Source organism: Miscanthus floridulus, chromosome 8 (assembly GCF_019320115.1).
Source record: "Miscanthus floridulus cultivar M001 chromosome 8, ASM1932011v1, whole genome shotgun sequence".
NCBI classification, from domain to species: domain Eukaryota; kingdom Viridiplantae; phylum Streptophyta; class Magnoliopsida; order Poales; family Poaceae; genus Miscanthus; species Miscanthus floridulus.
The window spans coordinates 116,127,810-116,199,898 of record NC_089587.1 but is presented as its reverse complement, the minus strand read 5'-3'; the positions used below and the strand labels follow the sequence as shown (position 1 = coordinate 116,199,898).

Genomic DNA, 72,089 nt, shown 5'->3' with positions numbered 1-72,089 from the left:
ACACAATCTCCCTTCCAGGACGTGTATTTGGAGAACAGTGGGGAGGTGCTGCCGAAACTCTATCTCGGATAGGAGTAGAGCATGGAAACTAACCCCATCTATACATCCTCGGGTGGGATTAGGACCTATCTTCACCTATTAGATAGTATAGGAACGTGTAGATGCAACGTGATTTTTTGTATTACTCGCTGATATGCTAGAGGATGGATGACCGTGAGTGGATATACACGGGCCGCTTTAGTAAGAGTTCGTGGACCGAAGAATGGATTGACAAGACCGATGCTTTCTTGGAATGGGCATTTGCAAGGGTTAAAGGAGCTAGTGTCACTTGGTGTCCCTGTAGCAAATGTGCAAACACGCGTCGGTAAACCAAGCTGGTCATGGGTAAACATCTTTGCAAGAATGGATTTACGGCAGACTATACCAGGTGGATCTACCATGGTGAAGCCGACCGTGGGAGAGACGAGGTCGTGAGACAACGCATCGAGGAATATGATGGGGATGCCAGGGTAGGAGACATGTTAAATGACTATCATGAAGCACACTTCGATGAAGGATGTAGGGAGGAGGAGCCAGAGGCTACCGCAAAGGCGTATTGCGACATGTTGTCTGCGGCACAGCAACCCCTTCACGGGTATTCCAAGGTTTCTCATCTGGATGCCATTGCACGCCTAATGGCCGTGAAGTCCTAGTTTAGCTTGAGTCGAGACGCCTTCGATGTTATGCTCACAGTTGCTGGCAGCCTGCTCCCGGATGGCCACATCTTGCCAAAGAGCATGTATGAGACACAGAAACTCCTTTGTGCACTTAAGATGCCATACGAGCAGATACATGCTTGTCCAAAGGGGTGCATCTTATTTAGGAAAGAGTATGCAGAAGAAAAGTACTGTGTGAAGTGCGAATCATCTAGGTTTCTAGAGGTAGACTCAGGTGATGGTCAGAAGAGGCAGCTTGCAATCCCCGTGAAGATCCTACGGTACCTTCCTTTTATACCGAGGATCCAACGGCTTTACATGACTGAGGAATCCACGAAACAGATGACATGGCACAAAAACGGACGTCGATACAATCCTAAGAAGATGGTACACCCATCCGATGGTGAAGCCTGGACAAGGTTTGATGAGATTCATCGTGAGAAAGCTCTAGAGGCTCGTAATGTACGTGTTGCGCTGGCAACAGATGGGTTCAATCCTTATGGAATGGTGGCTGCCCCGTACACCTGTTGGCCCATGTTCGTTATCCCCCTCAATCTCCCCCCTGGCGTCCTCTTTCAACGACAAAACATATTCTTGTCATTGATAATTCCAGAACACCTGGGGAATAATATGAGTGTGTACATGGAGCCTCTGATTGATGATTTGGTCCGTGCTTGGGAGGAAGGGGTATGGACATACGATCGAGCTACAAAGACAAACTTTAAGATGCATGTTTGGTACCAGTACTCCCTGCATGACTTGCCGGCATATGGGATTTTCTGCTACTGGTGTGTTCACGGGAGGTTCCCATGCCCGGTATGCAAGGCTTCTCTTATGTTCATTTGGTTGACGAAGGGTGACAAGTATTCTTCGTTCGACAAACATCGACAATTCCTCCCTCCTGACCATCCATTTAGACTAGACATCAAGAACTTTACAAAAGGTGTCATAGTTAAAGACCCTGCACCGCAGATGATGACAGGAGCCGCGGTTCGTGCTCAGTTAGACGCTCTCGAGGTCAATAAACAAGAAGGTGGTTTTGTGGGATATGGCGAGGAACATGCCTAGACTCAGAAGTCGTGCTTGTGGAACCTCCCCTATTTTGATGATCTTGATGGGCCGGTACATGGGCCACAGTTCGATCCGAGCACCCAGGATCTTGATGGAGAAATCGTGATGAGGGTGGGAGGAGGCAAGAAGCATGGCCGGTACTGGATTGGCGACAGTACAATCGACACGGCCTCTACTCCCACTCTCTCCCAGATCTGAGCAAGGAGCAGGAGCGCGAGCCCGGCGATACGCCCACGGCGAACCGCTACATAGTTCCAGATGGAGGCTCTCTAGGTTATTTCTTATTTATTCATCGTTCGTTGATTGTTACGTACTTTAGCTTTGCATTGTAACATTGGGATGAAATGTTATAGGCCCGGGTGGAAGCAGAAACGAAGCAACGGGAGGAGATGGAGGCGAGGATGGCGGAGATGATTCAGCAGGTGGCGACCGAGCGGTAGAACATGGAGGAAGAACAACGGCGGACAATGCAGAGGATAGAGGAAGAAAATCGGTTGAGGATGGACCAAATGTTCCAATACATGCAGAATTTTGCATCGAGTATGGGTCAAGCTTTGCCACCACCACCGATGCTATTCCCTCCACCTCAGCCACCCACAACTACTCCTATGAGTCATACCTTATACTGCAGATTGAATACTTTGACTTCGAGAACTTTAGATGTTAGCTCAAAATGACTTAGAGAACTTTAGATGGCAGGGGGTTTTATAGAGGTTTATTAGCTAGATAAGCTAGGGTACGGAGGTGGTGTGCATGGCAGAAAAAGCGTAGTGCTAGGTAGAAGTGCCTGTATACACACATGATAGGATAGAAGCATGCATGGCTGCTGAGCAAGGAAGCTACCACTGCATAGGTGGATGTGGTGCCGGCCAGCCAAAAGCAAGTCTTTGCTTGTGTGCAGGAGATGCCGCAGCTTCCTCTCTCTGACTCTCTCTCTCTCTATAAGTCCCTACCTCTCTCTAACTCCCTCTCTAATTTCTCTGTGCTGGCCTTAGGGAGAGAGAGATAAGGAGCGTGCATTAGACTTTCTTGTTGTAGTTGACACATTATATACCTACATGCCTCTTCAAATAGATCAAGTAACAAATCATTGCACTCTAGATAAGGATAGGTATCAAGCAAAAAAATGCCAGCAGTTTGCAAATCATCAAAAACATTCAGCTGGAGACGACACCGCCATTCAGTGACAGATTAACCAGCTGCTGCTCGGGGGAGGCATTGCTTTGCTGGAGACGCTGGCTAGAACGTAGGACCTCCATGGTTTCAGCAACCATTGCCTTGAGAGCATCTGTGAACTCTAGCAGGTGGAGAACCTCCGTCTGGTCCATCTCCATAAGCTGATCAGGTGGGGCATTAGCAAGTGCAGTGGCTAGTGCCCCAATTTGAACAGGCTGTGAGACACACTACGGGAGAACGCAGCTTTGCCGAGTGCCACCAGCTTTGCCGAGTGCCAAAAATCGGGCACTCACCGAAGCCACTCTTTGCCAAGTGCCGGACCGGGTGGCACTCGGCAAAGTTTAGCACTAGGCAAAGAGTGGCTTTGCCGAGTGCCACAGAGTGCCCGGCACTCGGCAAAGGGCGGTACTCGGCAAAAACCCTCTTTGCCGAGTGCAACACTCGGCAAAAAAAATGGCACTTGACGGCCGAGCCCGCCCACGCCGTCAAATTTAAAAAAAATATTCTTTGCCGAGTGCCGGCCCTGGCACTCGGCAAAGAGGGCCTTTGCCGAGTGCCGAGGCCCTGCACTCGGTAAAGATCCCTTCTTTGCCGAGTGCCACTTCCTGGCACTCGGCGAAGGACCTCTTTGCCGAGTGCAAGGGCCGGCACTCGGCAAAATTTTTTTTTTTTTGGTTTTTTTTACCCATTTTTTTTGTGAGGCCTTCCCACATTATTTAAAACTCCATGTTCAAATTTGGGACAATTTTGACTTTTTTGCTATATTTTGTTAGTTTTTTTTGTTTCGTTGAATTTTATGGAATATTTCAAATTTGAACTGCAGGTGCATGGAATAATCGAATTTGGTCGTTCAAAAAATGATATTCATGATATTTGGTGTATGTTGAGGCCGTATCCAGGAACTCACATGAAATTTCGAGCATCTTGTTGACGTAACATGACGAGGTACCTGCGGGAAAAGTGTATTTAAATTATATAAAATCCGAACGAAGTTCAAAAATGACGAAACTTGTCGGGGCGTCGTGTTATCGCATGTAGAGTCTATGGTAAAAAATAGAGAAGGTTTCGAGCAAGTTGCGACGTCGGATGCCTAAAACCCATGCATCTCCACAAGTGATCACATGTGAAGATGTCTGGGTTTTAGGCATCCGACGTCGCAACTTGCTCGAAACCTTCTCAATTTTTACCATAGACTCTACATGCGATAACACGACGCCCCGACAAGTTTCGTCATTTTTGTACTTCGTTCGGATTTTATATAATTTAAATACACTTTTCCCGCAGGTACCTCGTCATGTTACGTCAACAAGATGCTCGAAATTTCATGTGAGTTCCTGGATACGGCCTCAACATACACAAAATATCATGAATATCATTTTTTGAACGACCAAATTCGATTATTCCATGCACCTGCAGTTCAAATTTGAAATATTCCATAAAATTCAATGAAACAAAAAAACAAACGAAATATAGCAAAAAAAAGTCAAAATTGTGCCAAATTTGAACATGGAGTTTTAAATAATATATTAAGGCCACAAAAAAATAATGGGGCAAAAAAACAAAAAAAAAATTGCCGAGTGCTGGCCCTGGCACTCGGCAAAGAGGGCCTTTGCCGAGTGCCAGGAAGAGGCACTCGGCAAAGAATTTTTTTAAAAAAACAAAAGCCTTTGCCGAGTGCCGGCCCGGCCCAGCACTCGGCAAAGGGGGAAACCCTAACTAAATGTGTGGGCCGGCCCACACACTCACTCACTCCACACAACACACTCACGCACACACACCCCTGCGCCCGCCGCCGTTCGCCGCCGCCAGCTCGCCCCGCGCCCGCCGCCGGCCACCGCCGCGCTCCGCCCTGCGCCCGCCCCACCTGCCCCGCTCCACCCCGGCCCCGACCGCCCCGCGCCGCCCCATCCCAGACCCGCCCCGTGAAACCCGCACCGGCGCGCCGCCGGCCCGGCCGTGCCCCGCCGCGGCGCCACCCCTCCCCACCCTGGCCGGCCGCCGGCCACCGGATCCGGGGCGCCCCGGCCGCGCCCGACGCTGGCGCCCCCTGCCCGCCCTCGCCCCGCCCCGGCCGTGCCCCGCTCCGGCACCACCCAACCCCACCCCGGTCGGCCTCCGGCCACCGGTTCGGGCCGCCCCGGCTACTCGGCGCCCCACAGCGGCGCGCCCGGCCGCGCCTCGCCTGCCCGGCGCCGGGCCAAGGCAGTGGCCCCGGCGAGCCCGCCGTGGCCCTAGAGGAAGGAGGAAGAAGGTAGCAGGAAGAGGAAGGAGGAAGAAGGAGGAAGAAAAAGGAAGAAGAAGGAAGAAGAAGAAGGAAGAAAAAGGAGGAGGAAGAAGGAGAAGGAGAAGGAAGAAGAAGGAAGAAAAAGGAGGAGGAAGAAGGAGAAGAAAAAGGAAGAAGAAGGAGGAGGAAGAAGAAATAGGAGGAGAAGGGGAGAGGGGGAGGAAGCCGAGGTGGAGGGGACGAACGTTCGTCCACGTCGTCCACGCCATTCGTCCACGTCGTCCACGCCGTCATCCCCACCCTCGCCGGAGGAGAAGGTAAAGCCGTAGGGTTGTCGGCCATCGCGCCGTTTATGTCGTTGACGGCCTTCGTGCCGGGTTTGTGGTTGTGTTGGCCATCGTGCCCCAAATGTGGACGTCAGCCATCGTGCCGACGGTTTTTCTTGCAGGTTTTGGAAATGTCCCCGTGCAGGGGAGGTGCTACCAAAATTTTCAACTTTTCTTTAAACTCCTTACATTTTTATCTTGTCACTCACGTGCAATATCTTCTTTTTTGTGCAGCGGACATCGGGGGCGGCGTCGAACCAGGTCGGAGGGTCGCCGGCATCACAAGTCGGGCCATCCGCACCTGGACCGTCGCCGGGATCGCACGCTGGGGCGCAGTCGCCGTGAGCCGCTTGCGGAGTAGTTTCTATGTATCGAACTTGTGTACTTGTGGACTATGAACTTGTGGTTTGTAATAAATTGTGGATTTCGGACAAATTTGGCTCGGCAAAAAAAATTAAAAAAAATAAAAAACACGCTTTCCGAGTGTAATGGTCATTGCACTCAGCAAAGAAAATTTAAAAAAAATAAAAAACACCATTTGCCGAGTGCCGGTGCTGTGGCACTCAGCAAAGAGGTTAAAAAAACAGATTTCTTTGCCGAGTGTCGGAGCTGCGGCAGTCGGCAAAGAGTTTTTTAAAAAAATAGACGGCGTCGGTCGTTGGCCAACGGCGTCAAATCTTTGCCGAGTGTCCGCACGGCACTCGGCAAAGCCTTTGCCGACTGCCCGAAATTTGACACTCGGTAAAGCAGCCTTTACCGGAAGGGGATTCGACGGAGGCTCTTTGCCGAGTGTTGCACTCGGCAAAGGCTTTGCCGAGTGCAAAGCTGCCTTTGCCGAGTGCAACAGGCACTTGGCAAAGAGCCCACCTCCAGTAGTGACACTATCATCTCTTATTGGCATCACTCCTATCTCATGTGGAGAAGGCATCACAGCCCCAACACTATGCATGCCAGGATCAGGCATTCCGCGTCCAGTGGGATATAAGTGTTTTCTTGCGTTTGTTAAGTTCTATACGTACTCCCACTTTATTAGTTTAATAATATATATAGTTATTTCCTGGCAGCAGCACAGCACACAAAATTTAATATAAATTCTCCCAAAATTTAATCAAATAGACTAGAAGCTTCCTTATTAGCTTCCCGTGCACAAATACAAGTTAGTACTATATATACTTACGTGCAAGTATTTTTTGAAGACACTACTTATACTTTCTGATTGCAGTGAGTTTTTTATATCTGTAGCTCACACATGCAATCTCTTTTCTTTTGTGCAGAATCAATCGGCGGCATCAAATAATCAGTCTCAAGACCCGGATTTGTCGCAGAGGTTCCAAGGGCCTCTGCAGTGATTGCATTTGCATTTGTGACTTATATATTGGGACTTAGTTGTGACTTGTGATGATGGTTTATTATAAATTGTGATGATGGTTTATTGTGACTTGTGATGATGGTTTATTATGAATTATGATGATGGTTTATTATGCCTGTGATGATGTGTTGTTGTGAATTGTCATGGTTTTTTGTGAATTGAGAGGGGTCCGTTATATGTGACAGATTAGTAAAAAAGGGGGGTCTTGGTCGCTTTGCCGAGTGTAACACTCGGCAAAGAGAGGAGTTGCCGAGTGTCAAGGCAAAACACTCGGCGACGAGACCATTTTCTGTTATCTAGGAACCTTCTTTGTCAAGTGTTTTGATTTTGCCGAGTGTATTATAATGGACACTCGGCAAAGTGACCATAAATCTGTTCGTTGCGCGGTTGTTTGCCGACTGTTTTGAGCGCGACACACTCGGCAAATCCAAACTTTGCCGAGTGTTATGACCGTGACTCTCGGTAAAGTTTAGAAACTTTGCCGAGTGTTTTGGTCTTGACACTCGGCAAAGTTGAGAAACTTTGCCGAGTGTTTTCGTCTTGACACTCGGCAACCTGGAGAAACTTTGCCGAGTGTTTTCGTCTTGACACTCGGCAACCTTGAGAAACTTTGCCGAGAGTTTATTTTTGCCGAGTGTTTATTGACACTCGGCAAACTATTTACCGAGTGCTCGATAAAAAAACACTCGGCAAACTACTGTTTGCCGACAAATTAATGTTGTGTGTTCTATGCCGAGTGTTACACTCGGCAAAGCATTTGCCGAGTGTTTTTGGGCCTTTGCCGAGTACCCCTGACACTCGGCAAAACTACTGTATCCCATAGTGTTATATAATCAACTCAATAAACATATAGGTTGAAACTGTTGGATTCTATTTGCCTCTCCTAGCTTTGGGAGTAGGGTAATAACCTGATAATTGAGTCTATCAACTCTAAGACCGCCTTTGTGGAAGTCAGCAAAAAGTTCTAGAATATCTCCCTTAACCATGTCCCAACATGCAATAAAATGTTGGAGAAAACTCTATGGGAATAACTGTATTAGGCAAATTACCCCAAATATTGGACAAAACTCCATGGGGATACTATCTAGGCATGCAACCTTATTTTTCTCCCTTTGAAAGAGCACATTCTTTATTTCCTCTTCCATGAATGGTACCATACGCCTAATGGAGGGTCCAGGAGGAGGGGCTACAGGCCTAGGAAGGGTCCAGGCCGGCCACACCCTGGCCAACCGCGCCACCAGGATGGGCACGGCCAGGGGTAGGGCAGCCACCTGCCACGCCGCCAACACCCATATCCCAGATGATCTAGAATAAATAAAAGAAATAGGAAGAATAGAAATAGGATCAATCTAGGAAATAAGATTAGATGGGATCTGATAGTAGTTTACTTGAGATGCAAGTCTATCCAGGACTAAATATAGGAGCATTGTAATCATCTCAAGTTAAGAAAGAAATAGCCTCTGGCTTCCCTATCTCTCCTCTCTCTCTCTCTCTCTCTCTCCCTACGCCTACCTCCTCTTCTCCCAGTCGTCTCCTCCTCCCAAGTCATCGCCCCCAGCCCCCCCTCAGCCCTAGCCGTCGCCCCCTAACCACCACTCCTAGGAGGACTCTTACACTTGGTATCCAGAGAATTTTGATGAGATGCATCAGAAGCTCATCAACCTGATACGTGACTGCACACCATCAAGCAAGCACGCACCCATGGAGACGCCGTCATCACCAATGTCCAAGCAAGATTGGATCGGAAGGATGCCATCAACAAACTAGAAGTAGAGACCAAGCACATCATGATCACCACCGGCAAATCCTTCCTCAACACCAAGATGGAGGAAACACTCATCAAGCACTCCTAAGATCATCATCGAGGTGTCGAACAATTTGTTCGTGGCACAACTAGCACCACAATCGCCCCTGCTACCGTGCCTCCGCCTGCCTGGCCGGCCCCTAGCCAGCCCAGCGGCTACCCAGCCGGCCACCTGGCCGCCAACGCAGCAGGCGCCCACAACCTTACAACTGTAGGGCTCTATTCCTTCAGCAACGACAACTCAACCTCCACACCGGCCACATACCACGACCCGGTTGACAACCTCGACGTACGATGGTTCCATTGATCCACTGCCATGGCTCTCCCGAATGCAGCTTCTCTTCGAGCTGCACCATGTGCCTGAAGATCAACAAGTTCGATTTGCAGCTTTTCATCTCATAGGCACAGCGCACCTCTGATTCAACCGTTCATCAAAGGTTGCTTTGATGATCGAGTCGGCGCTCTTCACCTGATGCATCCTCCGTGATTTCGGCCCGCCCGTCTACTAGGACACGTTCGGCAACCTCGCACCTCCTAGGCACACCGGCACCATGAACGACTACATCGACAATTTCACCATGTATGTGCTACATGTCGGCATTGCCAGCGAGCTCCATCAGATCAACCTCTTCATCACCGGCCTACAAGATCCACTTCGGATGATGGTCACACAACACTGTCCACAGCTGATGGAGACAACCATAGCTCTGGCATGAGCATAGGAGCATCGCGCCGCTACATCTATCAACTCTGACTATGCACCACAACAGGCAGTGGACGCCCCGCTAGGCAGGACGAACAGCACCCTGGCACCACCTCCTTGTATAGCGGCTCTGACACCCCACAACACCCCAGCAAAGGCGCTTCCTCCTCGGGTCAGCTACAACACCAGAGCAGTTATGCATCCCAACTACACCACCGACCAGGCCATTCTCACACAGCTCTACCTAGCCACCATGGATGAGCGTGAACTTCAGATCATCTCTGCCACCATTGAATTCAATGCAGCGGCACAAGCATGGTCGCTCCAACATGGCGTCATCCTTTACAACGAACACTACTACATACCAGTGACTTCTCCCTTGCTGTAGTACCTGCTGGACACACTAGGGATGACAACCCCCCATCTTCTAGCAGTCGGCTTCCACACGGCGACATCGGCACCAACAACTCAAGCATTCCCCTCGAGCATCCTGCCAATAGAAGACTAGACACAGCGCATACTACCATCAGCAATAGTCATCTTCTTCGACAGCAACGGTCAACAATTCCTCACCATTATGAACATCTACATCAGCAGGCAGCAAGCTCATGGCCATCTGCTCATCTCTCCAGCCAACTACAACATGGGCAACCTCCTCTTTGGCACCCTGGAGCACTTGACGACAACACCTCCATCCATCGTCACGACAGCACTGTGTAGACGCGTCATAGGTCAAGTCGATGCAGGATAGGTATACATGTTTCCAAGGCCTCCAAGGGTCATGCAGGTGCTCCACTTCATGGGAATTATTCCCAGCGCTACCCTCACTACAGCACGCCATGCCCATGGACCAGCAATGGGCCCAGGAACCTTCAACTACTACATCTTCGGATACATCCACTCTTGCCAATACTGCTTCGAGTTCTCCGCCAACAACACCAACTCTAAGCAGATCCGAGACACTCTTGGACATCTCCTCATCTGCATAGAGGAAATACCTTGGGGTAGCAAGCTCCCGGTCGACGACATCAATGATTGGTCAATGATCCAGCGTGAGGACACGCTGACTGAAGAAGGGGGGAGAGATGTCATACGCCTAATGGAGGGTCCAGGAGGAGGTGCTACAGGCCCAGGAAGGGTCTAGGCTGGCCACACCCTGGCCATCCGTGGCACCAGGATGGGTGCGCCCCGGGGTGGGGCTCCTCCCGCCATGCCGCCAACACCCATATCCCGAAGGATCTAGAATAAAGGAAAGAAAGAATAGAAATAGGATGAATCTACGAAATAAGATTAGATGTGATTGGATAGTAGTTTACTTGAGATGCAATATTCTATCTAGGACTATAAATATAGGAGCATTGTAATCATCTCAAGTTAAGAAAGAAATAGCCATAGGCTTTCCCCCTCTCTCCTATCTCTCTCTCTCTCCCTGCGCCTACATCCTCCTCTCCCTGCTGCTGCATCCACCCTAGCCGTCGCCCCCCACCCCCAGCCCCCCTCAGCCCTAGCGGCCACCCCCAAACCACCCTTCCCAGGAGGACTCTTACAAATGGTTTTTCCAATTGTTCATTATCATCGGCATTTAGATTTTCCTTAGGATATATTCCAAAGGGAGGGGTCGATAGAAATTAGGCTACCTAGTTTAGGCCCAATAAGACAGTCATTCCCTTCGATGATCTTCTTTTCCTTGTGAAGAGCAAAGATGGTCATTTTCCTTTATCTCCCATTGTCGAGCCTATGGAAATATTTGGTATTGTTATCGCCGTACAGCAGATCGATTGTTATTTTGCATGAATGTATGCACCAATATAATTCTTCGGAATCCATAACATCAAGCAACTCAGCTTGTAGCTCCACCTTTCTGATAAAGGCTGCTAGCTCAACCAAAAATTTATCTTTGTGCTTTTCATGTGATTCCCCATAAACAAACGACCATCAAATTTAATTTTACTTTCATTGTTTTATCCCATAGATTCAAAAGCAGGATATACTCTCCTTTTCTTACACTCAATCAGCCTGTTCGCTTGTTGGTTTTAGCCAGGGCTTATCAGCCAGCCAATAGTATTTTCCTCTCACAACAAACCAGCACTAGCCAGGCTTATCAGCCCAGAAACCAACCAGCGAACAGGCCAAATATATGAGCGAACATTCTAGTGTTGAGTTAGAATAATGCACATTTGTTGAGTACCTACTCTATATTCACCACGATGCAATAAGTATCTTGACCTTCATCTTTGTAAACTATCTATTTGCAACTTGTTCCCATGGTGCAATGTATTTAGGCAATGATAGATTTGTTTACATCATTACTGTAAAATTTATAAAAATCACATATTGATCCTTCTCCACTATCTCACTTCCACCATTGGCCTAGCCACGCATCTTCGTGGGCAAAGCCCCAACCTAGATCCACTTTTTTTAATGTCACAGAGGGATTACTCCCCACCTGAGTGTATATTGATATAGCCCCAAATCGGTTCGTTTTATGTTTTACAACGTTGAGGAGGAAAAACAACAACAACGAGAAGACAGTCTAGCACCAAGGCGAAGAGTGGCAGAAACCACAAATATACTAGCGAAATGCAAAGACTACCACAATAAGGCAGATGAGCTCTTCGACGATGCCTCCAGGGAGGTGAATGACGACAAAACATAATCATCATCGGCCAAGTAGTAGCTTCGCAAGGTTTTCTCCCAAGCCTTGTAACGGCGGTAGCTGCACCGTGAGGGGGGTGCCAGCCGGCGCCACACCGTACATAGCCGTTGCCGGACTCGCCCGCGACGGTGGGAGGCGCACACCAGCAAGCGTCCACGCCTGGATGGAGGGAGGGCCAGCCCCCGCCACACTACATGGAGCCATTCACGGACTCACCCGTGATAGTGGGAGGCACGTGCTGGCAAGCGTCCACGCCTGGACAGAGAGGGGAGGGTGCCGACCGTCGCCACAACGCACGGAGCCGTTCTCGGACTCGCTCACAACGGTGGGAGGCGCACACCGGCAAGCGTCCACGCTTGGACGGAGTGGGTTTGCTGCCGCCACACCGTGTGGAGCCATTCACAGACTTGATCACGATGGTGGGAGGCGTGCTCCGGCAATAAGATAGTCATTCCCTTCGATGATCTTCTTTTCCTTATGAAGAGCAAAGATGGCCATTTTCCTTTATCTCCCATTGTCGATCCTATGGAAATATTTGGTATTGTTATCGCCGTACAGCAGATCGATTGTTGTTTTGCATGAATGTATTATGCACCAATATAATTCTTCGGAATCCATTACATCAAGCAACTCAGCTTGTAGCTCCACATTTCTGATAAAGGCTGCTAGCTCAACCAAAAATTTATCTTTGTGCTTTTCATGTGATTCCCCATAAACAAACGACCTTCAAACACTACACCACAACCCCAGAATAGTGACGTACCGTCGATCGCTATAGATCAATATAGCGATGTTCCATTGGTCGGTATAGATCTATGCCGACACTTAGCTAGAGTCGCTGAAAGTGGCGTCGGTATAGCCTATACCGACCGACACGTTTTTAGCGACCGACAGTCTAACACCTTAGGGGCTATATATACCGACACATAGTTTGAGGCTATAAATACTTTTAGCAACTAACAGTCCAACGTGAATCATTCATATAGAGACAATATATATGCTGCTGGTCAGCAGTACATAATGAAACCCAAATTATCTATTGTCAACGCACAAACGTTCAATACATTATACATTAACCATACATACAAGGACATTGATTAATATGAGCATAAAACATTGACAATAGATTCATTCATATATGATCCATTCATATATGAGTAGCCCAATGTAAGGTCGGTCAGATTCAACATCATAAGTACAAGATACATTAGAAGCTCGCAAACATGAAGTTTGTGCATGAGCAAGCCATCAACATCCCGACATCTCCCTCATGTGACCAAAAGTCATACAACATCTACCTCATGCAACCAAAAGTCATACATCCACCACTTGTGACCAAAAGCTTAGCTCACTAACACCTAAAGTCACTGCTCAAATTTCAATAACAGTGAGCTCATAGTCATATCTCTAATAGGTTCAAAACAAAACATAGCTTCAATGAGCACTTTTAACTTGTGGACACCATCAGGTATGCTGCCTAGGACCTTGCAGGAGCAGGACAGCCTGAAATGTAGTATGAATATCCAATTAGCGACAACTTTTACCAAAGTTAGAGAAAGACAACCAATAATATTATTCTAACTAATTGCAAACCCATAATAATACTTAGATGTTTCATTTTTCAATATTCAGTGTATTACATATATACTACATTCTACATCCCATTATCCCTTCAAGATTACTAGTGCCAAAAAATACATAAATGAAGAGTGGTTGCAGTGTATCAGTTAGGCTAAGCTTTGTTTGCTAAATGCTAAGTCAATATCTCCACTACAGAGATTGCCTAACTCAGTATCATCAAACAGTTCTTATCAGCTAGTAATTACAGTGTATCACCATCACAAATAGCAGTTTGGTGAAAGTAAAATTCAGAAAAAAAAAACATACCTGCAGTAGACTGGGATGAATGTGATGCCTTGCTAGGCCTCAACTATTAAAAATATCATTAATTAGAAACTTTGTTCACTTGTCACAAATATGAATAAAAGAAACAAAGGCAAGTCTAGTCTTGTGTCCACACCTCCTCCCCTGCTGCAAGACCAACATACCACATATTAGTAAGGTCAGAAGAGTATGTAAGCTTGTGACCATAACCAATAAAAAAAAGTCAAGTCTAGTAATCTGAGAACACAAATCTATTCTAGTTCTAGATTAAATTTATAGTTGCCTTTCAGTACATCATCAAGATAATATTTTTCCTAACTATCCATTTTCTATTATGAATAGCAGATTTGCACAGATTCCCTAATCTATCTACTACTATTATGAATCAGGCAGCATCCATCATCTAACTCCTATCCCCAAGTAAGTAGCAGCTGCAACAGCAAATCCCACACCCACCCGCAGTAGATCAGATCAGGTAAAGTAGGTTTTGTACCTAGATTTCATCTCGTTTGATCTTAACAAGACAACCAGTCCAGAAGGAAACGATTCTTATCAGCTAGTAACCATTTCCCAGATTCACCAAAAAAGGGGGCTAATTTAGGCTATAGGTGGGCTGGGACACAGGTGATTAATGGTTACTGAAGGAGGTAACATTTATGGTTACTGAAGCATCACAAATAGCAGTTTGATGAATGTAAAATTCAAAAGAAAAAAAAACATACCTACAATAGACTAAGATGATTTTGATGCCTTGCTAACACTCAACTATTATAAATATCATTAATTAGAAACTTTGTTCACTTATAGCATATATGAATAAAAGAAACAAAGACAAGTTTAGTTTATTACTCTATTGTATGGCCACTGAACTGGCAATGACTTAGCATCACCCATAGTCTCAATATCACCATAAGGACGAGGTAGCACAGTATCCCTTTTAAACACAAACTTCATAACAACTTCACAAAATAAGTTTTTGCTTGGATTAGCTGAAATACTATTCCCTTAGCCACAGCCTCTGGCCGCGACAAGGAATATAATATGTGACCTCCTTTCCAACCTGAAGTGGTATATGCACTTGTCAGCAAAAAATTGAACAAATGTATAAACTGCTAGAACTGAAAGAACAGTTATAATTGAGAAAATTACAAGTTCAGCAGGTGAAACACGAGGGGGCATTATTCTTCCTTGCTGGGGCTACACTTTTGATGGTACTGGTCGGAGCATGCTGCGTAGATGGGGCAGCAACACTCTGCACAGATGGGGTAGAAGCACACTCCGTAGATGGGGTAGGTGCACGCTAAGCAGATAGGGTAGGCGCACTGTGGGGGTATTAACCCCTATACCCTTACGGCTAAGATTGGGCCGGCCCGGATCAGTGGGTCCGGTCCACCAAAAGACGACGCGCGGCCCGGCCAACCTGTTTGGAGTCCTGCGCAAGGAGTCAAGATAGATTTGGCGATCAAGCAAGATCTTGGTCGGTTAGAATAGGAATCCTTATCTGGTCACCTATGGCAATTGTAACTGACTAGGATTAGTTTCCAGATCTGTAACCCTGCCCCCCGAACTATATAAGGCGGGCAGGGAACCCCTCTGAAAAACATCTCTCATTGACATACAGCAATACAATCAGACGCAGGACGTAGGTATTACGCCTTTTTGGCGGCCAAACCTGGATAAAACCTCGTGTCTGTCTTGCGTCACCGTCTTGTTTGTGGCTTGCACATCTGTCTGCCGACAATCTACTACCTTGGGCATACCCCTAGGTAGACTGCCGACCATATTTTATCGACAGTGGCGCGCCAGGTAGGGGGTGTGCGTACTGCTCTCCAAGCAAACAAGATGGTCCTCATCTCCGGCTCCGTGGCTACACTGAACGGCCTCACGTTCACCGTCAGCCAGATCACCTAGACCACCGGCTCCGACGACTTCATCGCCATGACCACGGAGGAAGCGCGGATTCAATCTGCGTCGACCATTGCTCCACCTGCATCGGCTACGGCTCCGACCACGGTGGACATGGCTCCGACCACGGTGGACACGGCTCCGACCACAATGGATCTGACTCCGACCACGGTACATCTGGCTCCGACCACGCCTGCATCATCTTCAGCCACGCCGACAACCCGTCGTCCGCTTCCCCGCTACAAAGGGAAGCAGATCGACAACACCGACCTGCTCGACTCCGTCGATCGGGTCGGCACCAAACTCGCTGAAACCCTAGCTCTGGTAAGTACAATTCAAAGTCAACCTAATGAGCAGGTAATCGCTCCCCACAACAGATCTATCCGACCAGCTCGGGCCAGTCGTCCTGCACGACTTGGTACAGATCTTGTGGTCATATCTACTCCTGAAGGGCGCTCCGCTCGTCGCCGGCCAGCCTCCGCGACGGGTCTCCGGTTCTCCGAGTACGAAGCATCGACAGATAACTACCAGGCCTAGCCCTACGGCCTGTGAAACGCTGCCTCCAACTACGCGTACAACATACAACGCTGCTCGGATCTGTGTTTTGTACATCAGCCTCGGCCGAGGCCAAGCAACTTCGTTAACATGATCCGGATTGAGGATTATCAAGAAGGATCCGTCCACACGGTCCAAGAGGGTGACTCCAGCTCCTCGTCTGGCATCGCATCTAATGCCTCTGTCCACACCGAGCTCCAGCATCACGACGATGAAGGCGTCGAATACGATCTGGATATCCCAGACCACGCCCCAGGGTTCCCGCAATTCCCGTCTTTCCCGCCAAGACGAGGGGGTTTGATCAATGTTGTCAGCAATGACGAACCGCCAGCAGTTGGTGAAACAGAACAAGAGAGGATTGCACGCGAGGCACGCAATATTGACCGGTTTAATCGCCGGCAAATCGAAGCTGAAGCAAAAGAAGAGGCACGATGCATAAGGGTCCAGCCACGCGACCTCAACAATGCTTTCGACAGGGTGGGGGACAAACAGGTCTTCAGGACTCCAAGCGCCAACGTAGCCGTTGCCATGGCGACAATGCAACGGATACCCAACACCCCCCAAAACCTAGGCAGTTCACGATGATATACAAGCTTATCTGATGGTAGCTATGGCTCAGACCGCAGAGATGGTGAATCAAGCCCGGGCTCCATCCGTTTCAGTCGAATCAAGCCACAGCCGCCAATACTCAAGTCGCTCACAGCCACTCAACCAACGTGACTCGCGCAACAATGACCCATCAGACAACCGTCAAGGCGGAAACGGTGGTCATGATGGTGGTCGGGACGACAATCGCTGTTGGGAGGACAACCGCTATGACGTTCGGGATGACAACCACTGAGATAACCGCGATAATCGCCGTGGTCGCAGGGTTAATCAGGATGGCAACCGGGATCGCCGTGATGGCAATAACGATCTCCGCCGCTACCTCAGGGAACATGATCTGCGCGATCACATCAACCAGAGAGCCAACGATCGAGCATCCCACGAAAGTTATCACTGTATGGAATATGACACTGCCCACGGCCCGCTGGGTCTGAAGCAGTTTACTCCGCACCTTCGCCAAGTCATATGGCCCAAAAACTTCAAGCTTGAGAAACTTCAGAAATACGACGGCAAGGAAAACCCTAAATTATGGGTCATGCTCTACGAAACTGCGTGCAGATCAGCCATGGCTGATGAGCACGTCATGTCTAACTACTTCCTAGTCGTTGTTGGCCATGCAGGTCACCAATGGCTGGTCAGCTTGCCGGCGAACTATTTTGATTCTTGGCAAGAGCTCAAGCAAGCTTTCATCGACAACTTCATTGCTACTTGCGAACAACCCGGTAACAAATATGATCTGCAACGGATTCGAGATCGAAAAGATGAGCCACTGCGCGAGTACGTCCGGCGTTTCTCGGAGATGCACATCAAGGTCCCATCAATCTCCGACAACGAGGCAATCGAGGCTTTCATTACTGGTCTCCGCTTCCACGACGCCCTAAGGGACAAGCTCCTCCGCAAGAGACCTGAATTGGTCACAGCGCTCCTGGCCACCGCTAAGAAATATGCGGACGCCGACGACGCTAAAAAGATAATTATCGAAGAAGCAGCAAGGGTTCCACGCTCCGACCACCCCCCACACCGCGATGACTACCGCAGCAACTGTGGTCGAAACGACAATTTTGACCGCCGCAACCAGCGCAATGACTCCCGTGACCACCGCGACCAACGTAATCAGCGGCGTAACCGCCGTGACAATTACAGGGGCAAGCGTGCTCGGGAAGACGACGGCGAGGTCAATACCATTAAAAAAGGTGGCGAACGTCGTAACTACGAAGACGACTATGCCAAAGCATTGAAAGGGCCCTGCCAGCTCCATCCCAAGTCAAACCATACTATGGAGAATTGTCGCGTTCTCAAATCTATCTACACGCGTCAACAGGCTCCGGATACATCCGACAAGCCTGACGACGCAGGGGAACAGCGCAACGAGGACAATGACGATGAAGACACAGATCCCCGTCACAAGTACGTCAAGCCAACCGATCGCGTGCACACCATCATCGGAGGCAAAGTGTCCATCGAGACCAAACGCGAACGCAAGCTGCTCGCTCGTGCTTGCTTGAACGTGGCCAACACCGACAACCTCCTCGCCGATCCGCGGGTCCCTCCATGGTCTCACCGCGAGATCTCCTTCAGCAGAAAGGACCAATGGGCCGCAATACCTGAGCCAGGACGTTTTCCCCTGGTCCTCGATCCTTGCATCAACAAGGTTCAGTTCGACAGAGTGCTGATCGACGGCGGCAGCTCCATTGATATACTGTTCAGGAACAGTCTGCCCGCCCTGAAGATAACCCAGGCAGATCTCAAACCATACGAGGCACAGTTCTGGGGTGTTCTCCCTGGACAGAGTTCTACACCTCTCGGGCAGATCACGCTACCTATGCAATTCGGGACTCTGGACCACTTCCGCACTGACTACGTCAACTTCGTGGTCGCTGACTTCGACGGCACCTACCATGCTATTCTTGGTCGACCGTCGCTCACCAAGTTCATGGCCATACCTCATTACAGGTATCTGGTGCTCAAGATGCCTACCGAGAAAGGAGTTCTAACCCTCAGGGGCAACGTATACGCAGCTTATACTTGCGAGGATGACAGCTTCAAAATAGCAGAGGCTCACGACCTCTCTATTCACATGGCCGAGACCATGCTCGACGCCACGAAGACCTCCGCCGACCACCTAGAGATTCCAGAGCTCGAGGCTCCACGCAAGAACATCAAGTCCAAGGAACACAAGGTGATCCAGCTGGTCGACGGCGATCCCAGCAAAACAGCCCTTATCGGGGCCAACCTAGATCCCAAATAGGAAGACGCGCTCGTCAGGTTCTTGAGGAGCAACGTGGATGTGTTCGCATGGAAACCTGCTGACATGCCCGGTGTACCTCGGAACTTGATCGAGCACTCCTTGAATGTCAACGGCAAGGCCAAACCTATCAAGCAGAAGCTATGACGGTTCGCTCGCGACAAAAAGGAGGCGATTAGGGTAGAAGTTACACGGCTTTTGGCAGCCGGATTTATCAAAGAAGTGTATCACCCGAAGTGGTTAGCCAACCCGGTTCTTGTACGCAAAAAGAATAATGAATGGAGAATGTGCGTTGATTACACTGATCTCAACAAACACTGCCCTAAGGACCCCTTCGGTTTACCTCGCATAGACGATGTCGTAGATTCAACCACCAGTTGCGAGCTGCTTTCCTTTCTCGATTGCTACTCTGGTTATCACCAGATCGCTCTCAAAAAGGACGACCAGATCAAGACATCTTTTATTACGCCTTTCGGCGCCTACTGCTACACGACCATGTCGTTCGGGCTCAAGAACACCGGGGCTACCTACCAACGCGCTATACAGGCCTGCCTCAAAGAAGAGATAAAAGACGACCTCGTCAAAGCTTATGTTGATGATATAGTTGTCAAAACCAAGGAAGCACATACCCTTGTTGACAACCTGGAACGCACCTTTGCAGCCCTTAACACATTCCAGTGGAAATTAAACCCAAAAAAGTGCATCTTCGGTGTTCCCTCTGGCATACTACTTGGCAACGTCGTCAGTCATGACGGCATACGCCCTAACCCGGAGAAAGTCAAAGCTGTCTTGGACATGAAGCCACCCAAAAAGGTAAAGGATGTTTAGAAGCTTACCGGATGCATAGCCAACCTCAGCCGTTTCATATCAAGATTAGGCGAAAAAGGATTACCGTTCTTTAAACTGCTCAAAGCATCCGAAAAATTTTGTGTGGTCAGAGGAAGCAGACGCTGCCTTCACACAGCTAAAACAATACCTTACATCACCTCCGGTCCTCACTGCTCCAAGAGAAGACGAAACACTCCTGCTTTACATTGCGGCTACCAATCGAGTAGTCTCCACAGCCATGGTGGTCGAGCGCGACGAGCCCGGCCACGTCTATAAGGTACAGCGACCAATCTATTTCATCAGTGAGGTACTCAATGAGTCCAAGACCAGGTACCCACAGATTCAGAAGTTGATCTACGCCATACTGATAACATCCCGAAAGTTGAAACATTACTTCGATGGATATCATGTGGTGGTCATGACTGAGTACCCTCTGCGAGACATCATTAGCAACAAGGATGCAAATGGGCGCATCGTCAAATGGGCAATGGAGCTATGCCCCTTCTCCTTGGAATTTGCCAGCCGTACTACAATCAAGTCTCAGGCACTCGTTGATTTCATCGTCGAGTGGACAGACTTAAGCACGCCTGCCTCTCTGGGGTCCGACGAGTATTGGACGATGTACTTTGACGGTTCTCTCAACATTGATGGTGCGGGGGCAGGAGTCCTTTTCGTGTCACCATCCAAGGAGCAGCTCCGGTACGTCCTCAGGATTTATTTTCCAGCATCTAATAATGCCGCCGAGTACGAAGCATGCCTACATGGTTTGCGCATTGCGGTTGAGCTCAGTGTTAAACGTCTCTATGTCTACGGAGACTCTGCTCTAGTCATCAACCAACTCAATAAGGACTGGGACACGACAAGCGAAAAGATGGATGCATACTGCAAATCGATCAGAAAGCTGGAAGGTAGGTTCTATGGCATCGAGTACATACACGTGGTCCGGGACAAGAATCAAGCAGCGGATGCGCTGTCAAAGTTAGGATCATCCCGAGCCAAAGTCCCACATGGCGTATTCGTCCAAGACCTGCTCACGCCTTCCATCGAAGAGGAAGATTCCACGGTCGACAAGCCTCTAGACCAGCATTTGGTGGCTACGGTTCCGGTGTCGAGCACCACCAAGCCGCCTCCGACCACTCATGAGCCAGACTGGAGAATACCTTTCATCAAGTACCTAACAGATGGCAGCGGTTACACTGATCGGACAGAAAACGAGCGCCTGATGCGTCGCAGTAAGCAGTACCTGCTCGTCGATGGCAAGTTATGGCGCAAGAACGCAAAGGAGGAAATCTTGATGAAGTGTATAACCTAGGAGGATGGCGAACACCTCCTAGACCAAATCCACTCTGGCTCCTGCGGCAACCACGTGGCCTCAAGAATGCTGGTCGGTAAGGCTTTCTGAGCAGGGTTCGATTGGCCGTCAGCAGTAGCCGACGCAGAGAAGCTCGTCCGCCACTGTGAGGGTTGTCAGTTCTTCACCAAGAGAATCCACGTACCAGCACATGAGATCCAAACAATACCAGCCTCTTGGCCCTTTGCATGCTGGGGACTGGATATGATCGGGCCCTTCAAACCAGCTCTTGGGAAATTTACATGCGTCTTTGTGCTGATCGACAAATTTTCTAAGTGGATAGAATACATGCCTCTGGTACAGGCATCCTCAAAAAAGGCTGTCACGTTCCTCGACCAGGTCATCCACCGTTTTGGCATACCCAACAGCATCATCACTGATCTGGGTACTCAGTTCACCGGGAACGCTTTTTGGGACTTCTGCGATGAAAGGAGCATAGTAGTAAAATACGTCTCGGTGGCACACCCTAGAGCTAATGGACAAGTCTTGCGGATGGCCAAGGACCTCTTCTACTTCATCCTCTTCGACCTCTTGTTCAGGAAGCGGCGCTGGTCTGGCGTTTACAGTCTCTGCGACCACTATGGCTTTCCCACGAGCCGTAGCATCGGCAAGCGTGCTCTGTGCCACCTCCGGCTGCTGCTCCTCGGCTTGGTCTGCTCCCCTTGGCGCCGAAGTATCCCCCTCAGCAGGGTCAGTGCTCGGAGCACTTGTACCTGGCTCGGCTCTCTTCTCGACCAGCTGCTCGGGGACTGTCGTCTGGCCGCTTGTCTGCTGAGCTTCCAGTGGATTTTCTTCTACAGTTTCCTCCATAGCCGGCTGCTGGGCAGTTCTCTCTGCCGTTGCTGGCGAAGCCATGCCGCACCCGTCTAGCTAGTCGGGATTTTCGGTGGACGCCGACCTAATATATCAGAGATGGGTTCAAAAGACAACAATATCCAATACAAATTGTAAGCTTACATCAAGGTTGCAAATACTTACAGCTTGGAAGCACAGAATGAGGTGGCGAAGGAGCGTCTCTTCGACCGTGCCTGCTCCATGTGCTCGGCGGGTGCCACCAGGTCTTTTTCCACGACCAGTACCGGCGCCGAGGTTTGGTGCTTGACCCCTTTGCCGCTTGTCCTCTGCGTTGCAGTGGTCGGTGATGCGATCCCTGCTGGCACGGAGGAGCCACCCTGCTCTGTCGACTCTAGTTGTCTCCTCCTCTTTCGAGGAATGAGTCGGAAGATGTCTGCATCCTCTGTTTCATCATCTGACAAGGGGAAGATTGCCTGACGACGTTTGCTGGCCGCCGGCCGCTTGCCAGCAGCCCTGGCTGTTGCCTCCTCCCCAACCCCGAGTACGGCCCAGTCGACGTCTTTGGCCCTGGCACTGGTTTGGGCGGTTGGGCCGGCAACTTGCGGCCAATCCACACCAGGGGGTGGAGACACGAACACTGCTGCCCTGTCACGGCCATTACTCTGGGAAACATAAAGACGACAACACAGTCAATTTTCGTTACAACATAACTCTATAGGTACAAGGCAGCATAATTTACCTTTGGGGGAGGTCGGGCCAGCTTGAAGGCGTGCTCGATGTCGCCTAACCTGACATAATTCGGATCAGCTAAGTCAAATAGCTCTCCAATCCTGGCTTTGATTTCTATCTTGTCGAGAGCCTCTTTCCTAGTTCTCGTTGGATCTGCGCTACCCTGGTATTCGTAGCCCGGATGTACCCTCCTCTGGCAGGGCTGGATCCTTCGGCTGATGAAGTTCCCAACCACGCTTGGACCATCCAGTTTCCCCCATGGGATCATCCCGAGCAGTTCTGCGATTTGTTCCAAGTGCTCGGGCTTCTCCGACCAGCTGTTCTTCTTCTCCGGAATGAACCCCACATCGCACAGGGTGATCGTGTTCGGCTCTTCACGGATGTAGAACCATTTCTTGTACCATTCATCCAGCGATGTGTTCCAAGGGCAGTGCAAGTACTGGGCCTTCATCCCGTCACGCAGATTGAGGTATACGCCTCCGGCTATCTTCGAGCCGTCGCTCCCTTTCTTCCGCGGACAGAACAGATGGCAAAAGAGGTCGAAATGGGGCTGGAAGCCACCATATGCTTCGCAAAGATGGATGAAGGTGGAGACGAGAAGAATCGAGTTGGGATGCAGATTGCAAATCCCAATCTCGTAATACAAACAGAGCCCCTGAAGGAAAGGGTGCACTGGAACCCCAAAACCCCGCTTGAAGAAATCCTCGAAAACCACAATCTCACCTAGTTGTGGATCGGGGTAGCTTTCTCCTTCCGGCGCGCGCCATCCCGCGAGCGCCTTGTTATGGAGCACTCCCATGGTGACGAGGTCCTCGATGGTCTGCTCATTGCTCCATGACTTCCACCACTCCTTCGCCATGACTCCGTTTTTCTTCTAGGCGTCCCTCTTCGCCATTAATGTGTCCTTGCTAAAGGGGTGGATACGGTGGAGGGGTGATTGGTGATGATTTTGGAGGAATAGGGTTTGGCAAGAGGAAGAAGACAGCTACGGCGGCGAATGATAATGGGGATCGGTAAAAAATAACTTACCAGTTCTATATTATAAATAACCGGGAGTTCCGTCGTTTCGTCCGCCTGAGATTCTTGGGAGACGTGCGCACGCACCGTAGATGGTTGTTTTCACAACCTCGAGATCTACGCCAATAAACGCGCCCCCTCGTTACCAGTGTACGCGCCTCTTTGTTGCTAGTGTGAGAGGGCCCACACTGATGCACCTCTTTACATGTGCCAAGCGACTATTTGCTAGACACGGCAGGAAGACAGTATGATGTGCTATACCTGTCTGCTTTTTTAACCAGAAGTGTATGATTGGACTTGACAGAATAAGAAGATAAATAAATACACCAAATAATAGTACAAGCGGCGTTCGTTTTTTCGCTGCATCTCTTGTGCTCAAGGATGGTCCAGACCACTGCCGTGCTTGGGGACTACCCAGAGCACTGCCGTGCTCGGGGACTGCCCAGACCACTACCATGCTAGGGGACTGCTACGACCACTACCATGCTCGGGGACTGCTCCGACCACTAATGTGCTCGGGAACTGTCCCGACCACTGTTCGGAGATCGTTCTCCTCGGCTACATGTGATTTGTACTCACATACAGTTGAGAGACATTTATTTAGACCTTGCTACAAGGCTTATTCTTCGCCTTCCAGCAAGCCCGGGGACTACATCGGTACGATGCACCTGCCGGTGCATCTCGTATCGCCTGTCCGACGATTGGGTTCTCAACTTAACTAGGAATTCTTTTTAGACCCTGGCACCACATGACTACGTCACCTACTACCAGGCTCGGGGACTAAGTGGGCACACTTCACCTTGCGGTGAATGTGTTTGTTTTTCGACCCCTACGCCTCTGATGATCAAGGATGCTACGCTTCAAGATTCACTTACATTTCTTTTCAGAAATACAAGTGGGCACACTTCACAGGATGGAAATCTTTTTCTTTTTTTCTTAAGAGCACCATGCATTCTTCAAACAACCTACTTCTCCGGCGATAACGGTGGTCAGAAATGTCAAGGACTCAAGCTTTACTATTCGGAGAAGGTTAAAATGGCGTGTCGCAGCATAATACATGGTGCTCGGGGACTAGCTGTGGGGGTATTAACCCATATACCCTTACGGCTAAGATTGGGCCGGCCCGGATCAGTGGGTCCGGTCCACCAAAAGACGACGCGCGGCCCGGCCAACCTGTTCGGAGTCCTGCGCAAGGAGTCAAGATAGATTTGGCGATCAAGCAAGATCTTGGTCGGTTAGAATAGGAATCCTTATCTGGTCACCTATGGCAATTGTAACTGACTAGGATTAGTTTCCAGATCTGTAACCCTGCCCCCGGACTATATAAGGCGGGCAGGGGACCCCTCTGAAAAACATCTCTCATTGACATACAGCAATACAATCAGATGCAGGACGTAGATATTACGCCTTTTTGGCGGCCGAACCTGGATAAAACCACGTGTCTGTCTTGCGTCACCGTCTTGTTTGTGGCTTGCGCATCTGTTTGCCGACAATCTACTACCTTGGGCATACCCCTAGGTAGACTGCCGACCATATTTCGTCGACACGCACGCTGAGCAATAAAATGGATGTAGCAACCAGTGGCAATTACATATGAAAAATACAATTGAGGAATTGCTAAATTACTAAATCTCTTCATAGATAAAAAAAATGTCTGGGTATAAAGTTTTCAGAGTATACTATTTTTCTGAAGAAATTTCAAATGTTAGGTTATGATAGTATTACAGAAATCTGTTGAAATTATCATGAAAAGAGAGGCCATCTTTCTTCTGCTAGCCTGCTACCTTACTCTGATTCACATGCCACCGGTCTTCAAAAAATTGCAACACAATGGATGCAGATATTTATACTAATGCATTCGTTGCTTTTATAATGTGTTCTATTAATTCACAAGAGTACATAATCCAAAAGAATAGCAAATGTAGTTGTCGATCATCAGTCAGAGAGTAGTGAAAGCTCCTACAACTATTGCCTCGAAGGGAGAAGGTCCCAAACACTGAGTATTAACTGTACTATCACTGCACCATGGATAAGTGTTTAGTGCCACAACTGTACATGCTGAACAAAGAATGCTAAAAACAATTCAACGAAGCATATTTCAGAAATGCAGTGAGAATAGAACCCAACTCTAGATCCAAATCTCCACATACCACACACCATAGTTTCAAGAAGAAATGGTGTAAAAACTCACATCAATCCTTAGCTTGAATGGCCTAGTAATGGTGTTTTTTCTACACTTTCCGGTTGTCCTGTTTCAGCATTTCAGCTACCTGCATTCAATCAATAGGTGAGATTTCAGTATTTCTTCAAGTACCTTCAGTATCTGTTAGATACAGATAACAACGGTGCTTTCAGTACCTTTCAAGTACTCTATTGGTCTATATGATCAAATGCAGAAGTGGTTACTGTTTGTAGCTTGTTGGTGTCAAGTAATTGAAGAAGCAAATGTTTGGCAAGCAGTCGCCTTTGTGTGAAGTAGCCACTTCTAATTCTGATTCTTGTCTCAAAAGTGCCATATAAAAAGAAAAAAAATACAAAAAGCAGGTAGCCAGCAACCCAACAATCCTAACTCGCAACCAAAATATTTAAGCTATCATCATAATAAATTTCAAGGCGCAATTTCTTAAAGCTATGTTCATACTGAAAACAAAACTTTTTGGTTACCACACAATAAACAATTCATGGTTGTTGATTATCATGTATTCCACTTTCGTAAACCTTTGAAGGAGAGCACACAAAAATAAAGGGGAAGCATGATGTTCATGTCATTCAGAAGGGGGAGGGTGGTTCCAACCTGAACACGAGCTTACAGGGGCATGATCTCAAGGACACATCACGCCACAGATCCCAGCTGCTGGAGCCGTACTCGAGCCGGCCGCCGCTGGATGACACCGATGCCGTTGTCGCAGGCCAAATCATTGATAGAGCGCGTGGAGCATGACGGGCTCGATGCCCCCATCCAGCAGGCCGGACCTCACGCTGCCTTTGGCCGGCCCTCGCCGTCCTAGGTCCGGATCAAGGCCGAGCACGTAGCTCTCCTCCGGTCGCTCTAGGCCCGGATTGAAGCTGAACAGCTGTCCTTCGGCCACCCTAGGCCTAGAACGAGGCCGAGCAGCTGTCCCCAGGGCACCCTTAGTCGGATCTGGGCCACGTGCGGGGATGCCATTGTCGGGGCTACGCCCCTGAGCCAACGAGGACAGAAGAGGGGCCGAGGGGAGCCAGCGAAGTGGGAGGCGAGGCGGTAGTGGGTGGTGTCTGAGTGCGTGGGGCAGCGGCGGCGGTCTTGTGCAGCGACGGTGGTAGTGGAGTTGGGCGGGCGGGCGTAGAGAGAGGTGGTGGCGTGATAAGAGCTGAGGGAGACTGAATGCAAATGTTAGGGTTTGCAATATTTGGGCCCAAGTCTTACCGTTAGTTAAGGGCCTTTTTTCATTTTCAATTTCCCGCGATGGACCTTTTGTTTGTTTTCAGTTCCCGCGGACGGACAGGCCCTGTATACCGACTAATAGTTCGTCCTTTTTATCGATCTATCCTGACCGATTGTCTAATTGTACAACTAAATATCTATACCGACCGATAGTTCAACGTAAAAGGTACATTTACCGACACTTGATTTGTGGGCAAACTATACCGACCGACGGTTCAACGGTATTAGTATATTTATAACGACACACGTGTGACGCTATATTAGTGTTGTGGTGTAGTGAAATTTAATTTTACTTTCATTGTTTTATCCCATAGATTCAAAACCAGGCTATACTCTCCTTTTCTTACACTCAATATATGAGCCAACATTCTAGTGTTGAGTTAGAATAATGCACATTTGTTGAGTACCTACTCTATATTCACCACGATGCAATAAGTATCTTGACCTTCATCTTTGTAAACTATCTCTTTGCAACTTGTTCCCATGGTGCAATGTATTTAGGCAATGATAGATTTGTTTACATCATTACTGTAAAATTTATAAAAATCACATATTGATCCTTCTCCACTATCTCACTTCCACCATTGGCCTAGCCACGCATCTTCATGGGCAAAGCCCAACCTAGATCCACTTTTTTTAATGTCACGGGGGGGTTACTCCCCACCTGAATGTATATTGATATAGCCCCAAATCGGCTCGTTTTATGTTTTACAACGTTGAGGAGGAAAAACAACAACAATGAGAAGACGCTCCAGCACCAAGGCGAAGAGTGGCAGAAACCACATATATACTAGCGAAATGCAAAGACTACCACAATAAGGCAGATGAGCTCTTCGACAATGCCTCCAGGGAGGTGAATGACGACAAAACATAATCATCATCGGCCAAGTAGTAGCTTGGCAAGGTTTTCTCCCGAGCCTTGTGTCAGCGGTAGCTTCACCGTGAGGGGGGTGCCAGCCGTCGCCACACCGTACATAGCTGTTGCCAGACTCGCCCGCAATGGTGGGAGGCGCACACCGGCAAGCGTCCACGCCTGGATGGAGTGAGGGCCAGCCGCCTCCACACAACATGGAGCCGTTCATGAACTCACCCGTGACAGTGGGAGGCGTGCACCGGCAAGCGTCCACGCCTGGACAGAGAGGTGAGGGTGCCGACCGTCGCCACAACGCACGGAGCCGTTCTCAGACTCGCCCGCAACGGTGGGAGGCGCACACCGGCAAGCGTCCACGCTTGGACGGAGCAGGTTGGCCGCTGCCACACCGCGCGGAGCCGTTCATGGACTTGATCACGATGGTGGGAGGCGTGCTCTGGCAATAAGACAGTCATTCCCTTCGATGATCTTCTTTTCCTCGTGAAGAGCAAAGATGGTCATTTTCCTTTATCTCCCATTGTCGAGCCTATGGAAATATTTGGTATTGTTATCGCCGTACAGCAGATCGATTGTTGTTTTGCATGAATGTATGCACCAATATAATTCTTCGGCATCCATTACATCAAGCAACTCAGCTTGTAGCTCCACATTTCTGATAAAGGCTGCTAGCTCAACCAAAAATTTATCTTTGTGCTTTTCATGTGATTCCCCATAAACAAACGACCATCAAATTTAATTTTACTTTCATTGTTTTATCCCATAGATTCAAAAGCAGGATATACTCTCCTTTTCTTACACTCAATATATGAGCGAACATTCTAGTGTTGAGTTAGAATAATGCACATTTGTTGAGTACCTACTCTATATTCACCACGATGCAATAAGTATCTTGACCTTCATCTTTGTAAACTATGTCTTTGCAACTTGTTCCCATGGTGCAATGTATTTAGGCAATGATAGATTTGTTTACATCATTACTGTAAAATTTATAAAAATCACATATCGATCCTTCTCCACTATCTCACTTCCACCATTGGCCTAGCCACGCATCTTCATGGGCAAAGCCCCAACCTAGATCCACTATTTTTTAATGTCACGGGGGGATTACTCCCCACCTGAATGTATATTGATATAGCCCCAAATCGGCTCGTTTTATGTTTTACAACGTTGAGGAGGAAAAACAACAACAACAAGAGGATGCTCCAGCACCAAGGCGAAGAGTGGCAGAAACCACAAATATACTAGTAAAATGCAAAGACTACCACAATAAGGCAGATGAGCTCTTCGACGATGCCTCCAGGGAGGTGAATGACGACAGAACATAATCATCATCGGCCAAGTAGTAGCATGGCAAGGTTTTCTCCCGAGCTTTGTGCTGGCGGTAGCTGCACCATGAGGGGGGGGTGCCAGCCGCCGCCACACTGTACATAGCCGTTGCCGGACTCGCCCGCAACGGTGGGAGGCGCACACCGGCAAGCGCCCACGCCTGGATGGAGGGAGGGCAAGCCGCCGCCACACCACACCACAAGGAGCCGTTCACGGACTCACCCGTGATAGTTGGACGCACACACCGGCAAGCGTCCACGCCTAGACAAAGAGGGGAGGGTGCCGACCGTCGCACAACGCACGGAGCCGTTCTCGGACTATCCCGCAACGGCGGGAGGTGCACACCGGCAAGCGTCCACGCTTGGACGGAGCGGGTTGGCCACCGCCACACCACGTGGAGCCGTGCATGGACTTGATCACGATGGTGGGAGGCATGCTCCGGCAATAAGACAGTCATTCCCTTCTATGATCTTCTTTTCCTCCTGAAGAGCAAAGATGGTCATTTTCCTTTATCTCACATTGTCGAGCCTATGGAAATATTTGGTATTGTTATCCCCGTACAGCAGATCGATTGTTGTTTTGCATGAATGTTTGCACTAATATAATTCTCCGGGATCCATTACATCAAGCAACTCAGCTTGTAGATCCACCTTTCTGTTAAAGGCTGCTAGCTCAACCAAAAATTTATCTTTGTGCTTTTCATGTGATTCCCCATAAACAAACGACCATCAAATACCACAATAAGGCAGATGAGCTCTTCGACGATGCCTCCAGGGAGGTGAATGACGACAGAACATAATCATCATCGGCCAAGTAGTAGCATGGCAAGGTTTTCTCCCGAGCTTTGTGCTGGCGGTAGCTGCACCGTGAGGGGGGGTGCCAGCCGTCGCCACACTGTACATAGCCGTTGCCGGACTCGCCCGCAACGGTGGGAGGCGCACACCGGCAAGCGTCCATGCCTGGATGGAGGGAGGGCAAGCCGCCGCCACACCACACCACATGGAGCCGTTCACGGACTCACCCGTGATAGTGGGACGCACGCACCGGCAAGCGTCCACGCCTAGACAGAGAGGGGAGGGTGCCGACCGTCGCACAACGCACGGAGCCGTTCTCGGACTAGCCCGCAACGGTGGGAGGTGCACACCGGCAAGCGTCCACGCTTGGACGGAGCGGGTTGGCCACCGCCACACCGCGTGGAGCCGTGCATGGACTTGATCGCGATGGTGGGAGGCGTGCTCCGGCAATAAGACAGTCATTCCCTTCGATGATCTTCTTTTCCTCGTGAAGAGCAAAGATGGTCATTTTCCTTTATCTCACATTGTCGAGCCTATGGAAATATTTGGTATTGTTATCCCCATACAGCAGATCGATTGTTGTTTTGCATGAATGTTTGCACTAATATAATTCTCCGGGATCCATTACATCAAGCAACTCAGCTTGTAGATCCACCTTTCTGTTAAAGGCTGCTAGCTCAACCAAAAATTTATCTTTGTGTTTTTCATGTGATTCCCCATAAACAAACGACCATCAAATTTTATTTTACTTTCATTGTTTTATCCCATAGATTCAAAAGCAGGATATACTCTCCTTTTCTTACACTCAATATATGAGCGAACATTCTAGTGTTGAGTTAGAATAATGCACATTTATTGAGTACCTACTCTATATTCACCACGATGCAAGTATCTTGACCTTCATCTTTGTAAACCTTTATCTCTTTGCAACTTGTTCCCATGGTGCAATGTATTTATGCAATGATATATTTTTTTACATCATTACTGTAAAATTTAGAAAAATCACATATCGATCCTTCTCCACTATCTCACTTCCACCATTGGCCTAGCCACGCATCTTCATGAGCAAAGCCCCAACCTAGATCCACTTTTTTAATGTAACGGGGGGATTACTCCCCACCTGAATGTATATTGATATAGCCCCAAATTGGCTCGTTTTATGTTTTACAACGTTGAGGAGGAAAAACAACAACAATGAGAAGACGCCCCAGCACCTAGACGAAGAGTGGTAGAAACCACAAATATACTAGCGAAATGCAAAGACTACCACAATAAGGCAGATGAGCTCTTCGACGATGCCTCCATGGAGGTGAATGACGACAAAACATAATCATCATCGACCAAGTAGTAGCTTGGCAAGGTTTTCACCCGAGCCTTGTGCCGGCGGTAGCTGCACCGTAAGGGGGGTGCCAGCCGCCGCCACACCGTACGGAGCCGTTCCCAGACTCGCCCGCAACGTTGGGAGGCGCACATCGGCAAGCGTCCATTCCTGGATGGAGGGAGGGCCGGCAGTCGCCACACAACATGGAGCCATTCACGGACTCACCTGTGACAGTGGGAGGCGCGCACCGGCAAGCGTCCACGCCTGGACAGAGAGGGAAGGGTGCCGACTGTCGCCACAACGCACGGAGCCGTTCCCGGACTCGCCCGCAACGGTGGGAGGCGCACACCGGCAAACGTCCATGCTTGGATAGAGCGGGTTGGCCACCGCTACAGCATGCGGAGCCGTTCACGGACTTGATCGCAATGGTGGGAGGCGCACACCAGCAAGCGTCCATGCCTGGACGGATAGGGGAGGGTGCCGGCCGCTGCCACACCGTGCGGAGCCATTCTCGGACTCGCTCGCGTTGGTGGGCAGCATGCATCGGCAAGCGTCCATGCCTGGATAGGGGAAAGGGGTGCCGGCCGCCGCCACACCTCGTTGAGTCGTTCTTGGACTCGCCCGCAATGGTGGGAGGCGCGCACCGGCAAGCGCCCGTGCCTAGACAGATGGATGGGGGGTGCTGGTCGCCACCATACCGCGCAGAGCTGTTCCTAGACTCGCCCACAACGATGGGAGGCACGCACCGGCAAGCGTCCGGGCTGGCAAGGCGGGAGAAGAGGAACGAAGAGGACGTATCCAAGGAGGAAGCGGCGTCCGCAGACGTCACTGTGTGGGCTTTCGCCCTTGCCTCAAACATCCCTTCTGCTGTGTCGCAGTGCACCACGTTGGGTGTAGTGGTAGCGGCCGCTGCCACACGGGGACGGCGGACCACGGCCGGGGACCCATTTTCGGAAATTAAAATTTATCGGGGTCATAGATAAAGAGGATAAACAGGATATATTGGAAATATCGAACTAAATTCAAATAAAGGTAATTTGAATTTAAGTAAATTTAAACAAAATTTGTACGAAAAAGATAGATATTTTCTTATCGGCACCTACCGATAAAAAGGATATATCAGAAATATCAGGAGATTTCGGCCGAAAAAGGAAACGATGGCTAGGGTACGGTAGAGGCGCTGACCACTGCCACACGAGGACGGCAGGTCCGCCAGGCGAGTGCCCCCACCGGATCCGGCCACCGGGCCCAGGCCCAGCATGCCATGCCGGCGAAGCCGTAGCCAGCGCAGCTCCCGCACCGTCGCAAGGCCTGCGCGGCACAGCCCGGACCATCCTGGCATGGAGGCCAGGCACTGCAGGAAGACCCGCCGGAGCCCAGGCTGACTACCACCACAACTGGGCAGATCTGGATGGCAGCACGTGGATCCGGCCATCCCCGCTCAGTTCCAGCCATCCTCCGAGCAGATCCGGAGCCGGAGCAAGGAAAGGAGACAGGGCTGTCGAGAAGAAAGAAGAGGGCTGTAGGAGGGAGGAGAGGAGGGAGAAGGGACTAACAGCGTGCGGCGGCCCTCGCTGCCCGCCGCCGCCACCTGTGCAGTCGTCGTCCGAGGCGGCGGCCGCGGCCGTCCGGGCTCGCGCGCTTGGAGGGAGGTGAGCGGAGGTCGCTCCGCATTGCCACCCCGAGGACAACCTTGGTCGCCTTCTTTCAACCAGGCAATCACCTAGATCCACTTTTATATTATAACCAATTAGCTCACAAATAATATTCTGCTATACACACTTTTTCAGTGTGTTTTTTCTCCATTGAACTTAATTGATGTATAGCTTATGTTATCAACACGTTAGACCCAATCCTTTCATCAAAAGAACAATAACAACCATAAAACATATGGTTGGACCATATAATTTACTTTTGACTTTTTGATCAAGTTGGACCTGCATCATTGTTGGTTTTCTTATCGTTTCCCTTGAGAGTTGAGACGCACGCATATATACCACCCTTATCAACTTAATGAAAATGAACTATGAAATAATATTGAACTTTGATCTCTACACCAAACTACACTTCTTTCCTCGATATCATATTTGACGTGGTTGAAATTTGTGCACCATTTTTGCTCTTGATCAAAGCGAACTCGGCTCCTCCGAAGTATAGAACCTTCCGGTGGCTAACCAAATCTGCTATGTGCATTCTAATAGGAGAAGAATCCTACCTTTTCTGCTGTGCTTCTATAGATGTTCATCTAGAAGTCCCTATATTTATCGGCATTTACAACATGCGAATATACTGACAATGCCTCCAATCGCAGAGAGGACCGGTTTCATATATGTGTAGGCTAAGTAGCTTCTGTGCACTTATCAAATACCTTAACTATTTATACCTAATGTTAAAGAGAGAAGAGATTCTTCCATCGGTCTTTTTTTTTTTACTTCCCACAATGCCCTCCACGTCCGTATGTGACCCGAACTCACGACTCGTCCTCAGAAGCTAGAACAACATGTGTCTTATGACCGTACAGAGTCTGATTCCAAAATACATCGAGCGACGGTATGGAGTCCAACTCCAGGACTTATTGGAATAGAAGTCACAGATATTGAGTAGTGTTGACACCAAAATTTGGGTCAGTGTAGCGCCCTTGGATTTCATCATTTGTTAAGGAAAGCCAAAGAGTCTTCAGGATTAGCTAGCCAAAAGGGCATCGGGATAGGCTGAATTCCATGATGTCACTGTTTCAAAAATGGACTGTGTCGACGGAAGATGACGGCAATCAGGAGCAGAAAGGCATGGTGGACTCCATAGAAGGGAAAGATTAGAGTCCAAATTATCTTAATTTATAATGTCCGTCTTCTTTTATGAATTTTGAAACCAGTCTTGTTCGACCAGGACTCGAAGTCAAACCTCAGGTATAAATATTAGACCCCGACTATTGTAATAGACATCTCTCATTGATCAATCAAACCAGTACCTTTACTTTTTTGTTTACGCCACCCCTTAGGAGTAGGAGTAGAGTAGATTTCGACGAGTTCTTCGGGCAAGCAGGGCTGCATCGGTTAGGTCCAACCTCCGGTTTGTTTGTGAGTATATGTCACGACTTATACTTTGTTTATAAGGTTGCATCGGTCTGGCTCAACCTCTTGTAAGCTTTGCATAAGTTAGTTATTATCAGTTATTGTAAGGTTGCATCGGTCTGGCTCGAATCTCTTACAATCTCTGATACAAGTTACCCCCTCGATTCTTATCAAAATTTATAAGGTTGCATCGGTCTGGCTTGATCTCGTACAAATTTTGATACGAATTAGTTATCGGTTAAATCTATTAAGATTGGTAGGGTTTTCTTGTTGTTTTTAATAGATTTGCTAGTTATCGATCTTGTTATAATTAGTACTTTTACTATTTGTAACAACATCACCCTTTACCCAAATAAGATTGAAACAGATCGACTTTATATCTCTTTGAACTATCGTCTCATTGCTTTATCATGTTCACATCCCACTTTGACGATGGTTCCGGCTAGATTAGTTGTTTTGTTCCAATCTTGATCGAAGATAGCATGTGTGGTCAAGGCGTGCTTGACCCTAAGTAAGCTTATTAGTTGATGAGATCTAGTCTAGAACTGCTTTGAACTATTAGCACTATAGATCGGAATTATTATGGCTGCCATCGATCCGGTCGACCCCTACTGTTAGCACTATAGATCGGAAATCATTAATTAATAAGTCTTGCTTATGGTCAAGCATAGCCTCTGGCTGCATGCCATATTTGCATCGGCTATTTAGCCGATCGCCTGAGCTTTTATGATCGTAACATGCTTTCATGATTCCGTTAAGTATGAACAAACTCATATTCTTCGAAGGTATGATCTGTTATCTTTATGATGGCTGCCATCGATCTGGTCGAACCCCACTATTAGAGATAATAGGTTAGATTTGATAGGTTTATGGGTCTGTCTATGTTTAATGGCCGAGTGTTTGCATGTTATGAACCTTCTTTCATCAAAATGGGTCATTTTAGCCACTAGCCTGCTTATTGAGAACATATTGGCTATTCATATGTTTGTACTTGTTTTTATCCTGGTTAAAGGCTAGTATGTTTTCTCAATTAATATAGATGCTTTCATGTTTATCCATCACACTTTTACATGTTCTCATGATCATCGGCTGTTAAGATCTATACATTTAAATACCTGATAATTACCGACATGCTTATTTTATTCATTTTGCATCATGAACATGCTGGATATCGACTCTCTAGTCGATAGCCTTATCTCATCGGCTACTTAGCTGCACATTTGAAACTGTCTGGAGCAACACCGGCATGTTCTACCTTAAATTACTGATTAATCTTTCCTCTTTGTCAATTGCATGGTCAAATTAACTGGCACACCCTATATCGCGACCATCCAGTCCGGTGTTTCCCTAAGTCCGGGGAGAGCTTGGGATCTGCTCCACGTGGTTTCTCTCGGCTTGCTCTACGTGCTGGCGGCGAGGCTCGGCCCGTCACATTTTGCCGTCAACAAGTAGATTTCAAGATGCATATCGTTCAACTGACCACGCGCGCAGGGGCATATTTTCTTGTACAATATATATATAAGTGTAAGGTTAGGTGAACCATATAGCCTGATGCTAGAGTTGCTAAGTTACTGTCATGTGAACCCCAGATGATCATTTTGTTCTAGCTTGGACGTGTAAAGGGTAGGCTGACTTGCAAACATAATCTACTATTCGAGAATCGGCCGAACAATGCATTGGGATAAAGTTGAAGGTTAGCATGCCTTTACAACATTGGGGACAGCACATAATTTCAGTTACCAACGGTGGCTTAGTTTTAATTGAGATCTTGGCTGTAATAGGGCTCTACCTGCAACCACTTTTGTCTTAAGGTCAAACAGATTTTGTATCAACGCTAGTTATCTTTTAGCTTTAATTTGTGTGTGTGTGTGTGTGTGTGTGTGTATATATATATATATATATATATATATATATATATATATATATATATATATATATATATATATATATATATATATATATATATATATATATATAGAGAGAGAGAGAGAGAGAGAGAGAGAGAGAGAGAGTGTTGCTGTTGTGTTGATGTGTGTAGATTATTTGGATGGCTTAGTTGAAAAGGAAGCTAGTATGAGTGGCATCAATTATTCAAATGGTGTCATTGTTTATAGCGATACCTTCGCGGTAAAGTTTTGGCTCAATAGAAACAAATTTTGTCTCACGGCCTAACAAATTTTGTATTGAGGTTACTTATTATTTTACTAGCTTTTCGAACAGTGGTTGAGTATAGTTAGTTAGATATCACTGTATATGTGCGCGCCCGCCTGCAAAACTGAAGTGTTAGAGTATGTTTGGTTCGTGTCCACAACTTACCACATCATAGATTAGTTATACCATATTTTTTTACAGTTTTTTGGTTCACTGTCCATGCACTGTCGTAAACATAGTGTGTCATATTTTTTAGCATCCTATTCCATACGTCGTAGACTCATTTTCATCGAAACTTTGCAACAAGGTGTGACTTCGGTTTCACTTGTCACACTTCCTGAGAGAATTTTTTTTAATTTTAACATTTTTTTGGAAACTAATTTTAAATCAAACACTGTTTGTTTTTTATTTCTAAATCTAACATTTTTTGTCGCGTCTATTGCGATGGCGCGGTGAAACACCTGTGCCGCGCCATGCATGGTGACGCGGCTGAAGGATGACGTGACGAAGACCGATGACGTGGTAGGGTAGCGACACGCCCTGATCGGTGGGCCGGCAGCGACGTGCCCCGGTCGCCTGGCCCTGACCTGCCCGTGCGGGGCTCGATGCGCTGCTCCTCGGAGTAACGCATCTGTAAACCTCAGACCAAATGGAGACGAGGAAAGAGAAGCTTCTCATCACCTTTTTATAACAAGTACAAGGCCTTGTTTAGATTGCAAGTTTTTTCACTCTCTCTTCATCACATCAAATCTTTGGATACATGCATGGAGTATTAAATTTAGATAAAAAAATAACTAATTACACAGTTTGATTGTAAATTACGAGACGAATCTTTTGAGCCTAGTTAGGCCATGATTGGACAATAATTGTCAAATACAAACAAAAGTGTTACAGTGCCAAATACTGATTCCTAACCCCAATCTAAATAAGGCCCCAGTATGGTTTGACAAAGATGGCGACCTTGCCAAGAAGATAAAAAAAAAGATGGTAAGTACAGTACATAACTGTAGCGCCCTGCAAAGGTCCTGATTTACCCAGCTACTAGGAGCACCCTGTACCGAAATCACGGGCAGCGGTAAAACAGGTGAGGTGAGCACGGGTTAGCGCGTGTTTAGTTTCAGGAGGTTGGAATTTGGGGGCTAATATAGCACTTTCGTTTTTATTTGGTAATTAGTGTTCAATTATGGACTAATTAGGCTCAAAACGTTCGTCTCGTAATTTCCCACCAAACTGTGCAATTAGTTTTTTTTTCGTCTACATTTAATGCTCCATGCACGGGCCGCAAACATTTGATGTGATAGGTACTGTAGTACTTTTTAAAAATTTTGGGTGAAACTAAACAAGGCGTTAAAAGTTTTAATTTAATGATGCGAGCAACGTACCACAACAGCAAACTCCACACTACAGGGCTGCAGGGCCGAGTGACCGTCAAAGCAAAACTGCTCGCTGTAACCGACTGACGACGGCGAGCATTCAGAATGGTCAATGAAATACACGTACTGTACTAGTACTGGACATCCAGACTGACAGCTTGCAGCCTGTTCGTTTGGCTGTGGCTTGTCGTAAATGATCGTAAATTTTCAGCCGGCGGAACAGTATTTTTCTCTCACACAAACCAGCCAGTAGTACTTCTTCACGAACCAGCAACGATACGAACCAGCCAACCGAACAGGTCGTATTGGACATTTCGGACATTTTTATATTGTGCGTAGATGACATTTCGGATATATTTTCATAACTGGCGTGTGTAGGATTCCAGGTACTAGTGTGAGGACCCGTTTGGAGGAGCTCCGGGGGGCTCCGGCTCTGGTACTGTTCATGTATTGTAGCACGGAGCCGGCGGAGCTTGAAATCGTGGCTTCGCCGGCTCCTCTTTTCGGCTTCTTTGCAGTTCATTTTGCGCCTCGATTTCCGAAACGGCTCCTGCTACAGTGTCGCTACAGTCCGAGGTGAGGAGCCGGAGCCGCCGGAGCAGCGCCAAACGCGTCCTGAGTGTGTGACAAGGTACTGTTAATGGTGACTACTCCTAATTAACTAGTGTTATGTAGCAAGGTTAGAGCAGGGACCTCTTGATCATAGGTCATAAGCCCACATAAGCTTGCCATGTTTGCTTCGTACACACACATCACTATTGCACTTAGATTTATAGTTATCTTAAGTCAATATTTTAAGTTTGATCATATTTATAGGAAAGAGCGCTTAGATTTATGACACCACATTAGCATAATTAAAAACACCGTAAACTATATTTTTATAATATATTCATTCAATGTCATAAACATTTGTATTTTTTATACACATTTAGTTAAACATAGATTTTTTTTATTTAAGACAATTTTAGAAATTGATTTATTTAGAAACGAAAGGAATATGATGTTGTAACTACCGTGGGTCCCCTAAATCCTGTCGAATCTGGCGTTTTGCATTTTGCATACGTAAGCCTAGAGTGCTATTTCTTTTCCCACGTACTCCCTCCATCCCAAATAATACATGTATCAATTATTAAAAAGTCAAAACTTAAAACAATAGAAATTAGCATCGATATATGTATTTTTAAATAAGTTTATTATGAAAATATATTGTATGTTTAATTCAATAACAATAAATATTCATCATGAATACTAATACATTTCTATATATATAGTTGGAAGTGCTTGTTTTCGTATTGGAAGTGCTGAACTGCAACATGTACCGCCAACCGCCTTCAATCTGTCTGGCAGGTCACTGGTACCAGGCCTCTCAATTCGCACGCGAAGTTGAGACACTGTCGTCGCCGCGGGTGTCGCGAGAAGTGACGTTGGGGAGCAGAAGCATGCTTGGGCCCCAACCCAGGCATGAGGAAAGAAAGAAACTTTGGGCGCGTCCCAGAGGGCAGACGGCGACGAGCGAGGCGTGCAGGTGCAGCAGGGCCAACCGGACATGGCAGCGTGGTTCATGCGGGTGCGTGCGCGACACGCAGCCACGGCGCCCGTGCCCTGCGCGGCACAGGGACGGGAGAGCGGCGGCACAGGGACGGTCACTCGGCCCTGCAGTAGTCTGGAGTTTGCTGTTGTGGCAGGTTGCTCGCATCATTAAGCCCTTGTTTAGTTGCCAAAATATCCCAAAAATAATTGTAGCCATGAAGTTGCTTAAAAAGTGTGCACTGTAATTTTTCATGGGGCGTTTAGTTTCCAAAATCTAAAAAACTAATGTACAATATTTAATGAACTGCATGTAGCTTATTAATGGCATGCATGCATGACATTGCATGCAAGTAAAGCATGCTTTGACATCCACCCAGGCATATGAAACTCCATAAAGCGCCTAGAATCCGCGCTCTCGCAGCCATCCTGATTACTGTTCCGGTCCGTCCTTCCAGTGTTAGGCGCCCACGTGTTTTGTCTAAAATGTTTCTTATGCACCCTATGGTAGCCGGGCTCAGAGTCAACACGCTGACTGCCAGTGTCAGGAGTCATTGCATCTGTCCTGGCGCCTCCTCAACAGCACAGCAATCAACGTAAACCAACAATTATTGGTAAACAAATCAAATGGCCAATGTTCTTGCAGCAATGTTTCTCGGACAAAAAAATACAATTACAGTCAAAAAAATTTACAGTTACACAGTCGCCTCAAAAAGACGACCAAATCATGTTCGATTAGCCAAACCGATTGTGATGGATTCCCGAAATACATTCATAAGCTCGGAATCAGAACTATCGCTTGGAGGAATAGTTTCCGGCTGATCGGCATAGGCTTCTGCCGGCACATAGTTGTCATCCCGGTCACACCGAGCAAAGTGCTGATCCCCTATGCCACTCACCCTTATGAAGTTATGCAGGGCACAACATGCAACAATGATTTGACTTTGTATATGGGGGGCATAACTAGGGACTTCTTTCATCATCAGCCACTTCATTTTCAACACTCCAAATGACCTTTCTATGACATTCCTAAGTGACGAATGTGCATAATTGAAGATCTCAGTTTTACCTTGGGGTTCTGGTGCCTCTCGGTACTCCTGTAGGTGGTACTTTGTTCCCTTGTACGGTGCAAGATAACCTGGTCGGTTAGCGTACCCCGAGTCCACAAGGTAATATTTGCCTATACCATCCAAACAATAGTTAGTATCATGAACTTGAACTCGTATGCACAAAAGTATAACCAACTAATTGTATACCTGTTGGTGGATGTGGAAACACGTTGGTGTATGTTGTTGTCGCATCATTGAAGACCCTCATGTCATGTACTGAACCCGGCCAGCCAGCTAGGACGAATGTAAATCGCATGTCGAAGTCACACACAACCAAGATATTCTGTGTTGTCATCCCCTTGCGGCACAGGTGCTGCACAAACTTATCACTAGGCACCACACAGGGGACATGAGTCCCATCTATCGCCCCTATACGGTCCTTGAAGTAGGGATAGAACCTAGGATTTTTTAGCCTATCATGCATAGTGCTGAAATTTGGGTCATTAGGCCTAATGATGTCAGCAGCAAGCTTGACAACAGACTTCAACACCCTATGAAACATGCTATGCATAGTCCCAAGTGACCTCTCAAACCTATCCTCCGCTTGCCTAACAGATTGTGGAGCCCCCACCATCCACAGAAACATCCCAAGAGCCTCAATAGATGCTGATTTGCTATTAGATTTCGGCCCATATGATTCTACCAACAAATCATGCAGACTGTGGAACATATCAGGGCTCATTCTGAACATGTTATAACAGGCCTTCCTATTTCCTAGTTTACTATGTACCCATTCCAAACCAGTAATGACTGGCTGTCTATACTCTGACCTTGACAAGTGCTTGTCAATGTGGTAGGCATACTGGTACATACCGTACAGGAAAGCATCGTCATCATCCTCCGCCTCCATCCAGTCACTGATGAACTCATCCAAATCATTCTCATAACAATCTTGCCTCGATGACATCAGTCCCGTCACTATTGCTTGGACATCCTCCTGTCAAAATGAAAAATAGTTCCAATCAGTTTTCAACATCAACTAGGCAACATTAGCATGCATCCCTATTCAAACGGACTGATGCCAGTTACTCAAACTCATGCACTAATACATCAACAGATCATAGCCATATCCAGTCATACGACAATTAAGCAGTTCAAGTGTTTGACATGACATACTTAGGTCAATGACAAATGACACCCACCACACCTCACATAGTTCTAATGACATAACTTATTAACTACGTAGAAAGCTTAAGAAAATAAGGTCTAGGGGAGGACCCCGATGTATTGCTTAATCGTCAGCATCCTTCCTTGGGGCGAGGAGCTTATGAAGAAGTTCATAACAGGCTCACTCTGCACGATCTTGAGCACGGCCATCCACTCAGCTGGGGTCTCTTCAGTTGCACCACACTGTCTTGCCAATTGTAGCACTAGTTCCACCTTCCTCTCCAGCGCCTTGCTGTGGTCCTCAATTTTTTGGTTCCTCTCTTGCCACATGGCTGTCATCCTCTCAAGCCTCTGCCTTGAAATATCATTGTGTTCCTTCATGTGACCATCCATGGTCCTGACAGCGGGGCTCTTGGACCTCTTGCTCGGGCTGGAGGCAGTTGTGCTGGTGCTGCTTGCCCTCTTAGTGCCGACACTAAGTGGCGTAAGTTGGTCGTCGTGCTCATCATTGGAGTCGTCATCTGAACTTTCCACGTCAACTGTATTGCTTTGTGCAGGACAGAACGAGGTTGAGCCATCAACAGCGTTGCCGGCGAACATCCGGTCCAAATCGTCCAAGTACGGAGGCCACCCGTCCTTGAGCTTCTTCCACTCCGGGTGTCCCTGAAAAACCGGTATAGGTGAATCATTGAATATTAACATTTTAACAGTACATGATTCAACATAAGATTGCTTACATACCACCGTACGAGAGTCCCACCAAGCATCAGTAGCAAGGATGGAGCCATCGTCTCTCCTGCCTAAGCCAGTGCCTTTCCGGAGGTCATTTATAAAATGCCATAAATGCCTGAGCTGGCGTAACTTACTTTTGAACTGGTCCTTGTCATGAACCAAGGTTGTTGCTGCATAATACCTTGCAATCAGATCTCTCCACCCTGACTTGTTCATGCAGCCGTGGACACAGATGCCACTGTCAATTTGGTGGCACCAGATTTGGCAAAACTTGCTTATATTGGGCTCTGACCAGTTCCCCTGTCGTTCCTAGCCTAAACGATTTCATAAGACATGATTGCACACCGATGAACAGGCAATGATGGGGCGAACAGAAAATGCTTCAAACACAATAGTATACATGAGCAATGCAAGATAGACGATGGGTGAGGAAAACTACCGGGATGTGACCCACGGGGGTAGCATGCATCGGGTTCACGATGTCGTCGTCCACGTGTGGGACAGCCCCGCGATGGCGGCGACGGCGGCCCCTTCCTCCACCCTCGATGGCTGAGGCAGAGGCGCGACCACGATGGACGCGCGGCACGCGGTCGCCTCCGACAGCTTCTGATGTGGCGCGGCCTCCCGTGCCGTCACCGCCTTCTCCAAAGCGGGCGCTGCGAGGCTGCTCGTAGGTGAGGTTCCGCCGCCGAGGAACACGGATGGGAGGCGGCCCCATCTGGCTACCACCAGGGTCGGACCGAAGGTCGGCGTCGTAGCCGTCCATGGCAGCCCATCCCCCGCCGTCGTTGAGGTCCAGGGAATCAAGGCCCCAGCGGGGAGGGTTCACGCCGCTGGACCCCGTGTACGGTGGCGATGGGTCGGTGAAGCCCTCATACAACGACGATCCCAAAAGCGGGTTCGCCCCCGCCAGGAAGTCCCTCGTGCCGTCATTGCTGCCGGAGCCGCCGTCGAAGTTCGCGTTGCCACCTCCGTTGAAGCCGTCATCATGGAAGCCGTCCATCTACGAAGCCACGCCCGTGCAGCGACTAGATCCGGGCACGCCACGCGTAGATCTACCGGTCGGGGTGGTGGATCTAGGCGTGCGCGTGCGCTAGCTTCGGCGGCGAGCGGCGGGGCCACCGAGGGGAGATGCGTGCGGGGGAGAGCGGGGCTAGGGTTGACGAATGCGCGAATGGAGGGGTGCTGCCTGCCGACGCAGTGTGCCACGTGGTTTTGCGGCTGCCGTTGGGCCTCAGGCCGAAAAACGTACGCGGGCCGCTTTTCACCCCCCGTTTAGTTCCAAACTCCAAAAACTGGCCCAATTTCGAAATTTGGTTCCCCAACTAAACACGGGCTAAATTAAAACTTTTAACCCATGCTCACCTCACCTGTTTTACCGCTGCCTGTGATTTCGGTATAGGGTGCTCCTAGTAGCTGGGCAGGTCAGGACCTTTGTAGCTTCATGAATTCAGGTCTGGTTTAGTTCTAAAAAATTTTCACCTCAAATTATCACATTGAATCTTGCGGCACATGTATGGAGTATTAAATATAGACGAAAAAAAACTAATTGCACAGTTTGGTTAGAAATCGCGAGACGAATGTTTTAAGACTAATTAGTCTATGATTAGCCATAAGTGCTACAGTACTAATATGCGCTAATGATGGATTAATTAGGCTTAATAAATTCGTCTCGCAGTTTCCAGGAGAGCTATGTAATTAGTTTTTTTTTTATTAGTATCCGAAAATCCCTTCCGACATCCCCGAAACATCCGATGTGACATCTAAAAATTTTCATTTCGGCTGTGTTTAGTTCGTGAAATTTGGAAATTTAGCTACGGTAGCACTTTCGTTTTTATTTGATAATTAGTGTTCAATTATGGACTAATTAGGCCAGTCTCAATGGGGATTTCATAGAGTTTCATGGGCATTAAATCGGCCTGTTCGCTGGTTGGTTTCTGGGCTGGTTTGGGCTGGCTGGTGCTGGTTTGTTGTGAGAGGAAAATACTGTTCGCTGGCTGGTTTGGGCTGGCTGAAACCAACAAGCGAACAGGCTGAATATGCTGACATGGCACTATCTTGATGAAGAGAGAGAAGATAAAAGTTTTATGGGAGTAGAGAGAGTTTCATGGGGATGAAACTCTTCTGCACTGTTTCCAAAATATGAGTGTATTGGAAACTGGGAGATGAAACCCCCACTGAGACTGGCCTTAGGCTCAAAACGTTCGTCTCGCGATTTTCAACCAAACTGTGTAATTAGTTTTTTATCTACATTTAATATTTCATACACGTATCATAAGATTCGATATGAGTAGCACTTTTTGAGAAAGTTTTTGAAACTAAACAAAGCCTTCACGAACTAAATAGACCCTGTCGGTCTGTGAGTCTGGGCGCTACAGTTATATACCGTACTACGCAAGATTGTAAAGAACGACGTTCTGGCCCCAACGACACTAATCTGGACGCTAATGCCCCTGCCCCTTCGATGCATGCACCGCGCATTGATGACAGGACCGGTCCACGCCGCAGCCAATTCTCCTCGATTCCCATCCACGCCGTGGCCGCTCGCCTATCGCCCTCGCTGCTCTCCACTCGCGTTTTATTAAGCCATCGTCGCAGCTCGCCTCGCTCGCTCGCCATGGATCCAGCTCGCCGCCGCTCGCGCTAGCTGCTCGCCTCGCCGTTCGCCCTCGCCGCTCGACTCGCCATGGATCCAGCACCGGCGGACTCGACGTCGGAGGAGTTGGCGCCGGACTCCATGGTGATGGCAAAGGAAGTCGTCGTCGAGGAGGACTCTGGCGACGTGGAGCGGACTCCGGAGTCCTTCGTGCCCGGACTCGCAGATCGCGCCATGCATCTCCACGGCAGAAACAGTGCCATGCAAAAATCACCCATTGCCATGCAAAATGAAGCAAAACTGTGGGCACCGGGAATCGAACTCGGCTCACCAGCCTCACACCTCGATACACTAACCGGTTGATCTAGGAAACTTTCTCGTATGGAACGCACGCGAAGCATTATTTAATAGGGGAAAACAGGAAAAACTTTATCCTAATTAATCACTCCTTGGTATGCTAAATGCTGTTGTAAACGTCATTTTTTTCCTATACGGAGGGAGTACCCTCTTTTTTATCTTCTTGGCAAGGTCGCCATCTTTGCCGTATACTGGTACTTGTTCCAAAAAGGCAGCGAGAAGCTTCTCTTTCCTCATTTCCATTTGGTCTGAGGTTTACAGCTGTATTACTCCGAGGAGCAGCGCATCGAGCCCCGCGCGGGCAGACAAGGCCTTTGTTTAGTTCCACCCCAAATTTCTAAAAAGTACTACAGCCTGTCACATCGAATGTTTGTGGCTTGTGCATGGAGCATTAAATGTAGACGAAAAAAAAACTAATTGCACAGTTTGGTGAGAAATTGCGAGACGAACGTTTTGAGCCTAATTAGTCCATGTTTGAACACTAATTGCCAAATAAAAACGAAGGTGCTACAGTAACCCCAAATTCCAACTTCCTGGAACTAAACAAGGGCTAAATCGGTTCACGTCACTTATCAGCGTCCTCGTTCTGTGCAACGTCGTCTACATGGCGCGGCACATATGTTTCATCGGGCCATAGCAATAAACACGACTCAAAGTTTTAGATTTAGAAATAAAAAACAAATAGTGTTAAATTTGAAATTAGTTTCTAAAAATTATTAAAATTAAAAAAAATCTCCGGAGTTTGCCGAGGTTAGAAAAACTCACAAAGTGTGACAAGCAAACTACGGCAAATGGTTTATTCTCTTTTAAAGGATACGTACCAAACTACGGGACCACTTATCACCGTCAAAAAGAATAAAAAAAGATCTAAACAGCCTGTTCGCTTGCTCGTAAACGATCGTAAATTTTTAGCCGGGAACAGTATTTTTCTCTCACACCAAACCAGCCAGCAGTAAATAATCCACGATACGATACGGCCTCCCGAACAGGCTAAAACTTATCATGTTATTTTTAGTGTAGATATACTGATTACGTTGTAAAATTTATAATTATTTACTGAAATTTTGTGCGGCATAATCTTTGCCAAAATCACAAATCTACCACCATATATTGATACTCTAAAGTTCGCAAAACGCGCCCAGCCGTCCAAACAAGAGTCATAGAAGGGGACCAATAACTAATCTTGGTGATAGCCATTACTCACCCAAAACAATATATCATTATATAATAGTGAAATTATCTTGGTGACAGCAATTACTCACCTAAAACAATATATCTAGAGTTTCTATAAGAGTAAAATACATCATGGATTCATAAACTTTTTTATTATTTCTCATTTGGATCCTCAAAGTAAAAAGAGTACCAATGGTCCCTACACTTGTCTAGAGGTGTCATTGAGGTCCCAAATTTTCAAAATGCAGTTTAGCTCTAAGGCTTGGTTTAGTTGGGCGAAATTTGGGAATTTGACTACTGTAGCACTTTCATTTTTATTTGGCAATTAGTATTCAATCATGAACTAATTATGCTCAAAACGTTCGTCTCGCGATTTCCAACCAAACTGTGCAATTAGTTTTTTTTCGTCTACGTTTAATACTCCATGCACGTATCGCAAGATTCGATGTGATGGCTACTGTAGCACTTTTTGGAAAAACTTTTTGGAACTAAATAAGACCTCAGTTGTAATGAGTCACATTCAAGTCCCAACGGACATTTACCGGACCCTTTAGGCTATGTTTCATGGATACGACAAATGGGACCCACATATCAGCGAAAGGCTCAATCTTAGAAAAATCTTACCTTTTTCATATGACTTTAGATGAAAATGATTTTTATATAAAATTTGTAGCTCTCTATGTGGTCTACAACTTTTTAGTTTTAAGTTTTATCATTTGAGATCGTCAAGATGCTCAAAAAATAATATAATGTTTGAGTAGCATATTAATTCCGTACTAGGGCTTATCGCAATAGAAAAATTATATCTTTCGTGTATGGTGTCGGATAAAGATACTTCGTATTTCAAAATTATATCCCTTGATCTACAGCTTTAAAGTTGAGTTTTCTCATTTAAAATTTCAGCAACATATCAATCTCAAACACGAAAAACGAGAAAAGAAAAAAATGAAAAAAAGAACGAAAAAAGAAAAACATACAACAAAAAAGAAACAAAAAAGCTAAATACAACATGTTCGCTTGGTCGTATTTGACTTATAAGCCATAGCTTATCAGCCAACGAACAATATTTTTCTCTCACATCAAACCAGCTTTCAGCTATGGCTTATAAGCCAAACCATCCCGAACGAAACAGGGCTATAGCGAGTTAGAGCAGTGTACGTCCCGACACGGTGTAAAGTTTGAATTTAAATATATGATGCAATCTTAAACACTATTTATAGTCCGATCTCAAGACGAAATACGCAGACGATCATTGGATTAATGTCAAAGGTTCCCACGCTCATATATATGAGTTTAGAGCACCGAGCACGACACAATTTGTTGGATAAATTTTCTGCAAAACATCTGGATAGACTACGCAATAAGTTATACCCTCATTGCAACCACGGACATATTTGCTAGTAAAAATAAAACAAAAAACAAACATTTGTCACGGAATTACCAGGTCACTCCATCCATAGATCCTGCATTTCAGAGTAGAATAGTTTTTCAGATTTTCAAGGCAACGCGAAATTAAAGCATGGTTTTGCAGCCTCTGAACTCAGCTCTGGTTCTGCCCCGCGGCGATTGCATCGGCGAAGCACTTGTGGAACCTGTCCATGCCATCCCGCGGCAGAGAGACGCCCACTTCCATCCCGCCGGCGCTGTGCCGGCTCTCCGCCACTGCCACCGCGCCGGTCTTCGCCACGGACACTATGTCCACCTTCTCCGGACGGCCGAACCCCAGGTCCAGATCGTAGACGCGGAACCTCGGCGAGCCGGCCACTGACAGCATGCCAATGGAGCTGGCAACCCCGATGATGCGGTCCCCCCACGCGTCCATGCTGGATGTCCCGATGCCGCTCGCCGCCTCGTTGATTGCTGCGGCGACCGCGGCGCACGAGCTGAACAGGCCGCCCGCGCCGGCGGCCGCGACCTCTTCTCTGGGTGCCAGGCAGAGCGCAGGGCCGATGCAGTTGCCGAGGTAGTTGTCCGGGAGGGGGGGCTTCATCCGCGAGCGGTGGTCCACGGGAAAGAGCAAGCAGGCTCTGGCTCGGTCGCCGCCGGTGCGCGCAGCTGACGTTGCCATGGCCTTTGTGTCGTCTTTGGCCCGAAGATAGCACGACCAGACGAAGCCCAAGGTGGCGACCAGCGAGGTGCACCGGGGCGGCGCGACGCCGCGCCGCGCTGCCTCGGCGGCCACGGCGTCCTTGACGCGCTGCACGTCGTCCTTGGACAGCGTGAAGGTGGCGAGGAGCTGGTCGGCGGGCGCCTTGAAGAACACCATCTCACCATCCGCGGTGGTCGCCGGCGCGGGTCGGCAGAAGACGTCGTAAAGGCCTCTGGGGTCGGCGAGCAGGCTCCGGTCTATGACAGGCCGCGGCGGTGACGGCGCATCTGCGCGTGCGCACGTGGCCGCCGCCCAGGTGTGCAGGAAGTGCGTGGAACCCGAGCCGTCGCAGGCGGCGTGGTGTACGGTGACTCCGACGGCGAGGCCGCGTCGCCCGGGCAGGAGCGTGGCCTGCAGGGCGAGCACGGCTCCGCCCGCCGGCAGCGGCGGCACGAGCGGCGCGATCCTGGCGACCTCCCGCGGGTCGTCGGTGGCAAGCCCGTCGATGTCGTCGTCCACGCCACCGGCGGTGGCGGCGTCGTACTCGGCGACGGTGAAGGCGACGCCGTCTCCAGGGCGGTAGTAGAGCTCGTAGCGGTTGGACGTGCCCGGGGTGAGCCGGAGGCGGCCGGCGAGGGGGTAGAAGACGCGGACGGCCTGGGACAGGGAGGTCTTGAGGTTGGAGAGGATGGCGGGGACGTCGGCGTCCGGGGCGAGGCGGTAGAGGAAGAGGCGCTCGACGGGCGGCACGCTCAGCCAGAAGATGTCGAAGAAGGTGAGCGGGAGGGAGCACTCCGGCGGGGCAGAACCTGATGGTAAGGGAGAGGGACGCACGACGGCGCTGTCGAGGATGCGGATGCGAGGAGGTGACGAGGCGGAGGCTCCGGCACGCTGCTGCTGCTCCTGCGCCACGGCCATGGCCATTATTGCCGTCGCTGGTATGGACGTGCTTGCTCCGGTGGTCTCAGCTTGGCAGCTTCTTCCACTCAGCTGCTGAGTGTGCCATGGCCATTATTGCCGTCGCCGGGAGGAAGAAGCTCGTCGCCGGGTGGATCCGCTCGCCAGCGCCAGGAGGAAGAAGCCACGCCGGCGTCCCGACCGCTCGTCGGCGGCCGCAGCGAGATGGATTTGGAGACGAGATTTGAGGAAATCTGGAGAAGGCCTGAGGAGCGGAGAAATATCTTCAGGAGAGAGAGAGTGGGGAGAGATGAAGAAAGGTGTGCACGGACGAGTTAGGTGTTAGGTTACCCCTAAATTTTATAGCCGCTGTCCTATCGGATGTTTAGATACATGGAGTATTAAATATAGATTAATTACGAAATTAATTATATAGTTTACGACTAATTTACGAGATGAATCTTTTGAACCTAATTGGTCCATGATTTGACAATGGTTTGCTACCGTAAACATGTGCTAATGACGGATTAATTAGGCTTAAAAAATTCATCTCGTGGAGTACTGGCGAATTATGTAATTTATTTTTTTATTAGTATCCGAACATCCTATTCAACATCCACCCGACATACATCCTAAATTTTAGTAGCCGGATTCAAACACCCCTAATCAGCATGAATAAAAATTTTGAGTTAGGAGCCTGTGGATCAGTGGCGGTGTGTGAAATGTAACCGACGGTGATAGACATGATTGCCGGCTTTTATTACTATCCGGTTGTAATAATATTTATCACTGTTGATTTTTTTAAAAAATTCGATAGTGATACCTTTATTTCTTACGAGAAGACAGGGATACATCGGTTTTAAAATTTCAGTAGTCATAGGGTCAACAATGATTGCTTATCCTGTAACAGCGTGCTGAGTGTGCTTCTTCACCCTTTTACCTCAACTCAGACTGAATGGAAAACAGTAAAGTATATAAAAAAAACACTAGTATGTAGTGTGATTTGGAGTTTGAGGTTTCTGCCGGGTTATTTTGTTGCCGATACCCACCATTACCTATCTAGAGACTAGAGTAGGAGTATTTCTGTTACGGTAACTATCTATCTCTCTATATATCTATATCTATATATATATATATATATATATATATATATATATATATATATATTATATCTATATCTATATCTATATGTATATTTTTTTATATATACCTAATATTAAATGATACCGGCCCAAGGCCCACGTCTGGACGCACCTCCTGTGTTCCCTCATGCATGCATCCCACACGTTCTATCATGTTCCCAACCAGTGCCTGCGTTCGAAACCGTGGCCCTCGCAATTCCCGCGCCCCGCACGGTAGAAACCACGCACCCGCGCCCCATCTAGCGTCTGCTCGGTGGAACGCGCCCCACGCCCGCACAGTGGAACTGGGACCCGCACCACCTGCCCCGCCTGCAGATGCGCACTGCGGAGGCGTCTGTAGGCCTCAGGCTTCGGCATGTGAACCATGGCGACGCACTGGCAGCAGCAACTGGACGGCGGCATGCAACACCCGATCTATTTTTGAAACATCTAGATGAAATATTTGCAACATAAATATAAAAACAGATGAAACACTTAAAACATGCGTATGTAACCATTGCAACATGTGCAACATCAAGATCTACTTTTGAAACATCCGGTTAAAACATTCAAAACAAACATATGAAGCAAATGAAACACATGAAACATAGGCATGAAACACTCGAAACACGACATCGTTGGCAACCATGGCCTACCTTGTGGGGAACTGCTGTATTGGCGGCGACCTCCTCCAGGTGGCGCCGGGGTGGTGGTGGCGCGGTGCAAGCCATGCCACGACGGGCGAGGTGGATGGGGCATGGGAGGGGACACCCCGCGCAGCAGGGTGCAGGATTGGTACAGGCGCGACGCGGGATGGTGTGCGACAGGGTATGGCCGCGGTGGGCGTGATGGAGTGGAGCGAGCAGAAGGCACGGTGGATGTCGATGTCGAGGTCAAGGCTGGCGGCATGGCGAAGGCGGCCACGCTGGGCATAAGGCATAGTGGAGGCGGCCTCGACCTTTGAAATGGCAGTCGAGATTTTTTTGAAATGGCAGTCGAGATTTTTTTAGGAACACGTGCAACAGAGAGTTGAGTTGAGGGAGAACGCAGGCCGGTTACCTGGGCCACCGGTCCGCATGAGCAAGGATAGGTCTGGATGGGTTGCCTGGAACGGACGCCGTGGAGGAGTATTATTATCGAATATTAAAAGACAAAATTTCACTTTCATTTCTTTTGTCCTGCACTCTCTAACTAACTCTGTGAATATGGTCTCTGTTGAACTATCTAGGCCGGCCACATCTCTTCTGTTTTATATGAAACATGCAGGACTTCTTAAGGTAACCTAGATAACTAGGAGTCCTAATCCAAATATATTTTAATCAAAATAGGATTTTTTATCAAATAGAAAGAGATAAGAATAGAAATCTATTCTAAAATTAAACCACGACGAGTTATGTAGTTTCAGTTTTCCCCTGTGGGCCAGAAAGAGCTGAATCCGTGTCATTTGGGATCTTGTGCATCGGGAAGAAAGAGCTAAGTCCTTGTCGGTCATGCATTTTTTCTGATTTCCTTTCCTGTTCGAATGTTTTTTTTCATGTCTTTTATATCGATTTCTTTCTTTCTTTTTCTCCAGTTCGGATTACATTCAATTATATTTTTGTTTTGCATTCTTATTTATCACATTCAATTAAACGTGTTTCCATTCTATTATTTTTATTTTTCACGTTCAACTAAATGTAAATGTGAAAATAGAAACCAGTATTATATAAATAATAACAATAAAACAGCACAATATATAGACTTTGAACTCCTGACCATTGACTAAGAAATAAATATTTCTACCACCAAATTGTTAATGTAATTTTGATTAAAAGCAAATCTCGTACTATTTTATCCAACTGATGATTAAACCACGAAACTAGATCTTTAGTTTGTTATCCAGTGTGAAATAAATAACTGTGCATCTATATACCAATGCAATCTCCGCTAATAGAACGATGAGGAAAATGGAGAGAGGCCTTCTGTCATAATCATCGACATACTAGCCCTTGATATATGAATAACTAACTCCACACTAATTTGAGTTACAGATAACTAACTCCACGATGACACTTAATATTTAACTGTATCAACATGGATATTATAAAAAATTACACTTAATATATATCTACAAGCAAATATTTTTATGTTTAGCAACGCGAGAAGAAATCTATCATGACCGTATTTTAGTTTGATATAGGCTTAATTATACATTGTCTTATTAATGCCAAATTAAAATACTGTTAACGTCATCGACCAGGATCGGCTTGTTGTCGATGACGTTAACACTAATGAGTAATGGTTTTCGGAGTTAAAAAGAAAGTCCGAAACCAACCAACGTTCGTCTTGCCGCGTGCGAGCGCGGGCACATTCCTGTCACGCGTCAGCTTCCGTACGGAGGGAGACGCACGCACACGATATCCTTAGGCCCTGTTTAGTTCCTCCTCAAACCCAAAATATTCTAGATTTTGGCCCATCATTCTGGGAAATGGATCTAAACACCATCCTAGATTTTTTTGGAAAAGATATCCATTCTGAATTTTGGATTCTCGAGTCTAGAGGTCAAAATAAGCCCAAATTGGCCCATCTCGCCCACTGCCCCCCGCCCGAACCTTTCTCCCCGACTCGGCACGGGAGCCGCCGCTGGGCACGGGAGCCACCGCCGCCACTCTTTCTCCCCGAGTGCATGGGAGCTGCCGCCGCCGCTCGCCCACGCTCGGCCACTGCCGGAGCCCGAACCCTACCCCCACACTCGGCCGCCGCTGCTCGCCCCCACTCGTCCGGAGCCCGAGCCCTACCCTAACGCCGCCGCAGCAGCACAGGAGCCACCACCGCCACCTCTTTCTACCCGCAGCACAGGAGCCGCCGCCGCTCTCCCACCGCCACCTCTCCTCCCCTGATCTACCCTCTCCTCCTCGGTTCCGGTTCCGAGCTTGCCGCATGGACGGGTACAACGGCGACATCTTCTTCCACGGCGACGACGACGACCACGGTGATGGCCACAGCTACGGCAACATCGACGCCACCAGGGACTTCTTGTCGCAGCCGCTCCCCACCGTCGGCAGCTATCAAGGCTACAGTCAGGCGTCCTTCATCAGCCCTGGATCCAGCCACTTCGCTTCTCCTCGTACGAGCATGGCGGCCCTCGACCTCAACTCGCAAGGCAGCCAATGGCCGCCCATGGGAGGGTACCAGGGCCTCCTTCGCTTCGGTCTTCAAGGTGGAGATGTCGACGGCCCCAATGCCTCCCCTCCCATTGGAGCCCACAGCGCAAGCTGAAGTGTTGGAGCTGGAGGTGTTGGCTTCCGTGCTCCTCGCAGCACTGGAGTTGGAGCTGGGTCCGAGTGCGCTACCTCGACGTTCTCCGGTGGTGGCCGTGGTAGTGGTGTGCCGGCTGTTGGTCGCGGCGCGTCACAAAGAAGCCTCCATGGTCTGCGGCAGAAGTCTACCTCCGACGTGGCAGAAGGCTCCATGGCCCGCGGTAGACGTCCTCGGGTGCCAGCCATCGCGGAGGACAACTTCGCGTCCAACACCTCCAACAACGGTGACGACGTCGAGATCCTACCCAATGCTCCAAGGGTATTTTTCTTAGCTATACCATTACATTTTTGCAATGTTGATATATGTGTAGTGTCTGCTCCTAGCTAGCTAGGTCATCATCAGGCGAGATATATGTGTAATTTCTGATTTGATATATGCTCTTCTGTGGTTCACAATTTCACAGTACTAGTGTCGCCAACAATCAGAGTTAGTTGTTATCTGTTAGTGATTGTGCACAATGCCTGTAGCTAATCTTTCATTAGCTAATGCTGTATGCAGTCTCTCATGAACTGACAGTCTTTCATTGTAGCTAATCTTTCATTGTAGCTAATACTATGTCTAGTTATATATATTTCAGTCTATAATCCATGTATGGCTTGTAGCAATAGAGAAAAGTAGGGGAATACAGAGAGAGTGATTTCAGTCTATAAGAGTGTCTAGTTATATATATTTCAGTCTATAAGAGTGTAGTGTTCTCTCACTGCTGTAATTGATGCTCTTAGTATGGTGGACTTATCTGGAAGAACAGGCATTGTTTCAGAATCATCACCTGGTGTATTCCTTCAGGTTGTTATGAAGTACATTATTGGAAAATGCAGTCATTTAAGTCATTAGTTGTCTTGAGTAATGAAAGTGCTGCACATCTAAACATCCCGATCACTATTAATACATTCAATTTACTGAAAACCTTGTATTACTTACAACATGTCCTTATTGGGACCCTAACTACATCTGGGGTGATAAACCCAATAGTGTCCTGCCTTGATCAACCGAAGAGCATCAATTACTATCGATCAGTTCATCAGTTCATCCATGCATATGTATGACTTTTGTGGTTGGCTAACACATATGCACACATATACATATATTTCAGGTTGAGTTCAATTTAAGATAATTCAGCCCTGTTTGTTTATTTTTTCCTGGAATAAAATAATCTGAACTGAAGGCTATGATTCTTCAGCATGATTCTTAGCTCAATTTTTCTTGTGCATGTTTTAGACTATTAAAAGTAGGGCTGATTGGAGTGAGGACAATACAGAGAAGTTATGTATGATCTGGTGTAACCAAATTGACATTGGTAACTGCACGAAAGGTACAATGACCATGGCAGGAATGAGGGAGGTCATTAGGCAGTACACTAATGCTACTGGCAAAGTGCACGACAGAGAACAGATAATGTTTAGGTACAGGCAGCTCAAGGCTCTATGGCAATTTATAAAGCAACTGAAGACTGACACAGGACTAGGCCGTAACTCTGATGGGACTGTCATTGCAGATGATGAGTGGTGGGAGTCAAAGACTAAGGTTATGCTCCAATCTTCTCTGTTGTTACTACACTATCCATGATGCTCCAATCTTCTCACACTACCAAGTGCTGCAGGGTAAGGCTAATTGGAAGAAGCTGAAACGTGGATGGCCACATTACATGCCCCAGTTGGAGCAAATGTTTGAAGGTGTAGCAGTTGATGGTTCCACAGCTTATGTTCCTAGTGCAAATGAAGAATTTGAGGAGGAGGAGGAGCCATCACTAAATGTTCAGACCCCAGTCAGCAGTAATAGCAACAAGAGGGCCAGTACTGCTAGTACTTGTGCCTCTAGTCCCAACAAGAAGTCCAAGTCCAAAAGCCAAGCTATCAAGCTAATGGATAAGGTTATCAGTGAGCAAACCAGGATTGGTGAAGACAGGAACAAGATGATGGAAAGACATGTTGAACTATAGGAAAGAAAGGCTAAAATGAAGGCAATCATGAAGAAAAGATGCAAGGAAGAAAAGAGAAAGGAAGAGGAAGATGAAGTTGAAATTGTGCAGCAGATGGCAAGGGACTGTGGTGTTCAACCAAATAATATAAGGCTATGGTACACTGTCCTGCAGATCTGCAAGGACAAGAAGACTATGACTTTCTTCAAGAAGACTGATCCAGATGCAAGGAAGGGGTTCATTGAATACTATGCCAGTGTCAACAACTAGTCCTGTGTGTCAATGTCTGTCATCTAGAGTCATGTGTGTGTCATTTGAACTATGTGATGTGTGTGTCATTTGAAATAAGTCATGTATGTGTGTGAACTAAGTGATGTGTGTGATTCGAAGTTATTCTGTGCTGTCAGTACTATGTGAACTAAGTCATGTATGTGATGTCAGTACTCACTATTTATTGAATACTTGCATGTATGTGATGTGTGTGTCATTTGAACTATGTGAACTAAGTCATGTATGGATGTCAGTACTCACTATTTATTGAATACTTGCAGATTTAGTACTCACTATTTATTCTGAGCTGCTTAAGTTATTTTGAATGGTGTCACTACTAACTATTTCATGTATCCAATTTGTCAGGTACTTGAAACAACAATGGATGTGAGCAGCTCAAGCAAGTCAAGTAGCTCCAGCAGTTCAAGTAGTTCCAGCAGCTCTGATTCAAGTGATGATGAAGTAACCAGCATGCTTGTGGATGATGAAGGTTCTCATTTAACTAGTGGTATGCTTCTTTTTGCTCTGCATACTGAAAAATATCTATCTAGATCAGAGTACAGAATACCATTGGTACCTGGGATAAAGTGGGTAGAGATAAAGCTATCAAACAGAGAGAGCTGCTACAAAATGTTTAGGATGACCCCAACTTTGTTCTACAGACTCCATGAAAAGCTAGAGTCTTATGGCCTGAAATCCACTAATAAGTGTTCCTCTATTGAAGCATTAGGAATGTTCTTGTGGATGGTTGGAGCACCACAGTCAGTTAGGCAGGCTGAGGATAGATTTGAGAGGTCACTAGGTACAATTCATAACAACTTCATGAAAGTGTTGAAATATGTTTGCAAGTTAGCTGCAGAAATCATCTGCCCAAGGGACCCAAGTTTCAGTGATATGCATCCTAGATTGCAGAATCCTAGATTCTCTCCCTTTTTTAACAATTGTATTGGAGCAATAGATGGCACTCACGTACCAGTAATCGTAGACAAGGATTTGATGGTTCAACACATGTGTTGCAAGAACATTACAACCCAGAACGTCATGGCTTGCTATGATTTTGACATGAGGTTTACATTTGTGCTTGCTGGATGGCCTGGTTCTGTACATGACATGAGAGTATTCAATGATGCTATGGACAAATGGAGCAATAAGTTTCCACATCCACCATCAGGTACACATTGTTGTAGTTGAGGTAGTTCTGTTTCCTATTTGAGTTAATGGAAGCTAACTGCAGTTCATAATTGTGCAGAAAAGTTTTACCTAGTGGACTCCGGGTACCCAAACCGTCCGGGGTACCTTGCACCATTGAAGGGAACCAAATATCATCTTCCAGAGTACCGTGACGGCCCGGAGCCCGAAGGTAAAAATGAAATCTTCAACTTCACACATTCATCGCTTAGGAATGTGATAGAGAGGTGTTTTGGAGTACTGAAAATGAAATGGAGGATTTTGCTAGGGATCCCTGCTTATCCTCCACATGTCCAGACCAAAATAATTGTTGCTTGCATGGCACTACATAACTTCATTAGAGCTAGTGGATTAGTGGATAGGGACTTTGCACTTTGTGATCGTGATGGGAATTACGTCCCACCTGAAGCGTCATACTCTCAGCCACGAACTACTCCGGCACCGTCAAGGGAAGATGCAGAAGTGATGAATGCGTTTCGTGAATCGATCGCTGTTGGGTTGTATAATCGTTCTTTGTAATCGCTCGTTGTTGCTACTTTGAACTTGGTCTGTTAGCTGTGTTTGTGAACTGTGAACTGTGTAAAACATGTGAACTGTGAACTGGTTTGTGTAAAACTGTGAACTGGTTTATGAACAATTTAGTACATGTGAAATGTGAACTGTGTTTGTGAAATGCCCTTTGTGAACTGTTAAGCTGTGGTCGAATTTTATCAAAATTGTTTGATTTGTGGCATGGAAGAAGGCAACATCGACATTGTGAACTGTAGCTTTGTGAGCTGTTGATTGTTGACTTGCATGGAAGAAGCAGCATGCATGCTTGCATGGAAGAAGCAGCATGCAAGCCACTGTGAAGAAGCAGCAGCAACCTCCATGGTTAGAAGCAGCAGCATGCATGGTGCATGGGGATGAGGGCAAATCTGTAATATTTGTATTCTGAATTCTGGATTTTGGGTTGAATTAAACATGTGTATGAGATTTTTTTGGATTCTGAAAATTGGATTGCCAAAAAACTAGAATTCTGGATTCTGGATTCCCACCGGAACTAAACAAGCCCTTACTTTTGCGCTTACTTATCCTTGTTGGCTTAGATGGAGTTTGTAATTTGATTTCTCGTCTGTCTTGTCCAGTTTTTTTTTTCTCGATCGACATGCTGTCCGTATTTCATTAGGAGGAAAAAAAGTTTTGAAGCTTACAGAAGCGCACAGGAATGGTGGCGAGGAGCCAGCACGTCTGTCTTGTCCAGTTGGACACATCGATGCGTAACTTGAAAGTAAATGCCACAGCTTCGCAATACTAGCAACCACGTGCTGAGAGTAACATGAGTTAGACACGGGATTTCGCAATTGCCATTGTAATGTGGAACTCTGGTCTGTAATTATTGGCAGAGGCAGTGTAGAGGTTGGATTGGTTTTCCTTTATCTAAAGAAAAAAACTAGAGCTTTCGTAAAACCTCTCTTTCAGTGTAGTGTAGCATTCCTCTGGGTTAACCAATTGATTAAAATTAGAAAACCGGAGTTGGCGTCCCGTCCTAGTCAAGTTCGTGGTTGAGTGCTGACGTTGGGGTCCTGTGTTAAATTGAAACTTTTTTTTTTTTTGCGAAAGTGTGTTAAATTGAAACTGAACTGCCTTTGAATTTAAGAGAAGAAAAGGAGTCTTCAGACATCTCGAAGGCCTTTGATTCTATAAGTTGGAGTTTCCTTTTGGAGGTACTTGAAGAGTTGGGTTTTAGCACAAAATGGAGAGACTGGATATCAGCTTTACAGGGTACGTCTTCTTCACGAGTTTTGATAAATGGACAGCCGACCCAGGGAATTAAGCATGCAAGCGGACTCAGGCAAGGAGATCCGTTATCTCCGCTGCTGTTCATTCTAGCTATCGACCCTCTCCAACGCATTATCGAGACCGCAGCGCAGAGAGGAATACTAAAGCCGGTGCTGCCTAAAGCAGCAATTTTACGATGCTCCCTTTATGCGGACGACGCGGCAATTTTCGTGGACCTGAGTGACACAGAGATCGATCATCTCTACAAGATACTTAATTTTTTCGGAGAATGCTCGGGGCTAAAGATCAACATATCCAGAAATTTATCCCATACGTCTTAATGACACAGTGGTAAATCAATTACTTCGGAACTTCCCCGGCAAGACCTGTAAATTTCCCGGGAAATATCTTGGGCTTCCTCTCCATGTTCGGAAGCTGCGCAAGGTAGAGGTGCAACCTTTGTTAGACAAAATAGGGGCTAGGCTGCCGGGTTGGAAGGGTAGATTCCTATCCACGTCTGGACGAGAGACACTGGTTAAGACAGTGTTGTCATCTCAGCCAATTTATCATATGACTACATTCTAAGAACAAAAGTGGCTAATCAAGAAAATAGACCGCATGAGAAGGAGTTTCCTTTGGAGGGGAGAAACGCCGGATAAAGTTTATGGAGGGCTCTCGATCATTAACTGGCCGGCGACATGACGGCCCAAGGAAATGGGAGGGCTGGGGATCCTGGACCTTGAACAGTTTGCAAGGGCCCTAAGATTGCGTTGGCTTTGGTTCCGGTGGAAACATACCGAGAGAGCATGGAACGGTCTAGACCTACCGGTTGACCGTAGGGACAAAGAGCTTTTTGCGGCATCAACGGTCGTGACGATAGGGGATGGGAAAAAGGCATAGTTCTGACACTCTTCCTGGGTGGATGGTGCAACTCCGAAAAGTATTGCACCTACATTGTTCAAGAAAGCAAAAAGAAAAAAAATTGTCGGTCCAAGCGGCACTGAAAGAGAACCGTTGGATTGCTCATATATCCCCATTAATCACACCGCAAGAGATAATGGAATACGTTGCTCTGTGGGAATTTGTAGGGCATACACAGTTGCAAGAGAATATGGAGGATAGTATTCGTTGGCGTTGGACAATGGACGGGGAATACACAGCTAAAAAGTGCATACTTGATCCAAATCCAAGGCACTTTCAGCAAGCTGAAACTAATGCCTGTTTGGAAAGCAAAGGCGGAACACAAATGTAGATTTTTTGCTTGGAAGCTGCTACGTAAAAAAATCCTTACAGCAAACAATCTGATAAAGCGCAACTGGCCAAATGATCCAATATGCAAACTTTGCGGGACTGATCCAGAAACACCAACACACCTTTGTAAGGATTGCGTTTTCGAAAAGCAAGCTTGGTCTCTGTTAAGACAGTGGCTTGGATTATCAGTGCTAGACTCAATTGCAATGACAGGCTCTCTTCATAGCTACTGGCACAAGTGCCACACCAAGATTGATAGAGAACACATAAAGACTTTCGATGGCGTTATGATATACTTCTGGTGGAATGTTTGGAAAGAGCGTAATAGAAGAACTTTTCAGAACAAGTCGATGCAGCCAAGCCAAGTAGCGATGATTTGCAAGGGAGATTTACAGCAGTATCAGTTGGCAACAAGGCCCAATGCGGGAGTGTAGCAGCCGTAAATTTAATTTTATGTTTAGTGATCAACAGGTCTTGTTTTGGCCGGTTTCGGTCTCTGAGGTCTTTTTTCCTTCCGGGTGCTGTGATGTAGGAAGCTCAGTTTCAGTTTCCAGCACCAAGGGGCCTGCTAGTCGAGGGGGCGGCCAGAGTGCCGTGGTGGCGAGTTTTTTCTCTCCTTTTTCGTTGTCCCGTTTGTAAATTTTGTTTCTTTTTCTTCGTCTAATAAAAATCTGGCAAAGCTTTTGGCGCCTTTCTAAAAAAACCGTAAGATACAAGGTGCTAGAAGGAAGCTACCAAACACCCTCCGTTGGAACTCAAACTCAGAACCAGACACCACACTGAAGCGCAGCAGAAGTTGCCAAGGTGTCCTAGGGCCCGTTTGGTTCCATTTAGTCCCTGAACTAGCTATTTGGATCTAGGGACTAATGGCCATTAAAGGTGATGAACGAAGAACAAAACACCCCTAAGGCCACAGCGCCACCTTCCCTGGCCCACCCCGCCTCGCTTGCCCCCACGGTCCCACTTCGTCCCTGCCTCCCGCACACGAGGTCCCGCCAGCTGCGAGCGAGCTCCGCAATAGACCGCCCGCACGCGAGAGAGGTCCGCCACGCGAGCCCCTCCGCCACAACGCTAGATCCCGCCAGCCGTGTGCGAGCCAGATGCGCCGCGCCACATCCAGCCGATCCCACCGGCAACGCATCAGAGAGGTCTGCCGTGCGAAGTTCCGCAAGCGGGGCGAGCTCCGTGGCCACTACGATGCGCAGCAGGTGTGCGAGGTCCTACGGCGGCGAGGTCCCAAGGTGGGCCTAGCAAGGCTCGTGTGCGACGCGTGAGGTCCGGCGGCGGGACTAGCGAGGCGTCACAGGGGACATGCGGCCGGCGCGTGAGGTCGTCGCAGGCGGCGGTGATGTCCCCGGCAGGCCCGGCGAGTTGTCGCGACATGGGCGCGTCGTGCACAATGAATGCATTAATGGAGGGGTAGGGGTGTTTTTTGGCCCTTTAGTCCCCTTTAGTCACCCCCTTGGGGACTAGATGACTAACTAGTTTAGTCACCTTTTAGTTATCACGTTTGGCAATTTAGTGACTAAAAGGGGCAAAAACCAGAAGAATAAACTTCAGTCACCTGGAACAAACAGAGCCCTAGTCATCAGGCCGGATGGATGATAACTACCAGCGAGACCAGTGGGCATTATGTGTCATCTCATCTCGGCCCCAGCACCGAAATAACCGGCTGACCCATACGCACAACCAGCATTTTTTTCAATAATATAAGGTCATTTTTAACATGAAGTTTCAAACGTACAGCTACCAGAAGTGTCACATCAATTTTACAATGAAATCTCAATGCACAGTTTCATAACATAGTCACACAGACTTGGAGGCGCATTAGCTTTGTTTTTTTAGACAGTCAGCACATTAGCTGAACTTGTTTGGATCCAAATAAGCAAATAATTAGCAGGGAGAAAGTCTATTTAACGCCCTAACTATTGGTGGTTATCTACTTCAAACCTTACCTGTAAAACCAGATATTCTATCATTTAAAGTATTGAAAGCTATCTAAATAACTCTTGATGCGGTTTTGCTTTTGTGGCATATTATGTTGGTGCTGGACATGGTGGAGAGTCAGCAAACATTAAGAAAAAAATTTACATAACTCACTGACATATCAAGATTTGACTACATAGCTCCATCAACTATAAAACCTAATATTATTAGTAACCCTTAAAGCATCTATTGATGTATAAATGAACCCCATATGGTTTTGTTCGGCACATTTGACATTATATCCCACAACATTCGTCTGAGTACCAATGCTTCCATACGTGCGCATCTGTTGCCTCCCAGCCTCTCCATACTCATTCTAGGCTACCCCACCACCCAACAAGTAACATACGATCTACTATCTCCTGCTCCACCTCCCAGCACTCCACGGCGCCATTGAGCTTACGAACTGTACCTGCACCCTTATCATCCGACCCCTTCTGGATCCTCCATACCTCTCGCTTTCTCCTCCTATAGCTACCTAAAACAGAAGGACCGAACAGGAGACCCATGGAGGGTGATGATGTGTATTATCAACGAAATTGTGCTTCGATTAGTTCTTGAGAAGAATTTTATTGGCTCCCATGCACCCTCTCCAGATGGCGAGGGCGCAGACGTGGTGCCTGAGCTCAAGGGTGTCAAGGAATGGCATATGGTGGATCAAGAGACAGGAGGTCGCGTGCGGCTCATCCGGTGGTGGGGTAAGCCTGGAAAGAGAGGTCGCGTGCTGCTCATCTGGTGGTAGGGTAAGCCTAGAAAGAGTAGGGAGAGGGATGGAACATACGAGCTTACATACAAGCATGGGTACTCGAGCCAGTGTGGCTGGATACGTCGTCAAAACAACCCAACAAAACCGATTTTTTTTAATTTTAACACTTTTTTAAAACTAATTTTAAATCTAACATTGTCGTTTTTTTTTCTAAACTAACAATTTTGGCCGCGTCTATTGCCCTGGCGCAGCCAAATGCCTGTGCCGCGCCATGCATGGTGGCGCGGCAGTGTACTGACGTGACGACGACCGGATTCGCTGACTGCTGATGTGGCGGGGCCTGCCACTACTGGATTCAGGCGCTTTGCCGAGTGCCTAATGCATTTGGCAAAGGCTGCTTTGCCCTCGGCAAAGCCTTTGCCGAGGGCAGCACTCGGCAAAGAGCCTCTGGTAAAAAATCCATCGGCAAAAAATTCTTTGCCGAGCGCCTTTTATCGGGCACTCGGCAAAGTCTTTGCCAGGTGCAATCTCGGCACTCGGCAAAGAAAAGTGACCGTCACGGCACCGGTTGCGTTAGCACATGCTTTGCCGAGTGTCATGTCAGAGGCGCTCGGCAAAGATTTTTTAATTTTTTTTTTCAAAATTTCTTTGCCGAGTGCCCTACCGGGGAGGCACTCGGTAAATTTTTTTTAATAATTTCTTTGCCGAGTGCCCTGCCAGGTCGGCGCTCGGCAATTTTTTTTTCGTAATTTCTTTGCCGAGTGCCCTGGCCCTGGCACTCGGCAAAGCTGGGAATTCTGCAAAGGGTCAGGGCATTCGGCAAAGAGGCTAATTTTTTATGATTCTATATTCACAAACACAGCATATAAGAGATATATATAACATCTATGACATCACAAACACAATATAGCACATATATATCACATCCATCTCATCACAAAGGCAATACCACATATATATCACATGTCGATCACACAATATCTCACATACACGACATCACAAGCATAATAGGTCCAATATCCATCGAAACAAGTCGATAGTTGATCACAGTGCATCACATGTCCATCAAGCGGTGAAAAAGAGATACAAACTACCGGTGGGGAGAAAACTGAGTGCTTGGTGAAGGAAAAGTGCCGTCGCCTGCTTGCGCCTGAGATGGGTTATTCGAACCCACCGACAGAGGCTGCATAAAGGACAAGAGATTGCATCTGTTAGAGTGGTCATCTAATAAAAGCACTAGTCGAAGCAATTTGGTTTCATACTCACAGGACTAGCTATAACTGGCGGCGACGGTGGAGCGAACTGCGGCACAGCTACACCATGCATTTGCCCAAAGTTCTTCAGGAACGTCGTAATCTCCGCCAGCTGCTTGCTTGCCTTTCCTGCTCGACCCACTCGTCCTGTCTTTCCCGCTCGGCCTGCTCGGTCCTCGCCGCCAGGTCCCGCAGCTCCTGAGCCATCCTCTCGTTATCGGCCTGCAACATTTCAATCGAATGTTTCAGTAATGCAAAGGTAACGAAGTTATTTAAAGATCAATGTACGAAGAGTTAAACGGGACTAACCTGGAGTGCGTCGACCCGCTGCTGTGAAGGGGACAGCCGTTGGTGTATGGCCGGGCCTCCGCTCGGGGTCTGTGCTCGGATTTGGGAGAGGGAGGGAATCTCGCTGGGCTCGAGGGTGCCATCGCCTATCCAGTACCGCCCATGCTTCTTGCCTTGTCCGAGCCTCATGACTATCATCCCATCGATGTCGTCGGTGCTCGGATCCCAGTCTAGCCCATGGACCGACCTTGCCTCCGACACGTACGAACTGATGCGGGTGTGGACGCTTGGGTTGCTGTAGGACTTGGGTGGGTCATCCGGGGTAAAGGTGACAGCAGACGTCGCCTTACCCTTGCGGGCCAGACCATATGCCATGAAATTGGAGATGGACTGCCCACCATGTGACGCCGACTGTGAGAAAGACAACAAGATGATTAGAAGAAACATGCAGAATGGAGCGTAAGAATACTAAAAATTCACGTACCCATGCTTGCTTGTATGCGCCGAGGCTGCGGCTGCCTTGATGGTGTGTGGGGCCTGTCGCTGCCATACGCCGCTCCCACCCCGCCTCGTGGTCCTGGATATAACCCTCCGTGAACCACCTATCCACGATCATCTCCCAGCAGTCCCGATACGACTCGCACCACCATGGAATTGTCTACATGTCATAAAGAATTTGAGATGTAAGAAGACCAAATTAAAGCTACTTAATCTCAAAACGAATCAGTATTATTCTTCTTCATTTACTTCAAGGTACTATTCCCGGGTCAGCATCCTCTGTCTTGCCTGTGTCTTAGTGATCTTCTCACCAAGGTGCGTGGCGTAGTACTTGATGATGCAAGTGAGGCGCTCCTCGTAGTGCATGTCGGTGATTCGTTTCCTGGCACTTTTCACCATCACCTTCTCCGCCCTGTCCTCCTGTCCCTCTTCACATCTGAAAAAAGTCTGCAGACAGACACAATGTATCAATTCATTATGTCAAAAAAGTCAAATGAATGCGATGTATTGATCAAAGTTGTGCGAGCGAGACTTACCCAGAACTCTCTCCTCACCTGCTCCTGCTTATCTCCACATGCGTCGGGGGCATCTTTGTAGTGGTCCCATGATTTGGCCGACTCAGTGTTCCCCTTATGCCTGACAATGCCGGGGTAAAAGTGCCTACACACAAGACCCAGGATGTGATTGGGGTTGCGTGAGTCACCAGGCGACACAACCAGCCAGTGCCTGCACAAGTCATTAACAAACATTATTAGTTTCTCTGACAATTTTCAACAGGTTATATGAAGTAGCTGTGATAAAATCTAAAGTTACTTACCTGTCCCCCTGGGGGCGGATCACTAGGCGTAGGGGAAGAAGCGGAGGCTCAGGGAGTTTTGAGGGACCTCGCAAGTAGATCCTGGCCACAGCAGAGGAGTCCGAACCAGCTGTGCCTCCAGCCTCGCCGACCTACTGTGCCTCGTCTCCCTCATTGTCCGTCTATCGAACCAGCTCCTCCTCGTCTGAGGAGTCCGGGGTACGGCGCTCCTCCTTCAGCATGTCATGTGACCTGACTAGAGGAGGCCGGCCCCTCCTACTGCCGCTGCCGCTACCGCTGCTCCTGGCCCTCTGCCTCCTCCCGTCCGACGACCCCTCTTCTGCATCCGGATCTACATCGCGTGCCCTCATGAACCTCGAGTTCACGTTCCTTGGCACACAACTGCCCACCATCTTTGTTCAATCACCTGCAATTAAAAAGAAACAAACAAGACATATTAGTACATGTGTTAAAGATAGATGCTAAATAAATAAACAAAACACAATTACAAAATAACATAGTATTACATGTATTAGAAGTAATCATCATTATTGGGATTATCTGGATCATATGTCTCGTCATCACTATCAAAATTGTCCAAATAAACAACACTGTCCGAAGGTTCAATGTTGCCTTCATCACCATCGTCTAAATGTAATCGCTCAAGCATTTCTATGTCCTTGGCATTTTGCACCTCATCTCCTTCTTCCTCGTCATCGACCCTTTCATTGTCTACTTCCATTCCGATCGCCTTGGTTAAGTCTATCACCAACCTCCCTAGTAGCCCATCTTCTTAATAGAACTCTCCTTCACATGTGTCCATGAGTGTTGCCCAAAGTGCCTCGGCGATATTCTTTTCAGTGTGCATTACATCAATGTTATGGGGTAGTAGGAGGTCATCGAAATAGGGGAGCCTCATCAAGCCGGACTTATGAGTCCACATGTGTTGCTCACCATATCCCACAAAACCACCTTCTTCATTGGGCACGAGAGCATCTATCTGAGCATGAACCTCGGCACCAGTCTTCAAGTGCGGTCTAGGGTCCGTGACTGCGACACCTTTCCTAAAGTTCTTGGTGTCTTGTCGGAATGGATGGTTGGAATCTAGGAATTGACGATGTTGATCGAACGACGAATACTTGCCACCCTTCTTCAACCAAATGAACCTCACAGCTTCCTGGCATATTGGGCATGGGAACTTCCCCTGAACACACCAGGCGCTGAATAACCCATACGCCAGGAAGTCATGCATGGAGTATTGGTACCAGACGTACATTTTGAAGCTTTGCTTTGTAGCTCGGTCGTATGTCCATACCCCTTCATTCCAAGCTTTGATCAATTCATCAATCATAGGCTCTATGAACACACCCATATTCTTCCCCGGGTGTCCAGGAATTATCAACATCAAGATCACATTATGTCATTGAAAGGCGACGCCAGGGGGGATATTGAGGGGGATAACAAACATGGACCAACATGTGTAAGGGGCGGCCATCACGCCATAAGGATTGAACCCATCTATTGCCAGCGCGACACGTACATTACGAGCCTCATCGGATTTCAGACGATGTTTGTCATTAAAGCTGGTCCATGCTTCACCATCAGATGGATGTACCATCTTGTCGGGATTGTACCATTTGCCATTCTTGTGCCACGTCATCTGTTTCGCGGTTTCCTCAGTCATGAATAGCCTTTGAAGCCTCGGCACGAAGGGAAGGTGCCGTAAGACTCGGGCAGGTATCTTAAGCCACCTCTTCTGGCCACCACCATCACCAGACTCTACCTCCAGGAACCTAGAAGCTTTACACTTCGGACAGTTATTTGCCTCCTTGTGTTCTTCACGAAATAGGACACACCCGTTTGGACAAGCATGTATCTGCTCATACGGCATCTTCAGTGCTTTAAGGAGCTTCTATGCCTCGTGCATGGTCTTCGGCAACATGTGGTCCTTTGGAAGCAGGGTGCCAACCATGGCCAACACCTTATCGAAGCCTTCTCGACTCATGTTCAAATCGGACTTCAACCCCATCAAGCGACTAATGGCATCCAACTGAGAGACCTTAGAATGAGCGTGAAGGGGTTTCGCCGCCGAGTCCATCATGTACTTGAACGCATCTACGGCTGCCTGCATCTCCGCCTCCTCACGTCCTTCACCAAACTATGCTTGGTGAACGTCATCTACCATGTCTGCTACCTCGGCATCAGCATCGAAAGCCTCGATGCGTGGTCTCACCACCTCCTCTCTCATATGATCGGCTTCACCATGGTGGACCCACCGGGTGTAGTTCGGCGTAAACCCATTCTTGTGCAGATGTATACCCATGACTTCCTAGTTTTGCATTTTCTTGTTACCACACTTGCTGCAGGGACACAAAGCCATTTTTGGGTATCTAGCGGCCTTGCCAAATGCACGCTTCAAGAAACAATCGGTCTTGTTCATCCATTCAATGCTGACATCACCCTAACTTGTTCGGCCCGTGTACATCCACTGACGGTCCTCCATCCTCTAGCATATATAACATCTCCATAGGTGACCATCAATTGCATCTATGCGGTGTCCCTACTCTCTAATAGGTGAGGATAGGTCCTAATCCCACCCGCGGATGTATAGATGAGGTTAGTTTCCATGCTCCGCTCCTATCCGAGATAGAATTTCGGTAGCACCTCCCCGCTGTTCTCTCGATACACATCCTGCAAGGGAGAGTGTGTATCCGGAGAACAACAGGGGGTAATGCCGAAACACCATCTTGGACCGGAGCGGACCATGAAAACTAACCCATCTACGCATCCATGGGCTGTCCAAAAAACGTGGACAATCCGAAACAGATATGGTCGCAGATATACAAAGATTTGCATACCTCCAACCGTATCTCTTTCGGACGGGAGACACCTAACTAGGTTACACGACCAAAGACCACATACGGATAGAGGGGTTATACCTAGGGTGCCGGTGAGGTCAGGGTAGCGGGGCAGTGGAGAGTCGGTGTAGTTGCAAGTCGACGCAGTGCAGGAAGACCCGCAGCGCCGACGAAGACGATTGGGGTCGCCGAGTCCCTCCCATAGGTCCTCCTGCAAAAAAGGGCAAAAATGGTTAGTGTCGACTCAAAATTTCGGCAGCACCTCCCCTGCACGGGGAGGTTCCTAAAACCTGCAAAAAACATGGCACAAAGGCCAACAACCACCAATATATCAAGAGGAGCCATGTACTTTAGTTCTCTTTCCATGCAGATGAAAGTATTGAAGTAGTACAACAACAATTACTACTAACCCTACAACTACTACTAACACTACTACTAACAACTACTTAACTACTAACAGTACTAATACTAAGAACTACTTAACTATTAACAACAACTACTACTTACTAACTACTACTATTTACTAACTACTACTACTACTAACCCTACAACTAACACTACTAACTAATACTACTAACCACTACTACTTACTAACTACTACTATTTACTAACTACTACTACTACTACTAACCCTACAACTAACACTACTAACTACTACAACTAACACTACAACTAACACTACTAACTACTACTATTAACACTACAACTAACTACTACTAACCCTACAAGGGTAGGGCTTACCTTGGTGGCAAGAACGGCAAGAGCGAGGGCCGGCGACGACGACGGGGATGACCGCAATAGCGCGAGGATCAACGGGCGGTCGGAACGGCGCGAGGATCGACGTGCGGTCAGGTCAGCACCTTCCTCTTCTTCCTCCTCCCCCTTCTCTTTCTTCCTCTTCTTCCTCCTCCCCTTCTCTTTCTTCCTCTTCCTCCTCCCCATTCTCTTTCTTCCTCTTGCTCCTCTCCTTCTCCCTCTGCTGGCCGGCTGCAGGGCAAGGCGGGGCCAGTGGAGCAAGGGGCCGGCCGAGTCGCTGTCCCCAAGGAGCTCGGAGCCCGGGGCGCCGGCGAGCTCAGGGCATCGGCCGGGGACCCAGGGTGCGGACGTGGGGCCGCCGGGGCGGGGGCGCTGGGCCACCGGGGCCAGGCAGGAGCGCCGGCCGAGCGCCGGGGCGAGCGCCGCCGGGACGGGGGCGGGGGGGGGGCGCGGGACGGGGGCGCCGGGGCGGGCCCGGCAGGACCTCGCCGGAGAGGGACGACGGCGGGGGCGGCACGAGCGGCCGAGAGCGGCGGCGGCGCGGCAGGGACGCGGGGGTGGGTGGGAGAGGAGTGAGGAGGGGGTGGGGTTGGGCCGGCCCGTTCTGGGCCTTTAGGTTAAAAGATTTGCCGAGTGCCGGGGCCAGCGGCACTCGACAAAAGGTTTTTTATTTTTTATTTTTAAAATTCTTTGCCGAGTGCCCTGTAACCTGGCACTCGGCAAAGGCTTCTTTGCCGAGTGCCAAGGTTGGCACTCGGCAAATTAAATTTTTTTGTTTTGTTTTTTTCGCCCCATTTTTTTCTGGGGCCTTGCTACAGTAATTAAAACTCCATTTCAAAATTTGGGACAATTTTGAGTTTTTTTACTATATTTCCTTAAATATTTTTGTTTCGTTGAATTTTTCCGACTATTTCAAATTTGAACTGCATGTACATCAAATTTGAAATAGTGAGAAAAATTCCATTATTTCATGTACATGCAATTCAAATTTGAAATAGTCGGAAAAATTCAACGAAACAAAAATAATTAAGGAAATATAGTAAAAAACTCAAAATTGTCCCTAATTTTGAAATAGAGTTTTAATTACTGTAGCAAGGCCCTAGAAAAAAATGGGGCCAAAAAAACAAAACAAAAAAATTTAATTTGCCGAGTGCCAGGTCACAGGGCACTCGGCATAGATTTTTTTTTAAAAAAAATAAAAAACCCTTTGCCGAGAGCCTAACGTCGGGGCACTCGGCAAAGGCTAACGGTAGGTGGCCGTCGTCATGCCGGCCACCTTTGCCGACGGCCAAATTTTGCCGAGTGCCCGGCACTCGGCAAAGATTTTTTTGCCGACGGCCGCTCTCGGCAAAGGCATATTTGCCGATGGCCTATCTTTGCCGAGTGCTGCTGGGTCTAGCTCTCGGCAAAGATTGCCTTTGCCGAGTGCCCGACAGAAAGCGCTCGGCAAAGCTTTTTGCACTCGGCAAATCGGCCGTGTCCGGTAGTGTGCCGCGCCACCGATCTTCACATGGCAGTGCCGCGCCCTGATCCATGGCGTGGCAGAGCCGAATATAACCCTCGCGGCCAGTCCCGCGTGCCTGAGCAGCAAACCCCGCCTGGCCACCGCGCCCGCCCCCCGCCCGGCCCTCCGTTGCCGCCTCCCTCCATTCCCTGGCCGCCTACCTCCCTTCTCGTCCTCGTTCAAGGTAATGACGCACATTTTATTTTCGTTTGAATGGTGGATAGGATTTTATGAATGGGAGTTAAGGTTAGGAGGAAAATTATGTTTGGAAACTATGGGCTATGGTTTGAAGGAAGATATTAGTTTGATTTTTTCAATATTAAGGTTAATTATTTAGTTAGAAGTATGTTTACCATGTATATTTTTATTGCTATAAGTGTTGATTACATTATTTTAGTTGCAATGCAAATGATTATATTTTATATTAATTTGCGTTGTTTTGATTGATGTTTAATTTGAACTATTTTATTAGATGGAAGACATGTTTTAGGAGCAGTTATGGCAAAAACGGGGTCATCCTAGAGAATTGTACCCCGACGAGTCTAGCAAAGATGCCCCCATCCCTCCTGAACTCCCTGTCCCTAACTGTGACTGTGGACGTCCGACCGACGTGTTTCAATTGAGACATCCGGACACAGCGGCTTGTTGCTTCTACACGTGCAGTCATTTTAATGTAAGTAATTATTTCTGTATATTTTTCTTCTTCATTTGTATTACTAGGTTACTAATATTTTGTTGAATTTTTGTTGTGTAGGACCATGAGAGATGTTTTTTCTTT

General features: G+C 47.7%; 3 protein-coding genes and 1 long non-coding RNA gene across 4 annotated transcripts; 2 read left to right on the top strand and 2 right to left on the bottom strand.

Moving 5' to 3' along the window:
* Positions 1-32,847: 32,847 nt before the first annotated feature.
* On the top strand, positions 32,848-36,524 carry LOC136473344 (uncharacterized). The gene is made up of 2 exons (XR_010762589.1): positions 32,848-33,390; positions 36,082-36,524. It is a non-coding gene; the product is annotated as an uncharacterized lncRNA (long non-coding RNA).
* A 3,998-nt stretch (positions 36,525-40,522) lies between these two features.
* LOC136469769 (uncharacterized) lies at positions 40,523-43,748 on the bottom strand. Its single transcript, XM_066467838.1, has 5 exons — positions 43,146-43,748; positions 42,755-43,054; positions 42,125-42,676; positions 41,054-41,843; positions 40,523-40,977 (listed from the first exon to the last, which is right to left on the bottom strand). Exons 1-5 carry the CDS (start codon positions 43,746-43,748, stop codon positions 40,523-40,525), a joined length of 2,700 nt encoding a protein of 899 aa, XP_066323935.1.
* A 4,439-nt stretch (positions 43,749-48,187) lies between these two features.
* On the bottom strand, positions 48,188-50,150 carry LOC136473343 (malonyl-CoA:anthocyanidin 5-O-glucoside-6''-O-malonyltransferase-like). The gene has a single exon (XM_066470999.1). It carries the CDS (start codon positions 49,882-49,884, stop codon positions 48,412-48,414), a length of 1,473 nt encoding a protein of 490 aa, XP_066327096.1. The 5' UTR covers positions 49,885-50,150; the 3' UTR covers positions 48,188-48,411.
* Positions 50,151-54,428: 4,278 nt separating this feature from the next.
* On the top strand, positions 54,429-56,217 carry LOC136469768 (uncharacterized). The gene is made up of 3 exons (XM_066467837.1): positions 54,429-54,536; positions 55,497-55,802; positions 55,879-56,217. Exons 1-3 carry the CDS (start codon positions 54,429-54,431, stop codon positions 56,215-56,217), a joined length of 753 nt encoding a protein of 250 aa, XP_066323934.1.
* Positions 56,218-72,089: the final 15,872 nt, after the last annotated feature.

What these genes read in the sequence shown, in the direction of transcription:
- LOC136469768 (XM_066467837.1), top strand. Translation starts at nt 54,429, where the DNA reads ATGGCCCGCGGTAGACGTCCTCGGGTGCCAGCCATCGCGGAGGACAAC. An exon ending in TCCTACCCAATGCTCCAAGG is followed by an intron (nt 54,537 to 55,496) that starts GTATTTTTCTTA and finishes TGCATGTTTTAG; the next exon opens with ACTATTAAAAGTAGGGCTGA. An exon ending in GGTGGGAGTCAAAGACTAAG is followed by an intron (nt 55,803 to 55,878) that starts GTTATGCTCCAA and finishes CAAGTGCTGCAG; the next exon opens with GGTAAGGCTAATTGGAAGAA.
- LOC136473343 (XM_066470999.1), bottom strand. Translation starts at nt 49,884, where the DNA reads ATGGCCATGGCCGTGGCGCAGGAGCAGCAGCAGCGTGCCGGAGCCTCC.
- LOC136469769 (XM_066467838.1), bottom strand. Translation starts at nt 43,748, where the DNA reads ATGGACGGCTTCCATGATGACGGCTTCAACGGAGGTGGCAACGCGAAC. An exon ending in GGTGGGACTCTCGTACGGTG is followed by an intron (nt 42,677 to 42,754) that starts GTATGTAAGCAA and finishes CCGGTTTTTCAG; the next exon opens with GGACACCCGGAGTGGAAGAA. An exon ending in GTTTCCACATCCACCAACAG is followed by an intron (nt 40,978 to 41,053) that starts GTATACAATTAG and finishes TGGATGGTATAG; the next exon opens with GCAAATATTACCTTGTGGAC.